At 27.1% G+C, this 60,948-nt stretch overlaps 6 protein-coding genes and 1 long non-coding RNA gene across 11 annotated transcripts in view; 4 read left to right on the top strand and 3 right to left on the bottom strand.

Annotated features, from left to right (window-relative positions):
* Nucleotides 1–300: 300 nt before the first annotated feature.
* Nucleotides 301–11,923, bottom strand: LOC113554273 (X-linked retinitis pigmentosa GTPase regulator-like). Its single transcript, XM_026958036.1, has 13 exons — nt 11,883–11,923; nt 10,355–10,480; nt 7,213–7,305; nt 7,090–7,152; nt 5,204–5,365; nt 4,582–4,743; nt 3,878–4,015; nt 3,525–3,677; nt 2,103–2,224; nt 1,799–2,023; nt 1,644–1,713; nt 531–667; nt 301–442 (listed from the first exon to the last, which is right to left on the bottom strand). Exons 1-13 carry the CDS (start codon nt 11,905–11,907, stop codon nt 419–421), a joined length of 1,500 nt encoding a protein of 499 aa, XP_026813837.1. The 5' UTR covers nt 11,908–11,923; the 3' UTR covers nt 301–418.
* Nucleotides 11,924–13,810: 1,887 nt separating this feature from the next.
* On the top strand, nt 13,811–16,731 carry LOC113554912 (tctex1 domain-containing protein 2-like). Its single transcript, XM_026959010.1, has 3 exons — nt 13,811–13,936; nt 15,351–15,553; nt 16,566–16,731. The coding sequence occupies exons 1-3, from the start codon at nt 13,811–13,813 to the stop codon at nt 16,729–16,731; spliced, it is 495 nt and encodes a 164-aa protein (XP_026814811.1).
* A 2,073-nt stretch (nt 16,732–18,804) lies between these two features.
* Nucleotides 18,805–36,461, bottom strand: LOC113551105 (PDZ and LIM domain protein 1). 4 transcript variants are annotated; one of them, XM_026953141.1, is made up of 13 exons: nt 36,202–36,454; nt 32,253–32,441; nt 28,538–28,686; nt 27,313–27,553; nt 21,700–21,852; nt 21,552–21,614; nt 21,110–21,198; nt 20,663–20,695; nt 19,950–20,094; nt 19,829–19,870; nt 19,684–19,716; nt 18,974–19,015; nt 18,805–18,908 (listed from the first exon to the last, which is right to left on the bottom strand). In XM_026953141.1, the coding sequence occupies exons 2-13, from the start codon at nt 32,370–32,372 to the stop codon at nt 18,828–18,830; spliced, it is 1,191 nt and encodes a 396-aa protein (XP_026808942.1). In that variant the 5' UTR covers nt 32,373–32,441; nt 36,202–36,454; the 3' UTR covers nt 18,805–18,827. The 4 variants fall into 4 exon arrangements, with proteins under 4 accessions (XP_026808942.1, XP_026808944.1, XP_026808945.1 ...); XM_026953143.1 differs by lacking the exon at nt 21,552–21,614 and having other exon boundaries at nt 36,202–36,461; XM_026953144.1 differs by lacking the exons at nt 20,663–20,695; nt 21,552–21,614 and having other exon boundaries at nt 36,202–36,458.
* LOC113551106 lies at nt 23,458–27,939 on the top strand. Its single transcript, XR_003405101.1, has 3 exons — nt 23,458–23,833; nt 25,495–25,749; nt 27,290–27,939. It is a non-coding gene; the product is annotated as an uncharacterized LOC113551106 (long non-coding RNA).
* A 4,876-nt stretch (nt 36,462–41,337) lies between the features above and the next one.
* LOC113553852 (activating signal cointegrator 1 complex subunit 1) lies at nt 41,338–43,791 on the bottom strand. Of its 2 annotated transcripts, none has more exons than XM_026957404.1 (9): nt 43,545–43,791; nt 43,210–43,385; nt 43,069–43,147; nt 42,886–42,995; nt 42,439–42,590; nt 42,192–42,355; nt 41,958–42,109; nt 41,731–41,873; nt 41,338–41,560 (listed from the first exon to the last, which is right to left on the bottom strand). In XM_026957404.1, exons 1-9 carry the CDS (start codon nt 43,565–43,567, stop codon nt 41,447–41,449), a joined length of 1,113 nt encoding a protein of 370 aa, XP_026813205.1. In that variant the 5' UTR covers nt 43,568–43,791; the 3' UTR covers nt 41,338–41,446. The 2 variants fall into 2 exon arrangements, with proteins under 2 accessions (XP_026813205.1, XP_026813206.1); XM_026957405.1 differs by having other exon boundaries at nt 43,470–43,790.
* A 3,286-nt stretch (nt 43,792–47,077) lies between these two features.
* LOC113553482 (sorting nexin-4-like) lies at nt 47,078–51,993 on the top strand. The gene is made up of 10 exons (XM_026956838.1): nt 47,078–47,302; nt 47,400–47,503; nt 47,598–47,932; nt 48,071–48,180; nt 48,247–48,384; nt 49,201–49,286; nt 49,491–49,588; nt 50,110–50,224; nt 50,864–50,978; nt 51,462–51,993. Exons 1-10 carry the CDS (start codon nt 47,279–47,281, stop codon nt 51,510–51,512), a joined length of 1,176 nt encoding a protein of 391 aa, XP_026812639.1. The 5' UTR covers nt 47,078–47,278; the 3' UTR covers nt 51,513–51,993.
* A 4,020-nt stretch (nt 51,994–56,013) lies between these two features.
* The window catches only part of LOC113554225, a 6,761-nt gene continuing 1,826 nt past the window's right edge, over nt 56,014–60,948 (top strand). Inside the window, exons 1-4 of the mRNA XM_026957976.1 lie at nt 56,014–56,345; nt 59,249–59,500; nt 59,865–60,072; nt 60,484–60,651. Of these exons, the coding sequence (XP_026813777.1) occupies nt 56,141–56,345; nt 59,249–59,500; nt 59,865–60,072; nt 60,484–60,651 (833 nt within the window). The 5' untranslated portion in view covers nt 56,014–56,140. The remainder of the gene's footprint in view (nt 56,346–59,248; nt 59,501–59,864; nt 60,073–60,483; nt 60,652–60,948) is intronic.

Raw genomic sequence — 60,948 nt, 5'->3', positions numbered from 1 at the left:
GATTTCTGTATTACGACTCATACACCCGTATATATATTACGAATTATCATTTGAGAAGAATGTTATTGAAACAGATATTATAAATCTTTGATATCTATTTTTTACAGTTCGAAATAAGCTAAAACTATTTAGAGCAATGTTGAAGAAAAAAATTAAATCAATTAATGACCTTCACTCAATTTAATAATGTTTAAAGTGTATCTAAATGAATATAATAATACTATATAAATCTTATTTTAACAATGAGATTAAACATAATATTAATAAATAATAACATTATATTATATAGTCGATAATTATAGTAGGTCTATATTATAATTGTACATACGTAAAACTAAAAGTTGTCTAAGTAATATAATTTATATAATATATATGATAATAATAAATAATATATTGTAATAAGTATGTATCTTGTTTTTTAAATGACTATGCACAAGCGAGACTGAAATGAAAAACAATGAATATTTTTGTCAATAGTTAAAAAATATGTTATATTAATTTCACATGATTTAATAGGTCATTAAACTTACCCGTACTCTCTCATTTCTAGGATATTTTGATTTATTTACTACTTTTTTTTCGTTTTTCTCATTAGTAACCAACATGTTTGTGTTTTTTCCTTCTTTCTCTATTGATTTATCATCTATATTTGTGATTTTTATTTCTGCTACAAAAACACGATGTTTGATTAATACACGAGATAGGTATAATACTTATATTATTTAATACATTAATACCATATTTTGAAAGGGTAATATTTATTTATTGTTATTATTATTATAACAAGTCAAATCCAGCAAATATGAAAAATTGATAAGATACATTTTAAATTTCAAATGCTATATCATAATACTTTTACAGTAGGCGGAGGGAAAAAAATTAGTTTTGCACAACCCCTCCCCAGATTTTCCAACAGTAGAAATCTTTAAATCTCCTAAAATAATTAATAAACATATTTAACAAATAGCAGAAAGGTATAAGATAAAATCATCATTTTCTACTAATTATGGTAATTAGTACCTACCTACATTTATTTCATATTACTCCTATTATATAATATTGACGTATTGCCAATGTCATTGCATTGTCTGGGTTAACAAAAATTATACAATAATATTATTTTATGATTTATCATTACATCATTTTTTTTTAAACAAGTTATAGAATTTTTTAATGAACTCTTAATATACTTAATATTAATATAAATATTTACTTAATAGTATTTAATTATATATGGGTAAATACCTACAATTTTTTTTTAAACCAAAAAAATTAATTTTAAGACTTGTGTAAAAATAAAAAAATATGTTATGATGCAATGTTATCAATTTTGGTGAATAAATTATCTCACCCTATTAATTTTTTATTCAGTTATACCACTGCTAATAACCTAATCTAACTCAAACTTACTTATATTTATTGATTTATATTTTATTTTTATTACTTTAAGTTTTCAAAATACTCGTAATATTTATAAACATTTCTCTTACTATGAATTATTATTAAAAATAACTTAAGTAACCCAATTTAATATTACAAAATATCAATTTAGAAATAAAATAAACAATAATAATATGATGTAGGTATAGTCTTCTATTCTATAATATGTAAATATAATATATGAATGTAGATAGTTTAAGTACTTGGTATATTATCATTGAACGACTTTTTATCCACTTTAATTTGTTGATCGATCATATTTGTGTTGATTTCCTGATATTTTTAATAAAAAAAAAACAATATTGTACATAATCACCAGTATTAAATGATAATCGTATATTATACTATATCACATTACTTTTACGCTTTCTTTGACGACGTTTAATACTTCTGAATTGTTATCATTAGCTGGAGTAATCGACGTAAATGGTTCAATATTCTCTTTTCGCTCTTCGATTATCTTTTTCGAAACCCTTAATGGAGGTAACGAGTCAGATGATTTTATTTGTTGTAAACTATTATTGGAGAGATCGTTTTCGAGAGGCTCGGCGTGAATTAAAGTATGATTTCCTCCACAACTGACCTATAAAACAATTTGAAACACTATAAAATAATCTAGGATATTTAAAATATCTGTTGATAGATAATAATGAATAATATACCATCTGTACTTTTAAACTTTTTTCTACGAACGCCAATACGAGCATTGGAGTTGTTATTTGATTGTCATCTATGCAGAGTTTTCCGTATTTTCCATCGCCACACATAAATAGTTTACCGCTTGCTGAGACGATAATTTAATAAATATTTGATTAAATTAGTTATAGTTACTAGATGTCTAGATATAATATACATAAGGTAATAAAGTGAAAAACACAGTTTAATCACAAAATATTTTAAAAGCTATTGAAATTATATAGTATTAACTTTCGCATGCAGTGACTTAATAGTAGAGAAAGGATTATATTGGGACGACTAATCAACAGAAAATGTTCATAGTTATTTTTAATTATTATTCGTACACCATAGTAAACATATACTTAAACAGTATAGAGCTGGAACCGTTGGTATAGATTTATGCGATACAACATTCGTTAAATCTTAAATATTTAAAACCGTATAGTTCAAAATTATAATGCTTAGTAGTTAGTACTTAATAAAAAATACTACAGATGTTTTTACTTCAAATAACTCGAGTACTCGACACTTTAAAATAAAAAAAACGGGGAACTGACTTTTCTATGTACAAAACATTAATATTGTTGAACATCAATCTTCTGCGATCCTTCTTTTACCTTTACCATATCAATTTAACGTATCTTGTCAATTTCATTTGTAATCTATAGCACCTGTTATAACTTTTTCTTGTGTATTTATGTTACTAATAAGTAATATCCTTGTTCATACTTATTGTCACGTCTATTTTGTAATTTATTCCAATCGTTGTGCACATTGTACTTTCTTTATTAAGGGCATTGTTCGTTAATATTTATTACATAAAATAAAAACAATAGATTTCGAATACACTTATCATTGTATAGGTCACTGTAATAAGTAATTACTATTAAATATGTTAAATTTAATTTCAATGAACAATTTTAATTGAAGGTAGGATTAGTATTTATAACAATAGTCTTTTTTATATTATTATTTTAATTTGGTAATTTGAACAGATTTTTTCTAAAAATATCATATATAATTCAAGTTGTCATACTGGAATAGTATAAATAAATTCCTAGAACTAATTGCTAAATATTAATCCAAATATTTTGAATTTTATTACGTATAGAAAATAATAATACGTTATATTTAGGTATTTAATTCGAAAAGTTTAAAGGCTGGATGATTAATATTTTTCAATTAAAATAAATAAATTAAAATCTTTTTTTCGTTTGAATATTTATTTTTATTAAACTAAAAATATATATAAATATGTATTCGAGAGACTCCACGATAGCGTCACTGCATTACGGTTTATTTAAAATACGAAATAAAGGATAAAAAATCGTTTTTAAATCGGAGCACACCGTATCTGTACTCTGTAGGTACCTACATATTATAATGTGTAAATATAAATTATTCACCGGTAATAAAAGCACTGTGGCTCTGGCCGCATACAATCTGAACGATCGGTTCATTTGTAATGGGACAAGGGTAGAGATGACCTTGTGATGTAACACTTCGCAGACCTATTTGCCCACAATCATTGTTGCCGCAAACAAACACTTTTCCCGCATCTATAAGATCAGTTTGACATTGAAATGTATACATTTTTTTTTATATTATTAGTTATTATACCTACTAAAATAGGCATGTGTGTGTATAATTTGTGTATTATTACGTATGTTATAATTTATAAGTTATAATTCATATAGATCGATAGCATCTTTTAGAAATGAACAATTTGTGTACGGTTTATAGTGTTGATTTTATTTACCGTTCAATGCAATCGTGTGGTTAGCCCCGCAAGCGACTTTAACGATCTTCTCCGTCGTATCGACCCGGCTAAGTGACCACAGGCCATGGCCAAGTTTTCCATACTCTCGATCGCCGCACGTATACAAGTCTCCGATTTCTGACGTTATATAAAATGGTAATAATAGTAATAAATTAATAACAAACATAATATTTAACTAATATCTATTTCTAAACGCGACTTGCCAACCTACGGTGGTGCCACTAGGGGATTCTCGAAATTGTTATGAAAATAGCAATTTGAGTTTATAGTTAACGTACCCAACTGGCGAAGTCTCTTTGCCCCCCGTAATCATAGTCATAATAATATTTTATAGCGTCCAAAGCGCCCACTGCGAGATTTTGTCACCTACGAGTCTAAAGCTGTATCCACAACATTCTTGGTACATCACTGACTCATCTAAACTTTAGATGCGTAATAAAAATAAAAAAAATTATTCGTTCAAAATTCGATATTTATACACAAAAAACTTAAAAAAAGTTTTTCGGTACGATTTGTATTAACAAGTTAAATAAAATACAGGCTTTCGCCAACAAATATAATACAACGAAAACACATAAAATATTATGATTCCAATGGTTAGTCTTATTAAATAACATACATTAGTAGAATGTATCAAAAACCTTGACAGTCTTGGCTACTTGCTAGTATGAATTATAACTTACTCGTGACGAACGCCGTGTGAGTGTGCCCGCACGATACGTACACAACGGGTACAGCGATAGGCACGATAGTCGGCACACTAACGTTGACCGAATCATCGTTCAATGAGTTTAATCCTAGTTGTCTGTCGCTGTTCGAGCCCCAGACATAAACATCGCCGTTTTCTAATAGAAACAAAAATACGATTTTCCATTAATCAAAATTCCATATTGATACACTAAAAATGCACTATCGTGCCCTTGTAAGGGGTCTAACTATACTCTATATGGGTCCAACACAAAGTTTGGATTATCGATCTGGATTCAAAATTCGACTGAAAAACTGGTTGACAATCATAGGAGTAACTATTAGATTAGACTTTTTACAACTTAATGCGTTTTTATAATATATATATATATATATATTATTATTATGATATTATTATATTATATATTATATACAATCTAAAAAAAAAAACACAAAATGCACACATCACACCTGACGGGAATTATTTCATTATTTCTAGGTATATACTCGTATGTTCAACATTATTATGTTGTAGCGGCTATTTATTCTAAACAATATAATATATGTATTTATATTTTTGTTGTCCTTGGTTATTATTTTATGCAAAATAACTAAAACCTATGAGGACAGCCGTGTGATACGATCCGGCGGATAGTTGAATGATATTTTTATCGTTGAAACGGGTAACTTCGATGGGCACGTCGCTGTGAGTCACATTTGCCACTGATTGTCCGAGTTGGCCGTCGCTGTTATCGCCAAATCCATAAAGAATGTTATTCTCTAAAACACATTAATAATTCTCACAAGACCAATTAAAGACTATGATTATCACAGAATATTATTCTGTGTAATTATTATCAACAGCACTTTTTTAATACTTAAATTATAACAACGATATACTGTGTAAAATTATTTCTCGTAACTATAGGATCATTTCTCATTCACGTTATTGCTTATATTACATTTTACCGAATGTCTTATGTAGAGCATAATATACAATATGCTGTAGCATAATGTAGATAATTTATGTATTAGTTAACGTATATATATATTAAAAAATGGTATAAATAGATAATATATAGTGTTAAAACATTTTAACTGATATAAGCTTAATTCAAAATATTAATTAATTTATATTATTTTAAGACTATATTTAACTTAAAAAATGTGTCTAAAAAATTGAAGTCAATATTTTTTATAAAAATGTCGGCTTAGAAGCTCAATACATTTTTCTAATTTTATAACGTTATTTATTTTTAGATTTCTTATAATAGAATCTGTAGCTTCCTAGATACCACGACTGTACATTCTAATATAAAGTTACATGATTTACAATAACTTTGTATATAATAAACACAGTACCTATGCAAAAATACAAACAAAAGTGAAATACTTTGAATGCAATTTAAACAGTTACCTAAATACTCGTTTAAACAATTATATTACAAAATGTAATAGGCACTCGTCAAAAAATCATAATCATAGTACCTAATTCACTATAGAGTATATTGTATTTTAATAATAAACATATTAGTATTAATCTATCACAAAGTTAGATGAAATATGTTTAGATATGATAACGATGACTACGGCCAAATTGGTTCATGGTTGTAGGTCATTTGTACGTACAAATAACAAAAAGCTTTAACCGGTGGGGATTATTTATATGAAATGACTAATATTTCTAAACATATATCTACAGCAGTCACCCATCCGAGGTCTTGACATCGTGTATATTTTGGCATAACTAACTTAGCTTTAAAATAAGTTTTTTGTGTTCAGTTGTCTTATAATATGAATAATAACAAGGATTTGAGAATCTCTTGTAAATCGAAGAATTCGTTTTGTACGCTAAACATAATTATTAAATATGAAACACTGTTAGTACCGAACACGATAAATATTATATGATCACCTCAGAACAGGAAATATCGTCGTAAATAATACATGCAATCAACAAAAAATGTATGTGTTTATAAAACGATTTAGAACGAAACACAGTTACGAATTAATTTCAGAAAGTATATAGACTTTCTGAAATTAATTCGTATCATTCGCATATTGTCTGTGTAAGGAATATTTTAGAACTTTTTACTTTTCGAAAATGTACATGAAAAAAAAAATTGTGTTGCTATCAAGCTAACAAGTTTCTCACAAAAAAATAACCTCTTAGCAATAAATGTAAATCATTTCATGTATTTTTATTTATTCTTAATAATAAATTAAAATTTTATAATTGTACACAAAAAATAATTAGTAAAATTAAATAATATAATTAAAATAGTTTCAATTGAAGGTAATATACGTATTGATATGTATAAAGTTTCAGCACGAGTTCATACATTTTTATATTTAATTTATAAGTTTGAATCTTAACTTTACATTTTACCATCGATAAATACTTTAATATTTTTTAAATGTTTTTAATTAATTATTTTTTATGTTTAGTGCGTGCTTAGTAAAGACTACACAACTACTGAACAGTTAAAATGTAATCAAATTACCTGTTGAAACAATTGTGTGTGACCGTCCACAGGCTATATGCTTTACCTTATCTGGTTTTAAACCTATAAAAATATTCTCGATTAGGTACATAAATTTTTCTGCCGGAGAGTCCAAATCCATACTTTTAACACAATTAGGCTTGTAAACATTTTCCGTATGTCCTAGGCCAAGTTGTCCGAAACTATTTTTTCCAAAACAAAATACTCTTCCGTTTTCTAAAAACAAGTTTTCAATCATAATATATGATATTGTAACAGCAAAATTAATATTTGAATTTATTTTATCAATTATAATTTATAATATAATATGTGCGTGTATATTTTTTTGCGTTGTCATATATTTTTTATAGTTATTAATTTATCCCTATCACGCGATAATATTTATCTTGTAGAGTATAAAAATAAATAATCAAACGTATCGATTAAAAATTTGCGTTTTTAAAACGTAACAACTAATAAAATAAAATTCCTTTTATTAAAACTTTAAAACCTTAGACATTTTAAAGTTTATATGATTTTTAGTTTCGTAATATCTTTCAATACTCTTTTGATTTAAAAAAAAAAAAAATTACAATTTAGCTACTACAATAACAAAGTATAGACAGACTCATAACAAATGTATAAGATTATATTGTATTATTTACTTATATTAATTAGATTAATTTAGTAATCATTGATAAATTTAGTATTATAATTTATAAATATTGTATTATTTAACTAGATGATTTTTTACACAATACTACATTATAATATTATATTATATAAGCAAAGAAAAAATATATACTTATTTATATTTATATTTTAATTATGTAAGAAACGTTTATTGAAAATTGTAATCTGTTAATTTTATATTAAGTAGGTAATTAATGAATTTATATTTAAAATTGTGAATTAATGGGCCCACACACGAACATGTTCAGTGGGGCCTATTATCTTCTTGAAGAATAAATAAAAATAAAAAAATAAATAAGACTATATTTTGTTAAACTTTAAAAATAATATTATTTATGTATGTCATATAACTCATATGTAGTGTGTAGGTATAACTATTACCATAAGACTCTGTTTACTACAATATATGTATAATATACATATTATATTGATTATTTGCCTTAGACCTTGAAATCAATATCAACAACAAAAATGATATGCAAAACAAAATAAAATTAAGAATAAGTGCGGAAAACAGAGACTATTTGTGATGCGAACTTTAGGTGGATTAGAACTAGATTATTGACAAAATAATTACAAAAAATAAACCGTAAATTATTTAAAACTACAGATAGAATTGGTAGCAATGTATATATATGTTAGCCATAGTTTATTATATACAGAACAGAAAAAAATTGTGGAAAGCAAACAGAGAAAGGTGCAAATTTAATATAGTTTTTAATTTTGTACACAAATACTACAAATATATATATATATAATATATATTGGCTCATTATAAAATTTTAAAATTGGAAAAAAGTAGCAGACCCATTTACTTTTAAAATGACAGAGAGGATTTTCGAGCATAGAGTTTAAGCAGCTATGCAATACCGATCTACCGTATACAGGGGGATTTTTGGGGTTCAACCCCTCTCCCCAGAAATGTTTAAAGTAGAATCATTTTTTATCATTAAAATAATAATAAAATAATAATGTATTTTTAATTCATGTATTATAAATATTTTAACCCCCCTGAAAACGTGCTTGCAATCTACAAACGGATATTAGTAATGTAAAAATATTTACAAATAATATTATTGTTTTATAATGTTAGTAAGACAAGAAATCAAAATATGAATTTGCTCAGTATAATATATTGGTATAGTCGTTTTGTCCGTACTATTTAAATTTCCATATTAATCGTATTATACATTACAATTATTAATTACAGTTGACAGTTTATATAATTTTGATAATTATAACGGTTGTTTGTGTTTGGAACCTGAACTAAGAGATGTGAGAATGACAGAGTGGAAGGCACTCGTGTTACCATAATATTATATATTAAACACAATATAATATTATTATATTTTGACAGTGAGTGAATTTCAAATGTATGACAAACATGTCTATTGTCTAGCTAAAATAATACTTTTTAATGTTATATTTCGAGTAATTTTACACAATTATTCTCTATGTTTGTGTATTCAGCCAAGTATATATAGTATTTTCACCAAAAGAAATTTAATTCAAAACAGTATACACTTGCAGCGAGACTTTGTATAGCAGTTGAGGTCAACACACCTTGGTTATAATTCATGAAGATTTAATGGTGCTATGTGAATGCGATAATCATAACATTCGCAAAACAGCATGTAATAAATATTAATAATTCAGACACAGGTCAAGAGAGCCATACGTACAGTAGGTACCCCACGTAAACTGTTTATGAATAAACAAATAAAAGCGCACGAGTCGAATCCTGCTAAAAACCGAAAACTATACATAATATTTTAGTAATGTATAATAATTTCTAACTTAGAATGTCACTTTATAATTTCTTATAAACGGTTCAGTATGTGTTGGAATTCTGAGTAGATTGAGTCTGTACTCTATAGTATATATTGTTGCCTGTTAGTAACAATAAATATTATTTACCTCTTAAAATTATAGGGTTGAAAGTGACCTACTCAATGGTCATTATTATAAATATATAATAATATTATAATTATAGTATTAGTTCCAGTATTAGTATTTATACATAGTATTACATTCTACAATATAATACGTTTAAATTGATACAAAATATCATTAATATACATGATGATCCATTTAAGTGTGTGCAGTGATTATTTTAAAAACATATAGTTTTGTATCATTTTTTAATTTTTACTAATTTTGATGACAACAAACATTTTTAATTTCATATTTCAAAGAAAAATATTTTTTGTAGTAGATATAAACAGAGATGGGCATTTTTTTTTTAACATTTTTAACATTCTAATAATTATATCTACTATTTAGTATTAATATATGGATACTCTTTATTTGGTGTTTTAAATTTTAGATGACCATTTTCCTTAGGAATATTAAATTAATTATATAATTTCTCATTTAAATAAGTAAAAACTCGAAGAATGAAAGCGATAAAAAACGTAGTTTTGAAATTACATCAAATTATGTCATAAAAAGTTTTTTTAGTAATGAGTTTAGACATTTAAATGGATCATCTTCTGTACACTGCAAATTAAGCGTCGGTGGAATTAATAGTGTGTTGGAAATTTTTACAGTGTCGTGGATATAATGTTTGTGACCCGAAATGACAAAATCTTACTGCAGACGATTCCGGAATGTTCTTCCCCGCAACTTATTTCGATCACTGGATCATTTCTGATGAAAAAGTGACTTGGAATATTGTCTGCAAAACTACTTTTTCCATACGTGAATACTGCTCCGGTTTCTGAAATCCGATTTAAATTTCATATTATAATTACATGTCATAAAATAAATTATTCAGTTTCTCTACCGTGGTTTAGGATTAGGTACGTAAATAACACATGACACTTGCACGTAAACGTACCTCTAAATCCGTGTGTAAAATATAGTTTAAACGTTTTCGGACTTATATATTATTATTATAATGTTTGCCGGTATTAGAAACTGACAACATGAAAAACAACAATTACGAGGTAAATGATCTTAGAGTATTTTTATAATTATTGAGCAATAATGATTATGTAGTTATAGGTCAAAAAAACAAAACGGCACACGGTAAAAGAAATACGTTTTGAGATTGTCAATTGGAGTACCGACTTGTTTTTTAATTATATTATAATCATCATCGTGTTTGCTCGTCGTTTTTCACTTGTGTATTTTATTTTATTTAAACATCAGACACTAAACATAATAATAATACGTATTTCACTTCTTTCTGTTTAACGTTTTATGAATGTTTATTATGTTATGTAAGTACTAAGCAAACAAATATTGTATTTAATGAAAATATTGATTTTTTAATAAATAAAGGTACGTTCAAAGTTTAATTTATTTAATACAATTATTATTATACTCGGCATTATATTGGTAGGCATATAATATTGATTAAATCACCAGTAATTTAAGGGAAAACGAAAACAATTCTCGTTAACTATGATAATGTATCATATTATTATTATCGAGCTTAAATCATGTTTAACTAAAAACCAAATAACAAATATGCAGACAAAATTTTAATTTTTTGCTTAAACACATAAAAAATAGGTATATTTTTAAATTTTTTACAGGAATGTAAAAATGAAAATTGTTCTCACAAAACATCAAAATGAATTCGCATAGTTTTTATAATTAATATAAAAATATAATGAACCAACAATGAACGAATAATTCTTACATAGCATTATTGTTTTTATTTATCTATAAAAGTATAGATTAATGGTATACGAATTCATAATAATAACAGTATAATATAATATAATAATAATATCGAGTCACTTGGACAACAACAGAAAACGTTTCTTTAAAATATAATATAAAAATCTAAAACTGTTCAGTAGATATAAAATATGTTTATACCATTCAATTATAGGACGATGAAATGTATGATAAATTCAAAAATTGGGGAGATGATATTCTCCTTCGACACTCGATTTAATAAATGATTGCCATAGATTTAAATTCAATATTTATTATTATTCATAATAATATATTCCGTCGTTATACCGTAGCTCACGGATTTTAACCACTTCATATAAAACATGTTCATAAAAGTTTTATTGCGACCAACGAGCCATATAAAAAGTTGATTGGTCGAATTTATGCAATTATGATACTATAAATACATGCAGAACAGCTGCCTTCCTTACCCGGTATCACGTCTTCTTCGGACATGTCGACGACCCGCGATTTTCCACACTAATATTTTCCGGAATAAAATCCTTGCGCGAACACGAACAAAGCGTGGTGATTTATAGGCAACCAGAAAACATACCGCACATTGTGTTTACGGTAGTTACACACGTGGTTGCCAAGCGAATATGACTACCTACGCTTGAACATCATAACAACTATAACACTTATACCATAGCTCATACCACCCTTCGGGCAACAGTTATTCGACAGAAATACGCACTGATTATGTACATTGGTAATTTGTATATAACAATATATTGGCATTGAAGTATACATCATACAAAACATAATATGAATTTACATAAAAAAAATAACACTATAGTCCTGTATAATAGTACACGTATATGTATATACGACAAGGTAATCCTTACATAAAATTCACCGACTTCTTAAACTCAACATTTGGCTAACATTACAGCAGTATATAAATGTATCAAAGAATTAAAGTAAATATGTTAATACGATATACAAATAATCATAGAGTTCCTGTACTACCAGCTAATATATACCATAGAACACCATCTATTTGACTAAATGAGTAGCTGATAGCACTGATACATATTATTGTTTCAGTGATCCCCAATCTTTTTTTAATATCATCAAATAATATTCCATCCCGTTTGATTTATTCTATGTGTATAACTGTTAATAATGTTAAGCTACGTATTATGTAAAACAAAAAACGAGGGCGACATAATGAAAGTAATAGCTTTAGTTAGTCATTAGTTAAGTTAAATCAACGTTAAGAACGCTAAGTTATAATTTAAAATCTAACAAACAATATATTCAACTTTCAACTCTACAAATTTAAAGTTAATACGAGAAAAATAAAATAATTAACCTTTTTTTAATTATCACCAATTTACAAAGTAAATTTAACGACTTTTAATTTGTTTTTCAATAATAACAACATTATGTTAAAACATCATCATAATATTATTCATTCTAATGCACGCAAGCTAAAGTAATGTTTGGTAAAATGGGTAATTATATATTTATATGTTTGTATTAAATTAAATTATTAAACCAAAGATTAATTATTCGTCTATTTTTATTTAAAATATTGTATAAAGCGTGATTTGATAATAATAAATATAATAGTTTCAACTACAGTTAGAACATTACAGGTAGATAAATTTACTGTTAACTGCAATTTAAATTATGAAATTTGTTTGATTTAAAATTAATCGGGAAAAGCTAAGTTATTACAATTAATATAATCGTAAAAATTGATAGTTATTATTTATAAAGTTGATTAGAAAATGAAAATGAAATAATAAGTTGAAAAAGTTTAAAAATAACTCACTTTTTAAATAGTTAATACCCACCTTTGCATATAAGTAAATAAATAAATAATAAAAAAATGAATTTATTTTTATTAAATACATTAAAAATGTTATTTTAACTCAAAGAGGCAAGATAGTGAATTCCTATAAACTCAGATGAAACATTGTAAAAAATAAATTATAGATATAAATAAAATCATAAACACCCACTCTGTCAATTGAAGAGTGACAAATATTCCATTATCCAAAATAATCATTGTACTATAAAATATCTCAGAATCCCAAATTTCCAAAATCCTATGAAATTCGACAAGTTAAATTGTTATCAGTTTTCAGTACTAAAAATGATAATAATTAATCCAAGTTCACTATCCATTTTCAACAAATTGTTTGAATTTACTGGCCTAAATGAAACCACCTGGTTAATAGGTACTCTGGAAATCTTGTAAACAGTAAAGTAAACATAAATAATTCGTCCTAAAAATAAATAAGCTTCTACTTAACTACACTACGTTATAGTTGTTAATATATATAAAAAAACGTTTACATAAAAAAAATAAGCATTTGAATATTAGAGTTTATTTAAGTTACGAACAATGTCGTATGTAGATGAAGCATCAATAGATGAACAAATATATGAAACGCAGGATGGGTATAGCATTTTGTCTTTCTATCCAGCAGAGATTAATGAAGAAGATATCGATGATCCTAATATTTCAGAAGTAAATAATTTAATTATATAATATCGTAACTCTATATAGTTTTTGTGGAAGTCTTTTTAATTTGTAAGTCTTCATTTTGTTTCTTCTATCATATTATGATGTTTTTCATCCTAAATAATGTTCAAAGGTACATTGCATTGAACCAATCTAGCAGTTTAGTTGATATTGATATTGCATAGATAATATATTATTATGTATTTATCTACAAATACTAACATTTTTTTTATATCTTATCCTTTTCTACTTTTTATCTCTAAAAAAATTAATTTAAATAAAAGTTTGTTTAATTTAATATTTTAATCAATTTTTAATTGAAAAATGTTAATACAGTGAAACTTTGAAATAGCGGACACTCGAAAAATTTTTGATTCTTGAGGGGAAAAATTTTTAATTCATAAAGTGTAAAATTATAAAAATAAAAGACACGTGCTAGGTTAAAATAGATTATAATATTATTATTTAATGATTTGACAGGATATTATACAATATACACAAATAAATATTGAAATATAAAATTTGAATAATTTGAATATTTTTATTTTAACAATATATGTTTGAATAAATATGAAAAAGGATCACATATATTAATAAATACAATTCAATTTGGTGTAAAAAATATTAGTTTTTAAAAAATTTTGTTACCGATATATACTAGCGTAAGAACGTTTTTATATCATCGTTTTGTTATTATTTTTAAATTAAAATAGATGTCCACTATTTGTTGATTTTGCTATTGGACAATAGGGTGGATTCAATAAAGTTGTTTTAGTAACATTTTTTTAATAATTAAAATCATTGACAAATTATTTAGAAAATAAGCATTAACACTCATAGAAACCAAACTTAAAAAAAAACTTTTCGCACTTGTTGGGAAACCAATATTTTTCGTCTTGTTTTCCTTAATGTTTTGGATCTTGAAAAATAATCTGTTCTATTATCAAGCATATAAATATAATTTTAAATTAAACCACAAGTATTAAATTACAACCTAGAACTAAATTCTACTTCTAGTATTCTTTGTACATAGACTTATTCTAAGGAATCCCTTGAATGAATTTCAAATTTCTTTTTATAATATTCAGGATCTGTTCGTAATAGGTATATCACCTTAGTGCATCGCATAATAAACAACTGAAAAACGAGGTGAACTAAATTATAACATCAAAATTTGACTTTTAATAATTTAAAATTTCAATATTTTCCCATCTTATTTATCTTTATTCAATCTTTATATTAATTATTAAACTTTTTATGATATTAATAGCTATTGCTATTTTTGTTTTTACCTATTTAATAATTCATTCAAAATTATTAGTTACTTTTATCTTTACCAATATAGTACATATAATATAATGAGCAGATATTTAATGATGTTGATAATTGAAAATTAATTAAATAAATTAAATATATATAGGAAAATATTATTAAGTATGAAAACACGTACAGAATGGAATCGAAAAACCCATTTGATGAACGTCTAGCCAAAGTAGTATTAAAAACTGAAATTGAAAACCATTTCAACCACGAAACCAAATACGACCCAAACGAAGCAATACAAACCTGTTGTAATATTTCATTTAATGTAAGAAATAAAATTCGAGAAATGGAATTCGATAGGTAAAATTATTTAATATTTTAATTATATAGCTTACTTAATCGTAATTACGATGTATAATATTTTAAAATATTAACTGCTAGAATAATTAATTTAGTTAATTTTACATGTAAATAATTATTTTTAAATTTTAATAAGTAATTGTATTATTTATTAGATTAATTCGTTCAATGAAAGATCTGAATGATCTGATTAAAATATATTAAGTTTTATATTTTCTAATATTAAACTAGAAACTTTTTTTACCTATATAAAAACTATTCGAATTATTTTTAAAGGTTAAAATATAAAAATACTATTGAAATTATGCATTAAAATGAATGCTAATTTTCGTCATTAGACAAATGGAAAAGCAGTGTAGGTACCCCAAAAGTGTTTATTTTATTGCTTAGGAAACAACACGATAAGATTTGAATAAAAGTGTTAAATTTTCAGGTTGAATGTTAATTAATATTAATATACATTATGGTGAACTGTAATTAATAATCATAATAATACATGCAAATAAAAAAAATAATAACACAATAATTCAATTAACATATTTCCAGAAAGCACAAGTCTATTCCTATTATAATAATGTACTTCAATTTTTAACTCATATGTCACCTCTTGTATGTAACAACGACATGTATGACTCCATGTACAATAAAATATTTCACAGTACGGCCTACGCATTAAATATTTTTTAAAAACGTCCACACTTACGAAAAAATAATTGTTTTATAATTTATAATTTTTTCAAAAGCAATATTTATTAATATCAGTCTAAATTTTCAACTAATAAATAAAGTTGTACAATGTTTAAATTTAAATTTTTAATGGTTTAGGGATTTTTGTTCTTGAGTTACGTTACTCTTAGTATTCAATAACTCAAAAATATGTGTGTTTATAATTTTGTTTTGTGTTTTAAAATTGTTACAATTTTGAAATCGAGATTTTGAACTTGGGATGCTAGGAAACGAACTTTTGATTAGCTAAATGTTACTTATCATTAAATTTCTTATACTATTTCAGATATAAAATTGTTTGCATTGTTGGAATTGTAGAAAAGAGAAGCCAAGGAGTGTTATCAAAAGTAAAATTTTTACGCGATACCACAAAAGATAAATATGTTAAAACCAAGTTTGAAAATAATAATTTAGTTGCTACAATTGTTGTAGGCGCATTATATCACGAATAAAACCTAAAAAATGTCGTTATTTTTCCAGAAAACTCATAATGAATAATATTTAGATATAAAAAATGGCAAAATAAATGACATTGATAGAAATAGTTCCATTTAAACTTAAATTTCTCACTCCTAAAAAGTGCTGTGAATAAAAATAATATTACATACTACTAATAGATATAGTACAATACGTATGAAGGAATTAAAAATTTAAGTTGTAATGAAAATTAATAAAAAATCACCATGATATATTTTTAAGATTCTACCTGGTAAGGTAGAATACTTGTTAATATTAAAAGTATAACATTACATTTTTTTTTTTAAATTACAAATATTAACCAAAAACATAAGTGCAGCTATTTAAAATAGATAAAGGTATTACCTATAAAGGTATTATATTCAAAGTTGTCGAAGTGCCGTTATTCGTTAAATATATCAAAAAAAGAATACCACTAAATAGTAGATAGGTAAATATCATATAGTAATATATAGTAATATTATCCTATAGTAGTATAGTACATTTAAGTAAAAAGATAATATCAACTGTATACAATTTGTAAACTCAATAAAAATCGAGTTGGTGATGAAATGCAGACAGTTCACTCAGTTTTTTTTTCACTCATTTGGTTCCTCATATTATACCTATAATTACATCATATAGTCATACATAAATATAGTCCTGTATAAGTCGACAAACGTCTCATTGAAGTATATTCCAATGATTTGAGCGTGACTTCTTCCGTACGATGAAACGTAATGATGCCTGTTGGGATTTTAATGTGGCTCGCCCTATAATAAAATGTGAAAAATAAAATATTGTCTTGATCCCAGAAACCACGAGTCGTTAAATACGCTCCATTTTAATAGAGCGTCACGACGTTACTGTCGCCACCTCTCCAACGGATAATGTAAAAAAACCACTTCCATCTCGATATTTTTTTTAATAATAATAGAAAAGGTGAGATTTTTTATCAAAAATCCGATTGGATAGGACGCAATAATACGTTAGTATTTTCGTTATACATTTTAAATTTTAAATATTGCTTGTTTTAATTTTTTATGATTATTATTTTATTATTGTTTTCGTAATCTAATATCTAGGCCATTGTCTATACAATATTGAATTTCAATGTATTATAATAAACACTATAAGTAGTTATATAGTTATTGTTTTATTTGTATAGTTTCATTTTAGCTTTAAATATATTATATATTATCATTGATTGGAAAAAACTCACGTAAATAAATATTAAACACATATAAGTATATAATTTTCATAAATATTCCGATTTCTAAACTAATAATAATTAAAATCATAAATAACCTAATACAAAAATCAAATAAAAAAAAAATTCACTAAATTACCTATATTATAAAATAATTACCTATTTAATTTTGATTTTAAGTCTTAAAATTTTCAAAACTAAATCGTCTTTTCGTATGTGCATACAACGGCTCAAATTATCGTGATGTATAGATACTATTTAATCTTCAACTGAATATTCTTTGTTTATTTGTACTGAAGACTAGTATACTCGCTTAAATACTCCTATTTTATTTCATATTTCACACGTTTATATATACGTTTGGTGGATTTTTAAATCCCATACTTACTAAAAATAAACAATAAAATCTTATTAATATGATATGATAAATAAAATTATTTATTTATTTAATTTTTAAACATAACAGATTATGTAATATCTGAAAATAACATAAATTATATAACATAGTTTTATAATATTCAGATTGTTAGTCTAATTTTTTTTTATAAGTGTGACTAGATTCTACACTCAACAATTTTTAAGTAAATTGCGTATAATAATAACAATAATAAGTAATAACAATAATAATATGTAATAATAATAATAATAATAATAATAATAATTTACGTTTGTTATTACGTATATTAAACTATTATATATTAGTCACAGTAATAAATTAATATTGTCGATAACAATTTATATAAATATATACAGACGAAAGTATAAAAATGTTAAATGATTTAAATAATACACATCTCTTTTCTAACATTTTTGTCTTACACTATTAAAATTTAAATGTAATAATTGAATAGCTTATTTATTTATTTATTTTGAGTTTCACACCTAGTTTTCGGTCATAACCATGTGCATCAAGCGCTTGAAACTGCCGCTTTGATGAATTTCTTCAGTGGAAACGTAATTGGCCTGTAAAAACACCACGGGATTATACCAATTTATTCTATTGTAAAAACTAAATTATTAACACTTACATTTGGGTGTGGCGCAGTCGGATGAGGTTGTGGAGATACACGCTATAGAGGACAAATAAATAAAATAATTATACCCACTATCGTAACTTAATAATTTTAAATAATCAAAAAGTTAAAAAACTAAATTAGCCATCCGTTCTAGTGACAAATAATAAATCGTCAACTGAATATTTTTATTTGAACATAATATTATTATATAAATAATCGAATTTTGATTGAAAATACATTTTATGATTGGTATTATTCCAAAATATATTTCACACTGTATTTAAAATGGTGTTTTAATTAATATAATTTCAAATAATTTAACTACCAAATAAAATGTGTTAAACAAATTAATACAAAAATTGTAATACCATTTGTTTTAAATAGAAATTTGATAAATTTGATTCAAAATTATATTAATCTTTTCATTAGATAACTAAAATAAAATCAATTATAAATAATAATAATATAATTATCAATTATAATAATTATAAACGTTAAGACTTTTAAAGTTAAAATTAACAGTAACTATTAATTTAATCATGATTTATTTTTAAAAAATAAAATTAAAAAATATTATATAAGTAGTTTTATTCATTATTTGTGGTGTACAGTGTACCGGTGTTGAAGTAGACAAATTATCAAATTATTCAGTAGGTAAAAATTGAATTTAAGAAGTGAGAAGTTTAAAATAATAAAGTAATAATAACATTATATGTACTTACTCCTGGATTTGGATGATAGGGAGCTGACAACTTCTGAAAAATTAAATAATCATACATTTATTTATTTGTAACAATGAATAAAAAAAAAAAAATTCTCTTTAATATTTAGATAATTGATATGTTTATTATACTTGAAAATACTTACATTATGATTTTGATGGCCATGGCCGTTGCTAATCGGAGCTTTCTGTAAATACAATGGAAAAATATAAACGGTTGTGAAATACAAGAAAATAATAGACGATATATAAAACAATCGAACTTACTTTTACAGTTCCTTGGACAGGCGTAAATACTTTCGGTTGCACTGGCTTCGATATCTCTTGAGCGTGGAAGTCTCCGTGTTCTGATTCTTGGATCGCCTTATACGTTTCAGATTTAGCTGGATCGTACTGCACTGTTTTCTTGTGCCTATATGTCGTGGTCAGAAAATGGGGGAAAGTTTCGAGGGGGAAGGTGTTAGTAAAGAAATGTGTGAAGAAGAAATATATAGTTTAAGTCAAAAGAAAAAGAAAAACAGAAGAAATGTTAGAATCTTTTTTTTTTATTACAATTGTGTTAGTCAGTATTCATATAGATAGATATATGCAGGATTAATAGCGGAATTTACTAGGATGGATGGTTGTGTTTGAGATTGGTTTTGGTTTCCAGGAAGGATAGGTCAATGAAAATACTGAGATTAGATATGCAGTACGAGTTCTTTGATCATAAAATAAGCAAAATCATTAGTCCAACTACCATATTATGCCGTGTTTAGAAATAGACCACTAAGGCACTAAATATAATCCATAAAAAAGCGTTTTAGATTATTTCCTTTGATTTCTTACTCTAGTTCTTATAGCAATATGCAAGGACTAGTGTTTCTATGAGTCCACGTAAACCTAAGTTTAACTTAATATTTAACTAAGTTACATGCTGCTAATAACATTCCCTTGCCAAAATGCGTTTTACCTCACACATGCTTCATGCATCTATTTACCTCAAACGACCATATTTCTCTTCTTCCTCTTCCCTAAACATTAGTTTACACAATTAAATGGTTGAACTTTGGTCGTTAACTTTAACTATATATAACTACTGACCAACTAAGACCGCTGAAACGTTTGTTAGTCAATTTAGGTCAGACGGAACAAAAATAGAGGCACCGGGCAGATAAAATTCACTGGGCCAGTTCTCTAGTGTAGTATATAAATAGCCATAGACTATATGCGTATAATGTGTAAACAAAACCCCTCGCGAATATATTTTTTTTTTTGAAATTTATGATCGATTGCTATGGCAACGTGTTCAAGGTCAAAAATATTAATCGCTAATTCACTATATAGTTCGTTGCCAACATGAATAATTATAATATTATGGCGAAAATCTATTTAAATAATTCTATCTCAAACCTAATGAAATAAGAAATTATTTTTAAAAAACTTACGGAGTGTATCCTGTTTGCGATTTGATTGAATTAGCGATGTTTTCTTCAGAGTAAAGGCCGATTGGCGAGTTGAACTGTTTGTGTACCACCTATAAAAAAAAATTATATATTAAACCTAAAATCTATAAGGGGAAATATTATCGATAAAGCACATAAGTCAACAAGCGAAATTCCCAAGGTCCGTATTTTTTTAGGCAAAAGGCCGCGTGGCCAATAAAAAAAATTATAATATTTAACCGTGTTTGTTATAGTAATAAAATATCATACATAGGTACTTATATCGTATAGGTACCCATAATAATAAAACAAAACAGATATTATTATTTACTTTGGCCGAACACATCATCAAATGTACACTTTAAGCAGGACGACACAGATAAGTAATTACATATAATATATAACATATACATATTATATGTATATATTGTATAGGATCCCTAACCTGTCTACCGGGTCTTGTCCTGGCTTCCTCACTGCTTATCCGTTGCAACACCGTGTCCGTGACCTATCAATTGTATGCATATATAGGACCGTCATATTATCCCGTGACCGTATATTTTTTATACCCGATAGTTGTAGATAGCGCTTACCTTTTGTTTCATCAGCGTGTCCATGGGTTGATCGTGGTGTGACGGATGCGCTCTCATCATCGGGTTGGGATGGTGGCGTAAGTACGACTCGGTCTTTGGTGGATCCCTCTTGACCTTGGCTCCGGGCAAAACCAACGGGTTCGTTCTGTACGGCTGAAAACCCAATTGAACGTGATATTATTACGAAAAAAACGTTTCGGGCGTTATAACAATCTGTCCGCCGTATATTTCCATGCGAATCTGTTCGTAAATACGCGTCGCGACATAATATCAGGTTATGCAAACCACGCGATCGTAGGCCATAAATTTTGAAATGTACGCGGTATATTATCGATACCGATGCTAAACAAAATAAGCAGTATCCGAAACTTACCCATAGCAAAGCGTTTTCGGGCTCGTAAACGTTTTGTTCCGGATCAATGTGAGACATCATCATTTTGAAAGTTTATTTATTTATTTGTTTTTAAAGTAGAAATGAATTATATTATATTATGCGGGTATAGATATATTCACAGTAACACTAGGATGAAAACTTGGACTGTATTATGATATTGTTGGTTGCTTTCGGTTTCAACGGTTTCCCTTCGACTGCGAGCTTCGTCTTGGTCGGTGTGTACCAGTTAACATATAGTGTGGGAATCGCCCACGCGGCTTGGCAGACTCCGCGGGGTACTTACGAGGGTCTTCTAAAATTAACAACCGGACGTTTTTCCATGGGCTAGGAGGAGACTGTATTATTATTATGCACGAGCGATTTTAATTTGATACTATACAAATTTCGCGACATTCCTCGAAATTTGTATTTATTATCAATTTCGAGGACGGGCGTTGATATAATTATTCTCATGTCGAGCGGCGATAGTGTTATGTAGTTATTTTTAACGGTATTATTCGATCTGCAAACCCTGACACGCATTTAATGATATTTTTAATAAACAGTTATATTATTAAATATTAATAAATTATTAATAAACGCATAAATTCCCGAATTTTGTTAATAATGTATAACGTTTGTCATTTTATCTTATTCCATAACTACAATAGGTATAAGGATGTATTTAAGTAAGGATATATTTTGTTTTGCTCAGAACATATGGGTAATATTTTATGTAAGCATAGTATATAAAATAATAATGATTAGTTATATGAATTAATTAAATTTATCTAAATTTTATCATATTTTATTATGTACTTTTAACACGTTATAATATAAAATATAAATAAGTAAATATTAGATTTCTTGAATTCTGTAATAATGATTTTACAAATTTGAGTAGGTAGGTACCATTTATAAAACTTAAATAAGGTTTTAAACTTTATTTGATAGATTAATGGGTGTAAAATATGACACCATGAATAATTACACTTAATTTAGTAAATAATTCAAATAGTTTTAGTAATTTAAAATAAATAACCATGCACAGATATATTTTACATTTGTAGCTTGTAGGTATAATTTTATAAATAATTATTATAATTTATAATCATTTCCTTGATTTAATGTAAACATGCTATACGTTAATTTTTTTTTTAATTTTATTTGAATCATTTAGGTGTTAAATGCAGTGAGTGAATAATAATCAAATATATATAAAACACTATCTTTTATACTGTCTTTTAAGATTTTTTAATTAACTAATTTTCCTATACATCAAATAATTTTCATTTTTTCTATATATACATACTACATAGAAAGTATTCTAGTCTAGGTACTTACACATTTTAGATTAGTCAGAGGTCTTACCGCGGAAAGGGGTTTAAAAATAACCCTGTGTGTTTTTGGTTCATATCCAAAATAATTCAACAAAATAAATTTCATCATAATTATTCGTGTTATATTTTGTTTTGCGACACGAAACATGTTGTTCCATTGGACTATTTAGCCCAAGGCTCGCAAGAGCATATTATAATATGTTTGTACGTAACTCATCACATCCCTTCCAAATTTAAAAATATTGGTCTTAGAAAGTTGAACTATATTACTACGGTCGTCCCGAGATATTGCCGGACAACCGGCGCGTGGTGTCACGATTAGACATTCGTTGCACAATACGTTCAAAACACGATTTTTATTTCCGTTTGATCTTCGAAACGAGGAGAAACCGCGTTACTCGATCTCGAAGAAACGTCAAAAGTGAGTATTCATTAAGATAAAAAAAAATCATAGAAATTATCGTTTTCGATGATAATCTAAATAATATAATACATATTTTTGGGGAATTTCAATAACCAACCGTAAACTAATACGCAGATATTAGGTATACAATATTATTATTAATTCGAATTGAAAACACTATTCGTAAATAAAACCGTTTACAGTAAATCATAAATTATAATTTATAATATAACACAGTTGTATTACCTATCACAATATCAAATCGCATCGTAAATGAGGTTTAGCCAAGAATCACTTGATTGTGTTTTTTGTAGCGATTTTGTTAATTTTTTTTTTTTTTTTTTTGAAGTTTAGATACCCCGACACGATCTATCTCAAATATCATGACGTATATGTTGAGATTAATCTTAAGATAGTTTTATTGAACGATAACAAATTACTAGAGTCTAGTAACTAGACTGAATAATTGATGACGTAACGTATCACAGGACTTTTGTTCGTTGCCAATTATTTCAATTGTGTCTAAATCGTTTTACAACTCGCCAATAATTGCCAGTAGGTCACATTATATTATATGTTGTCAACAAAAGTTCCATACGAAAACTGTGTAGTGATACACCGCATGTACATCAAAATTCTACTAAATTACAATAGTAAGAACGGTTATTTGGTATATAATAAAAAAATATTCAAAGTAAGTAATTCAAATTGTATGAAAAAATAGGTACTAACGAGTTTTGATTAAAATGTCATAGCGATTAATGTACAAACGGTTTATTATTAAGTTAACAAAAAATAAAACTAAAAAGATATTTTTAGATGTGTGCTAACTGCTTAAACGACCTTTAACTATGTACGTGCCAAAATAAAATTACAAATTCTAATATAATGTATTTTTTTTAAACTCCACTATACCTTATTCATATTTTGTTTAACGACAAAAAATTATTTATTACCATTGTTATTTCAAAATATCAATATTGAATACCAACCATGAAATTAAAATAATACAAAATTTTAACATCACAAAATGGCTTAAACCAATATCAGAATGTACAATAAATTATAAAATATATAAAACACAATACTGCCAATACCGGTCATATCAATATCAATATTTTTGCTTATCAGCTAATATTATTTATATAGACTTGATACATTTCAGTAATTTATCGTATAACTAAATAAATAAATACAAAATACAATTATGTCATGAATTTAATTTAATATTTATACTTAAGTATTTCGACCATCCAGATAATTGTAAATGGTACTCACTTTAAGGACATGTAACGACAAAAAATTTCATATTGAATTATTTTGAATTATTTTTAAGTACCTACCTATATATTAAAACTATCTTATGAATACTAAAATATTGATTTTATTGAAATTTGGCTAGGATTTTTTTTTTTGACGTTTAAAGCAATACATTTCCAACTTAGAAAATTATACCAACTCATAAATTGTAATTATTATTCGATATTAAAAAAATCGAATATTATAACGAACGTATTATAGTAGGTATAATAGTATAAAAATGGTAAATGGTTGTTTTTCAAACACAATTTTAGTATCACAAAATGGCTTAAACCAATATCAGAATGTACAATAAATTAGGAAATAATTTTACCGTTTACCTCTACTTACTCATTGATAGGTACGTGTTTATTTTACAGGGTAATTGAACTCCAAAACCATTGTTTAGCTAAGTAACTTGTAACAATTATTCGTTGACAAAAATGATCAAATAAAAATTCAAAAATTAAAAGAAAAAATACCTATTATATTCTGGGATGATATTGTGAAGAAGTCGTCTGTATGAATCGAAGCAACTTTTATCTGCTGATACAGTACTATTGCTACACCCGAGAAAAATCATTAAAAATCAATTATTATTCATGCCAACTGCAACGAAGAATTTTAACAGCAATGTAAGCGTGAGTTTTATATACAGTGTGATCACATGATTACTCATTAAATCGAAAAATATATAAATGTTTTTGGAAATATTTTTTGCATATTATTTTAACTTATTAAAGACAAAATTTTTTGAATATTATTTTATTTTTCATTTTTTAAGTTGTTTTTTACTTTTTTGAATAATGCTTATAACTATAACTACTCGTTCAAAATTCGATTTCAAATATAAAACTAGTCTGCTTTAATTAGAAAAAATATAAATATATATTACTATAGTGTCATTAAAAAAAAAATTAAAACTTATAGTTTAAAGAATTATATACCAATAAAAAATACCAAAACTTTTATTGAAAATTTTTTCAAAAAAATTGATTTTTTAAAGACTAGTTAATTATTTAAAAATGTTTCCAAAAACATTATCTAATACTTAACGAGAAAATGAATGTTCACCTTTAGAGAATCACCTTGAATATATATATATCATAAAATGTTATGATGATGGGGAACACGTAATTTTATGAAACGTGAAATTATCCCTGCAAATTAAAAGCCAGGCTATTTTTGTACTGTCAACCCCTCCCTCCAATATTCGCAGACAACACCCGGAACGTATATTATGTCATTAAACGGTTTTCGTGAATTTAATTTTTACAATTTTTAATTTTTACCTTGGAACATGTTTTCGTCACTCTAAAATAACTTTCGTCACTCGTGGTACGTCAAATGTGTGTTTTTTTTCGGCGGTGTTTACACAGTCTCCACGCTACTACCTCTTTCTATTATTCGCACTCCATCTATCTGACTCTCTTTCACTCTTTCGCAATAATTTAGAGTTTTAAATTTATATTCGAGCTGAACTGCTCTAGTAGGTTATACTTTATTATATTATATCATATTTTTATAACAGTAGGTATGCTTTTAGGCTATAGTAAATAATACGTCATATTGACAATATTGTCATAGGCATTCTAGGTCAGTTATTAGGTTAGTACTTAGTAATTTGGTCTATAAAAGTTATAGACTGAGATCTGGTTCATATCCTGTAGAATTTTATTAAATAAAATTCAAATTTATCGAATATATTATGTGATGCGAAATAAATAATAATAAAATTGTGGAAATTATTCTACTTGGGGAAGTCCTCGTGATTGTTGGTGAATGCTTCCGGACGAGGAGACTTTTTAAATATATAAAAATACATCAATAGGATAAATACATGCAATGACAATGATTAATTAACTTGAACCAAGATTAAACATTAGCCGCCGTCTATTACCCTATTCTTAATAGGTAGGTATATAAGTGTATAACACATATTTACGTGAAAAAATAAACTATAAAATTATACTGGTATAGATTTTTTTAAGACGATAAATTTTCTCTTACACAATTCCTAATCCTGCACAATGATCCAACTACCCGCCCTTCCGCTTAAGTCTAAGAAATTTTAGTTCCGTGAATCGTGTATGGTGTACACATCACGTCCGAGAAGATGCAAGCACCGACTTAGGTTATTAATAAAATCATAACAATATATATTCTACTCTACAGTACACAGAGAACATCGCTCTCACCTGTTGGTCGAGCGCCACGGTGTCGTGCGACTCGTCCCAGTCGTGCGGGGACGCGCTGTCGACCAGCGACGGCGGGAAGCGGCAGAAATTGTTGACGGGCGACTGGGCGGACCGCTCGTAACCGTACAGACCGTTGCCGATTGGTCGCGCAGTGACGTGCTGCTGATGGTTGAGTTGATGGTTATTGGTCACCGGGATCGGACTGCTGTTGCTGCTACTGCCGTTGAACTGAGGAGCGTCCCTGCGATATGATATAATATTGTAATGATTAATGACATTACGATTTAAACGTCTGTGTAAAAAATACAAAAAAAATAACGGGTCGGGGAGACACGGTCGTGACAAATAACTAATATGTATTATCTGATTCATATTAATATTGTGTAAGTATATGAACTACACAGATGATATATAAACACGATTATAACTGATAACAGGTGAAGTCAACATCCACCGTTTTTGTGGGAATTATAAATCTTATATCACAGAACATCTTGGCCAATCTGAACTATTGCCTATCATCAACAAAAAATATTTAAATACATAACTTATGTATAATATATTAATACTAGATATGTATATGAGCAATCAACCTATGGTCCATTAAATACATCACTTGGTATATTTTTTAACGTATTTAAAAATACTCTCTAAACTTTCCTGATATTTCTAAAAACAATCTTTGAAAGTTTTGTCCAAATTGTTTGACAATCATTTAATTTTATAAGCTACTCGTTTTAACATACATACACAAGGAATAAGGACATTACATTTTGTTAATAATATTTGTTGTTAATAACCAACAATAAATTTAATATTATGTTTTTTTATTTAAAAAAAATTCTCAACAACATTTATCGGATATTCTATACCAATTTTATTTCTGTAACCATTTACAACTAAATAATACGAGTATACACAAAAAAATTATTCGATTTTCGTGATCTAAAACGAAATTCTTGTCAAGTTTATAAAACATCATCCTAGTCCGGTAGTTTCTGAGATTAGCGTATTCAAACATACAAACAATTGAACTTTATAATATTAATATTTATTTACATACAAATTTGTAATTGACAATACTCTAATACCCAAAAACATGTTGACAGATGACGGTTTCAATCATTTCAATAATATAAGCAGTAAACCTAACACCGTAGCGGTTAACAATTTAGTTTATTAATCTCCGATCGTTTATATTATAATATATTAATTATTATAGTACCTTTGTATAACTAATGTTATCGACTGGTCGGCGTTGCCAAACAAATTTTGCGCGTCCAAATGTCTCAAGTCTCGAGCGTCGTATACCTCGATCTTCCGTATGATGTCACCTACTCTCAGGCTACTTTCACTGGGTGATCTGGCGTAGACCTAAACATAAAACAAGCGCATGAAAATAAATTATGAACATTTTCGATCGAATTTGTTTCTTAATACTGTTGTCATATAATAATAACGATTATATATCGTACATGTAATACGCCAAAACCAAAAGACACGATTAAAAAATTTGTTTGCTCTTTTATATATATTGATTATATGACTAATGTTCGACACGTGTGACCGTATATACCAGAAATGTGTATGTGTGTGTGTGTGTGTGTGTGTGTGTATGTGTTAAGTAAACTAAAGTTCAACGTTTCATAGGTACATAATATAATGTGACCAAATATTTTGTACCTATATAATATATTAAAACTGTATTGCAACCCATATGTTCAAATGCCTTTGTGCTGACTGCTCCCTGAAGTCGCTGTCGTTCAACAGACACGCAAACATTATACTTTCCGAGACATTTACTTAGCCTATATTGATTGTACCCACATGCATTTAGAAGGAGACAGGTATATAATACACATGTAGTAATTAACGGTAAAACGAGGTAAACTGGACGCGCTGTCGGATCTATGTATATATAGGTAGTATAGTATAGTTAAATATTTATATACTTCTACCTACAATCTACATTATATTGTACATATTTTTACTAAATTATTATATGTGTGAGGTTTACGGAAGTAACATATTAGTATAATAATATGTACCCAATGACTGAATGACCTACAATATATTGTATAAGCTCGTTTTTAACCAACTCCCACCATGGTTGAAATAAAACCATCTATTTTTGTCCATTATTACAAAAATATCGTGTCATAAACGTTGTACAAATCATTAATATATTATACCCGTTAATATTATGTTTATTGTTATTATAATAAATGTATAATGGAAAACTTCACGCCATAAGTATACCCATAGTACTATTAATAACGAATATCAAAAGTGTAAGCAAACACTCTCTCAAAACTTTTTACTTTTAACTTAAGAATTTATCGCTTGAAAATAAAACTGATTGTGGAGAAAATCTGAAGTCAACATGATTACTGATTAAATAAAATCTAGTATTAAGGACAATGAGATCTGTGTGTTGCGAGAGGCTCGCTTTGTCCTCTCATCGGACCCGCCATTGGATGTGTTGCAGTATTATAATTATATAGTCGATCAACGGGTAAAATATTAAAATATGTGTAATTATCTTTTCAACAGTTATTTGTAACTTGATACAACACTATACGATACAAATTACAATGACATTTTTATGTCATAGCCAAGATTTTTACTATGTCTGTAATTTTAAGCAAATAGACATAATTAAATGGTACCTGCGATAAAATAGTTCGTTTAAAAAAATACATGACTATTACAAAACCTTTCTCACAAAAATATGACAATGTTCTAAGAGTTATTATTAAATTTAATTGTACACAATCAAAATCAGAATATTATTTGTCTTTTTTTATTTTTATATTAAACTATTAACCATAAATTTAAATATTATTATAAGTACCAAAAATTAATTTTGCATCATATAAAAATGCATTGATAACGTCGTAAAGATCACATCTTTGTACACGTTTCTATTTCAACGATTAAATTAATGACTTCAGCCTAATATCATTAAAACTCACATATGTATTTTTAAATGGTTAAATTTTGGCAAGTATAGACATCTTCTGTTACGGAGTATTAAAAATAAGACGACTGAAAATTCTGAAGTTATAAGTTTTGGCTCAAATACATTAAACGTTTTAATTTGTTTTTTTCCGTGTAGCTTTGAGTGTCTAGGTTTAAAAATGCATAGTGAATAATGATAACAGAATATATTAAAATATATATTTTTTACTTTATTACATCTTATAATAGGTGGTATACCCATATGTGTACGAGTATATATGGAATAAAAAAAAGTAAATGTAAACATTTAACTATAACTGTTTAACTTTTAACATAATATAATATTATACAAGGTGATTCGTTTAAAGATAAACACTAATTTTTTTTTAAAAAGACAACGTTTTTGAAATATTTGTTTTAGATAATTTTAAGTCATAACAAAACAACAATTTATACATATTTTTATCGTCATCATTTTTAAAGTTTCTACTTTTTTCAATAATATATATCATACATACATTTTCAATTTTATATTCCGAAAGTCGAAACAGAATATTTTTCTGAGAATTTCAACATAAAAATATCGAATTTCAAACAGATATTTAATTAATTATAATTTATAAGACGTATATTTTAGAATATTTAGATTAGCGGAGTGTTGGCCCAACATTTTAAATTTTCTTATGGGTTATGGGGCTTAGCAGCTGTGCTAATATAATATTCCATTCCGCGCATAAAACTTTTAATACTTATAAATAATACAATAATTAGTTAAAAAAAACGATAATATCCTTCATATTATGTGTAAAAGAATATTTAAAAAAAACATTCATACTTTTATAGAAAATAAACTTTTAAAAAATCACTTTTTATCTATAATAAGGTAGCTATATAATATTATAGTTTATACAATTAAAATGATTTGAACTGTAAGTAACACGCATTATCAGAAAAGAATTAAAATTTCGTGGTCTATTAAAGGTAACTAGTAAATAATAATCGAACTTTAGAAAATCTAAATACCTAAATACAACGAGTTGTAGTATTAATAATTACTGCAAACACTAACGATGCTAAATTATTATATATACCGATAAAATTCAAGTATAAACCATATTTCCTAAAGCTGACCACGGGAATATAGCCTCTGTGCTTACCCCTAAGTTAGTCTATGTGTATAATACAACAGTAGTAATCTATGATATGTACAAAGATTTCAATAAAAATACCTAAAACCTATCGGAGTACTGTACCTACTAAAAAAATAAATTATGTTTTCAACAATTATATTATATGATAACAACAATCGAAGGATTCGTCGGCGCGTTATTTGTGTTATGAGGTGTTTTTTGATATTGATGTATTTTGTCATGAAAATATTGGTGGAAAACAATCATAGGTACACACAAGCATAACTTAAGGTATATTTTTTTTTTGAAAGGAGACTGTAAATATACATAGTAAATATTCTGTACCTATTGTGAAGAAAAACATAGTGAAAATTATAAGGAGATGTGATAAATGTCTATTTTTAAAAAAATTAACTAATAACAATTCTATTTTTATATAGTTGTAATATATACTATAATATAACAGTCCTAAGTTTTGAAGAATTGTAAAATTATTGAAAATATAATCGCTCCCTGACCATCAGGACTCAGATAACTCATCTTTATTCTGACGAGCAGCAGAACCAAAATTAAATAGTATAGAAAAAAGTTAACTAGACAAATACGGGAAGTTAGAATCTTCGATAAACAGCAGTGCAGCACCACGATATTAATACATATTTTTTGGTTTTAAAAATCACACCATCATCCTCGCCTGTCAGAATATCAGGCATCAATAACAATCGACGTTTAAAAGAGAACTGATCGCTATGATTTGTAAGCATAATACTCTTAATCCGGAAATGGTTTCATGTTATAGGTTATGTATATTTATATATATATATATATATTATATACTTTATGACATACCTTTGTTATGATCAGTGGCGTGTTGAGATCCGCTCCGCCGGCCAACCGAATGCCCCACGGTTGGGACTTGCCGTCTCTCTTGAGCGTCACGGACCACGTGCTCGGCTTTTTGGAACCCATGACTACGATTGCACCGGTCACCGCGTCCTGTGGCCAGTCGTAGCTAGTCAGTAGTCACTAATGCAACAGCTGTAGGTGCAACATGAATATAAACGTAAATCGAATGTTACTATATCATAAACGATTTATAGGACACGCGTAATGTTTGTACGATGTATTATAGGTACTACAGGCACGTTAATTAAATGTTATATAATAATAATTCATATTATTGTAACAACAATAATGTAATATTAAAGAGTGCTACTGCAGCGGGAGATACAGCTTATGTTATGATGGCGACGCTTAATGAATATATACAGCATACACGTGTGTGTTAGTGTGTGTATGCCTGTTTGCTCGCACCTGTGCAGTGTGTACACCTCCGCCGCCCAGAACGTATAATAATATAATATATTTGACGTGTAGGCACATAGGTATAGGTACGCTACAGGTACCACCGACGAACGTGCGGTTAGGTAAAATGTAATGATATGTACGTCATTGTTTTGCGCGAGCCACCGAATCGCAATTTATGTGCGGTGATGGTGATAATATTATATATATTTATTATTACACAGACGCCAAAAAATATCAAAGGCGAAACGCTAACGTGTATAACGTGTACACGGTAAACATTGTTAGGTATACATATGATGCCGCGGCGTAGGCGTATATATACAGAGCGATTCTATATAATACCGAAGGTAATGCCGGAAAACTTTTCCATCGACAGATTTTGAAATTCAGATACGATCGCAACTCGCAAGTCGTACTATTCTAATACATAGTGTAAATAATGTTCGTTTTTATCTACTCTCTTGCAAGGGATAATATGGTGATTAGCGTTCCAAATTCACGACTACGGACTACATTTTCTAAAGTGCAATTATACTACACCATAACGGCAATAACAGACGATCGATACTATAATACTGCTTAGTTAAAATTCGAAAACAGTTGTTCCGATATCCTAAGTGTATGTGATTATAATTCGATTGGAACGCGTACCTACGTGACGTTTTCAAAACATTACGTCCGAATAGCGATTCAGACTTAACCACATCATCGCCCAAAACACGACGTAATGTGTCATAATAAGCTATGGTACGATCGTGGACTAACTTTCAATAGGTACCACGATTGGAGATTAAAATATTACATAGGTATTTCGTGTACCATAATTTACAGGCACGTAGGTATTAGATGACAAAAAATGTCTTAAAAGTTTGTACTCGTAAATTGTTTTATCACAACCAAAATAAATTACGAATGTTAAAAAAAATAAATAAGTAAAAAATGTTTCGTATAGCATTTCGGCATTGGTTGGTTGGTACACCATCAAATCCGCCTTCCCGACACGCGACCGTTACGATGTTATTTAGATGTGCAATGTCTGTACTGTGAAAATTCGTCGACGTTTATTTTTTAAATCATAAATCATAATAATAACAACTCTCCATGCTCACGGAAATACCTACAACTTGAAGTTAAATAAATAATATTAAAATCTTTTGAATTTGAATCGTAAATAAATTATGGTATGTTCATACCTATGAGTTATGACAATCTAAATCTCCTGATATAGCACATATATACGGTTCTAAATAGACTGTCTAATGTATTATATAATACCAATTGTAAATAATATGAACTAAGGGTGTGGTGGTATTGGGTGGCGAATGGGTTTTCCTAACAGCTAATACGAGTATTAAGTGTGCGTTACTAAAATGTACATTATTCTAAAGCCTCTATAGCAGCAAGACAATATTATATTGATTGCGATATTTAAAAACCAGATTTATTTGATGTTGTATTTTATTTATTCATCTGTTAATTCGATTCTGATCAATTATGGATGTACAAGAATTTGACTTAAGTATAGTAGTTTTTCTATTTTTGCAATTTTATATGGTGATAAGTGCGTATACAATTTCATGACGAAGTAATTCCACTGGGAGGGAGACCCCGAGCCTCTCTCAATGATTTTCATGGTTATTATTTATCATTATTTTTTTTAACTAAGCTTATAAATTGTTCAGCTTGTAACAGATGGTTCAATAAATAATTATTTTTAAAAAAATGTATAAATTATTATATCATTTCTAATAATTCATTGTAAAAAAAACTAGATATCAATTAAATTGTGAGCCTTCGTGTGTTGTATTTAATACAAGAAGAACCAAACAGCCAATAAGGTACTTATAATAGTCTAATGCCGGGTTGCAATGTATAATTGAATGGACCAATGTATGACAACTAAATCACGTTTAAGAGATCATTATAGATTATTGTATTGATTCATTAAATATTTACAATGACTGTACTTATATGCAGCCCGGCATAAATATAATCAATATTATCAGATTCTAGTGGAAAAATAATAATAAATAGATTAATGTATGCCTATGTACATCTCAAAAAAAAAATAAAGTATTATAAAAGACTATTCAATCTTATAGTGAAATTATACCTAAATGTTAATTTACCTAAATAGAGAACCAAATTTCGAATTTGTATAAATTAAAAGTTTAAACATCAAACGCACTTTTGCTTTATATACAATATACATACACATATTTTAAGTGACTGAAAATACTATTTTAATTTAGAAATGTATACAACTAATTTTGATTTAAAATCCGAACTTTCATTTAGTAATTTATCGTATGTCTTTTTAATGCAATTATTATTAATATTTTATGATTTTATCATGTGACTTTTAGATATTTTTCATAGAAAAGTTGACGTATATTTAGTACAATTAAATCCGGTCATTAGTGATATTATACACAGAGTGATTCACCAAGCATGCTCACCTCAATTTTTCTTTTAATAACGAATTTATTCAATTCTGATTATTTTAATTTTTAAATATTCCCAAAATTTTATTTTCAAATTCTTGATATTTTTTTCTACTACTAAAGAAGTGTCATCATATATGGAGATATAAATTGTATTTATTTACTTTATTTTCAAATAAGAACTCTCCTTTTTACAGTGAATTATTTATTAATTTTTTTAAATTTTGATGTGCTTGACATAAAATTCAAACCAGTTGGTAGTTCATCAATTAATTAAATGTTTATACTAAGAATAATAGTCCTCAATATTAATTTTACAAAAATATAAAATAAATGTGATATTGGATCTAGTATTTATTATTCTTAGATCATTTTTAAAAGTATGTCGATAGATTAATATCAATTACTAAAATTTTTAAAACACTATAACCCCCATATCTTCCTAAATACCATGAACCTATACCATTATTCTTAATATCTACGCAATGTTAAATAATTCAAAAACTATTCGTTTGAATTTTGATTTTGATATGAAAACAGTTACAGAAAAATTATCCATTAGATAATTTACAGCAGAAAAGTGGGTTCTCAGTTGGTTATTGTGTTCTAAAAAACAGAAATCTGTACCAACTGTATCTTCACAAAACACGCCTTTAGTAACACGAAAAATCTCAAGAATTTGAAAATATCATTGATCTCTATGAGTATATTTAATCATTCCAAAAATCAGATTTCGAATAACTATATTTTTGGGGTTAAAGGGGCCAGCGTGCTTGGTGAATCATCCTGTACATGACATATTATTATATCACATTTTCCGAGGTTTCCGTTAAGTATGTTTCATATTTTTCAAACATAATAATTGATCATAATGTACATAGCGCACGCGTATTCGGCCAATTTTTAGAGCGTGGACTCGCGTGCCACCGCAATGAGTCAATAATAATAAATAATATGTCATGATGTGCGGCGCCGACCGTACCTATATATCGCTGTCACTATGCGTGCGTATAATATATTATTTATATATATATATATGTATGTACAGTGTTTACGGCTATATGGCACGCGTGGGCGGCTGATCTGCAACCCGCTGCGGCAGCCGTGAGGAAGCGGCGATGGTCCGGATATGGAGGACAGGCAACCGGAAATAACGACTGCGATCGATCACTAATTCGATTGGACCGTTGTAGGAACGACGTGCACAGTTCGCGATTACAATTTACGTGTCGGCCGACGATTTACAGCCGCCGCGTCGCCTTCGTCGTCGTACAATGGTCCGGCACAATTCACTGCGCGAATGATGGACGGACTCGCGAACTACGCGGCTATCGCGGGTCGCGAGCAACTTACGGGTCGGGCTCGGGACACGTGCCAAAATACATAATAATATAATATATACGAGAGTCGCGTGCGGAAAAAATAACAAACCAAACGTTGTTTAAAGAAATTTAAAATGCGCGCGTTTGCAGTATACCAATACGCAATACCATCGGTTTATTATCGCGAACGGTTTTCATTATTGTTATTATTATTATTATTATTATTGCGGTCTCGTCCTGGTCTGCGTTTCGTAATCGATTTTATGGCTATTGCTATTTTTTTCATCTTCTGTTGGGATCCCAATTCCCAATCACAAGACGAGAATAGCTGGAAATGGCATGTATCGCGTAATAATTATATTAATAATGATATTATGCGGAACGATCAGCCTCTAATAAAATGTGCGATAACCAACAGTATCAATAATATTTATACCTAATCAAATTTTGTATTTATTGTGACATTACATTCTAAACACATTTGAACAATAAACTCATGTTTCAAAGTTCCATGTACAATTTAAAAAGAATTTGGTGGCCTTGTACCTATGTAATACGCTTGTGTGTAGAAAACTAGATAAATTCATAAAATATTAATTTATAAATAAACGACAAGACGTAAAAATAATAAGGTATTTAAAAACCTTAAATCAGGTTTTTTCAGAATTTTTACAAATTGTGTTAAATAATAGACATAATATCCCGTAAAATATTTATATTTATATAATACCTATATAATTGTTTATTAACATATAATAGCTATTTTTTGCTTCATATTATACAATTTAAAAAAATACACTTTAATAATACCTCGAAATAATAATTTATACATTTAAGTCTTTATTTGTCTGTCTATTCTAGAGTTAAATAATAAAAGCTTAGTCAAAAAAATGATAATAAATAGTAACATGAAAATAATCCTAGTGAAAAAGACTCCAAATGGAAATACCTACTTCGTTCCGAAATTGTATGCATATATACTTAATTAAATTTTAATTAACTGATGAAGTGAAGTCATACAAAAATTACAATATCAAGTAAATCTGATTTTTAAATATTATGTAGGTACTCACGTTTAATTGTCTCGCCACTGCAAAGCGCAGAGGCAAAATATAATAATTGTAAAGCTAATTACCTGCTTACTTTAAACGTTTTTAGAATTTATGTAGACACCTAATCAGTGCTTGAATTGGGAAAAAATAGAAGGGGGATGCTAAAGTAAGAAAATAGAACATACGTACCTAAACATTTAAAGGTCTTATTGATTGAGATAAAACTAGAATGGAAACCTGTAAATGATTTTTTTTTTGTTGTTGGTAATGGAGTCCTTGTCCTCTCCCCCGCGTTCCTCCACAATTTAAATACTGTACTTAATTGAACTTTATAGTGCATTTTCCCGGAAACAACAACAAAAATATCCAATTTAAAATTTATAAAATATTATTAATTTTGTTATATCTAAATTCGAAGTATACAAATTTACCTATATTCACAAACACCAACCTCATATCTCGATACATCATTAGGTATATGTACTATCATTACTTACCATGTACCTACCTCCCATAATTTCTATCCACAAACTTAAATTCTATTAGGATCAGGTACTCTTACTAGTCTTACTCACTCTTACTATATAAAGATCTATTTTAACCTCAATTCTAATATTCCTAACAGATATAGTTCTATTTGAATTCGTACTTGTATTTTGTTTACGTCTGCCACCTTGACATTTATCCAAAATTCCAAAACATCGTAGAATAAGTATCATAATGTTAATGCCTATATTATACATAGTTAATTATTAGGTATTACTTATTCCAAACCTAATATTTAATATTTACCAAGGTTAGGTTAAAGATAGATAGCCGGATAGGATAGAACATTAAAAAATATTAAAACAACATTGGGTTTCCAATTTTTACAATTAATTTGAATCCCTAAGTGCCAACTCTTCTAAAATATATTCTAGTATTGTGTAACGTATAATCTATATACCTACCTAGTACTTCCATCCAACTATAAGTAATTAGTCCTTAACCATAATATAATTTTTTACTAATTGAGGATGCCAGCACACTATTTGTTTAATTGTTTTAGGTACTGTTTTAGCGTTGTATATGTACCTACTTACATGCAGGTATAGCAAATTTGCGTTCAGCAAAGCAACATTATTATTAGCTTTAATATTAAAGTGAATTGACCTATTATTAAACTTAAAGTCAAGAATATTATTTGTGTTTTAACGTTGGCTTATTTACGATATACCAAAATGAGTTACGAGTACCTACCTAGTACCTAGTACCGTACAAAATTGATTTTGCTAAATGCAAATTTGCTATGTCGCGTATGAGTCAAAGAGAGTAAACAAATAGTTGATAGATATTATCATCGTAATAGTAAATTTAAAATTTATATTTATTACCAAATAAGTGAATGCCTAAAGTGAATAGGTACCTAGATACTAAACAACAAAAGACTAGTATTAGGTAACTACCAACAAATTATAATGTTGCTAATGCAATATACAAATATTTCCTACTTCCTAGTAAGTAGCCTAAAATTATCAAATAATTTGGACCTATAATAAACAGTATGGACCAATCACCAGTCACTACAACATCAAATGTAGTGAATATATAAATATATATACATACCTACAACTTTTTAAATACCTAAATAATCTTATCGTAATCACTTGTCATTGAAACAACAAAGTGCATAATTTAGTATAACCCTTTGGTCAAATGCCAATATTTTACAGATAAACTCGTGTTTTTGGCACAGTTAACCCATTTTTATGAACATCTGTTATGTTCATGAAAGTTTAGGTTTCATTGCAATTCGTAAATTAAAAAAATATATATTAAAACTTAATTTTTTACATATTTTTGGCAAAAAAAACCAGAGTGTAGCTCCTCGAGCCAACGATTGATCATCCCTTGATCACCTAATAAATTCATTAACTTCAATCTAATACACCTTGTTCTTTAAAATATATTTTCTCGGGTATTATGCCAAAATACTAACAGTAATAAGTACGTATTTCAGTTATTCTATTAATACTAAATAAAAATTTTCAAAATGTAATTCATTGTATTATTTGACTGTATGTATCAACCAAAACTATAAAATTACTACTTAATTGATATAGGTATTATCATTTATTAGATTAGACTAATTAATTATTAAGTCATTATGGCTTTAATTTGTAAATATTACATAAGTATAATATTCTAAGGACTAAAATCTTTCTTCAATAGAAAGCATATTTTTGTGTCAAAAATATGTTGTTTTCATTTTTGGTCAAACAATTATAAAAAGTAATATCTATATAAAATAATAAACATTTAGTACCTTTTTCTGAGCAAGTGGTAAAGTGGCATTAATTTTACATTTAGTATAGGTAGTTATTAAGTAAATTTTAAAATTGTATTTTGTATTTTTCATTTAAGATAGGTATGTTTCTATTTTTCTTTTAAAAATTAACATGAGATAATGTATAAAATATTATATTATAATATTGTGATTTTTAATAATATAGCTATATAAGTAACTACAATGCTACATATATATTACTTTCTATTCGGCAAACTGTATTCATTCAATAGTATTTTGTATAAGTTCCTCCAAGAATACTTATGAATCATTATAAATATTTTATAGTAATATTATAGGTATCTATGCTAAATTAAATTATTGATACAATTGAATAATGGTTCACCTTTATGATTTATTGATTTTAGTTACTACTTGTAAACTAACATTTGATTTACTATTTTAATATTTGATAAGTACTTTGTTAAAAATGTATTTACTACTAATACATCAATTTCATATAAACTATAATATATTGACAATATTTTCTCTTGCACCTTAAAAATTTAAAAACAAAAATTTTGCATTTTATATTGTATAGAATATTTCTTAATTTATATTAGTATAATGTATCATTTACCTACCCATTTATTTACATTACTAAAAGCTATAAATTATTGTCAATAGTTAACACTGTATATTTGTTGTATTTCAAATGTATTTTCAAAAAAATATAGATTTACCCTACATAGTTCCTACCTACTTTAAATCTATTTTAAATAGATTATGTAACCACTTTTCATAACCTTATCTGTAAGAACAGATTATACCTACTTAAAATTATTAAGGGAAAAATATAATATTCATTAACATTAAAACTCAAATTGTTCATATGTTTTATCGCTATATTACATACAATACTATACATAAATATGTATATCCAATGATACAATAATAAAACAATGCACTTAAAACTCAATTTGGGATAGTTATAAATATTAATTTGTAGTATTACTTTTAGACACTAGACCTGCGTTGCTCATCACTTAAAAATTTGATAGAATTCATAAAATTCTACAATATTAGATTTTATAATTGATAGAACTTCCCCAAGTTCCAACACGTTTAGTATGATAGATAAAAATAAGATATGCCTACCATGAATAACACAAAATTGCCCAATGTGAAATTTAAGTTTTCTAAACAAAAAAACATGATAAAAATTCTAATATGACTAAGCATTAGAATAATTTGGGAATTATTAATTAATAGATAAAACTACAATGTTATAACACAACCATAATTACAAGTTATTTATTCAGGGCATTAGTTCAGGGCATCCACAACTTGAAAAAATTTAGCTAACCTCAAAATATACATTATTTTTTTTTCTACTGCGTCTGCTCCTCTCTTTAATTCAATCATGGTATATAAGTTTAAAACTATAATTTGTTTGTTTATTGTATACTATTCCTGATAATTTTTTATAAAATATACGTTTTAAGGTTACAATTTTACAAATCACAAAATATTTGTTAAGTCTTTAAATTTTAAGTTCAAAAACATTTTTTGAACATTTATTTTGTATCAAAATAAATAATTTGAGTATTTTTCTAAAATCTCAGTAGATATAACATAAATTCTTATATGGTTAAAGTTTAAGTACAAATGATGATTTGTAATACCCATTTGAATCAGTCGTATGACGTTGGGTCAGATGAATATCTGACAACTGCACAGTTCCAAATGTATAATCATTAAATTTCTGCAAAAAAATATGATACAACCAATATTAAAATTTAAAACTGACATATACTCTAACTGTTTATTGAGTTTATTAATAGATATTATTACTAAATTATTAAAGAAAATAACTAATCTAATTCAAGTAGATTATTTATAGAAATTTTTATATATTTATTTTGTCAATCTTACTTCAATTATTTTTCTAGCATCAAATGTAAGATGAGTGTTTTTGCCAGAATTCCCATTAACACTAACTTGATAATCATAGAATCCGGAATTCATCAAAGTTATATGAAGTTTTACATGATTATTTCTGGGTTGTAATGCCAAGTCTATAAATTTAACGAAAAAATTATAAACAAAAAAAAAAATGTGTTTCTGACATGAATTAAGAAAAGATTATTTATTCTATTTACCACAATCTTGGAAGAATGTTTGTATTTTATCTGCCAACATTTGAATTTCAGGGCTTTCCACTTTGGCATATAAAACATTCACTTCTGATGGATCATCATTCATATAATCTAATCCAGAAACTAATACATCTAAGGATTTCAAATTCATAGGCCTAAGGAATAATTTTAAGGTCAATAATTTTATAATCATGTATTATAGATAATAATATACATTATATTATTTTAATTCTGTACCTTATTATAGTATTTTCACATTGTTCCATTAATTTGATAGCTCTTTTTATTTCTGCTCCATTACATAGCACAAAACAGGTAATTGTTAAATGAAGTTTAAATTGATCTTGAAATAAAAGTTCATTAACACCATGGCATTGGCCACATTCGTCAAGAACCATTTTCTATTATATCCAAAATTATTTAAAATACAAACATTTAATATTAAACTCAACAATAAAACTACAAATTTTATTATTTTAGGTACCTTGAAAGCTAAGTAGTTATCAATCACTATTGAGTTGACCATTGGCAAGGACACAAAATGAGTCATACTCTGTTTGAATCGACCTCTCTTAATAATTGCATCAATTTTTGATTTAGCAGCAATAACATGTGCCCTTTGTTCTCCTTTTATAGCTAAAAATTGAAAAATAACAAGTTTTAAAATAATATCTTAATTGACATTGAGCATATTATATTAAATGATACAATCCAAAGATTTATGAAAAGTTAATATTTAAATAAATTATCAATTAAATATCTAGTGTGAAAAAATTGAGAGCATTTTCCAAGAGAAATTCCAATTTAATTTAATCTTAATATTTACTCTATTTTAACAAAAATGTATCATTATACCTGACTTTTTATTTCTAACATGATTCTTAAATCTTACTTTATAGTTTATACTTACTAATTTAAAAAAAAAACTTACTTATTATATTATTTTCTCTTGTATTAGGAATTTTAATTCTAGTTCTTGTTTGATATTCAAGATTTTTGAGGTTTTCTCGATTTCTACCAATGATCAAACCATAAAATATACTAAAATAAAAAAATCATTAATACTTAATAATTCTGCTATAAATTATTATAAGCTTGTTAAATAATAACTTACTTTGGTGCTTCTAATTTCAGTACACATCGATCACCTTCCATGTAAATATTTAAATCATCAGATTTTTCTTCATCGATATCTATAAGAATACAACACATTTTTTATAGACATACATTGTGAGGAATATCCATAAAATCTCACCATCTCTTTCAACATAAGACGGCAGTCTTTCAGATGTTCCAATATTGTACATTTGTGTTTCGGGTTCATCATATTCATTTAGACAACAATCAGCAGTATTTAAACGATACTGTCGACCATCAATGTTCAATATCTTTGGACGTAATACATCCATCACTTCATATACGCTTAATACCCTAAAAAAATAATGAACCATAATTTTGAGACAACAAAGTAGAAAATACAACATTCCCAAATACAAATATTATCAGGTTGTTTACCTATGTCCTATAAGGCTTTACAAAAAATCATGAAAATTAGAGCTACGTGAATTCCTAGAATTCGTAGTCTTTTACCTTTTTGTAATTATTATAGGCATAACAAGAGAATATAAATAAATAAAATGTATCACTGTTAGGGTCAAGATATGTTTAATGTGGTTGTATTAAGTGATGATTCAAATAAATTTACAAGTGATATTTAATAAGTAAACTGTAAAGATTAAAATTAGAAAGTGAAGAACTGAAGAGTATAGGTAAATAGTTAACTAATAACTATAGAGCCCAACGAGCCCATGATACTCTATACGTATTAATCACGAATGAAGATAACCCCTAGGATCTCTAGTGATACGATTACTTCTTGATATGAATTATGAATACTTAATAAATGATAAGTGATAGGTGATTATTGATATCTAAATTTTGATACCATCACGGAATATATCGATATTCCATACTCGATATCAAATAATATCAACAATTTTCAAATTACCTATTATTAGTACTTATTGTACTTTATTAATTACTACTATGTACCCGCTAATTACTATGTAGACATGTAGTTATATATTTTTTAATAGCTATGGCTTAAAAATTTAGTACAAAGTTTTAAACTCCAAAATCCAAACTTGACATTAATATATCTATATAAATAACTGTGTTTATATATTTTTAAGATTTTTTGGTCAAAGAACAGAATTGAAAATAGATTTATCTATTGACTATTCTATGGTTAAACATTAAGGTATTGAATTATTTATGAGAAACCTTACATAAATTACACTTTCAATTCTTATCCATACAAATTTAACGTTTCCAATGATTTTTAACTTTTTAATAATGCAATAAGTCAATGAAATTTTTACTACAAAATTATTTGCAAAATTTTCCTTTATGGCCCAATCACTCACAAAAAATATCGTGACGATGTAGTTTTGATTTTTGTAATTAACAAAAATGAATGAACAACTTATAAGGAACTTTGTTTTACATTTTCAAGCTTTTTGACCAACCGAAGAAATGTTATCGACATAATTTATAGAAAAAGAATTTCTAATTAAAATGTCTATATAAAAATTTTAAATAGTTTAATTATAATAAAAAAAAAGTGGGCCACTTGCTCTGCTGTATAGTAGAAATACTTCCGGTAGGTCGCTTTAATGGATGTGTTAAATTTGAATGTAATGACAGGTATCATTGTATAAGTACGAAAAACGATTCTGAACGGAGATGATTTGTATTATTAGGGTCATTGGTAGGATATATTATATTATTAACTATATTTAAATTGTAATATATCGTTATTTTATTCGATTTCGTAAAAAAAATAAATTTCATATATGTTCATAACATTTTTTCTATATGGACGCTGGAGTTTTTTTTTACTGTTATTTGAAGAAAAAATTATGGAAAACCTTGTGTTGAGTTTTTTTAACCTTAGATATAAATCACAAAAATTTTATAATTTTTCAACTTCAAAAATCCTTGCAATTTTTCGTGATTTTGACATGTTTTGTAAACATTTGAACTTTTAATGCTTATGAACAAAAAATGTGACTAACGATTTTTGATTTTTTTTTTTTTACTACAATAAGTACAACTTATAATAAACCTTGTATTAAAATTTAAATATTATTTGAGTAGTCAATTTTATTTTATAGACATTTCAAAAAAAAACTTAGAAAAATCGACAATTTCGATTGTCTATAAATAACTTGAATAGCTCAAAATATTTTGAAAATTGAATTGTAAATTGAAAACATTAATATAAACAATTGGTGAAAATTTAAAGTATTTATAATGGATCGCTTTTGAGTTACAGCAAAATAAAAAAAATCGATTTTGTCAAAAACTGATTATGCATACAAATTCCCGTTTTTCCTTACTTTTTTAGGGTTTTTCCTGACGCTTTTGAAAACTACTAAAAACTTTTTACTTTTAACCCCTCAAAGAACTAACTAGATGAATTTTCCTTTTCAAGGAAGGACTGAAGTAAAAAATCAAAGCATTATTTCTATTCCAAATCGTGATGACAGACACAAAAATAAAAATAAAATAAAAAATAAAAATCATTGTAAAATCAATACATTCCTCACTTCGTTCAGAATCCAAAAATATTAATATAAACATTTGAGGAGAACATTTTAAGTACGTGCCACGTGGTTATTCATTTTAGAATCACACAAAAAAAAAAAAAACAATCGATTTTGCCAAATATTGTGTTTTTGAGTGAATTTTCCCGTTTTTCTCTTAATTTTTAAAATACTGAGAAATAGTACATGATGAAATTCTATAACGATATCGTCATCGTCGATATCCTAAGCAATTAAGGATTTTCATATAATGTCTGTAATTAACACATTGCAGCCAATAACATATTATACAACATTATGCTCGGTTTTAATACTTATTATATTGTCATTTATTGATCGAATTGTAAAAAAATAAGTAGAGGAGCTCAATCTAACAATTTTAAAACTGCATTTCAAGTGTACAATTACTTAACAGTTTAACACAGTTACACAGACCCGTGGGGGGTTTTCCCCACAACCCCTCATCAACCTTGCTTATATTTTAAAATTTTAAATATCACTTTTTACCTACACAAATATTTAAATTTCAAATACTATATATTTTGATAGTAATGCCCACATGGTCACATCCTAAATAAAATAAAATAATAATAAACATACATAATTTATTTATTCAATATAATACTAAATGATAAAAATAAATTAATAATTATTATTTTTGATATTAAAAATCATAAAATTCGTTTTTTATAATTGACGTAAATTGAAATCCACATTTTAATAACAAATTGTTGGACATAAGTTTGTCCCGTTCCAGTGAAAAAATATAGTTGGGGTACGCAAAAAAAAAAAAAAATACAAGAGGAGCTCCATCCCTCAATGTGCACCCCCTCCAATTTGAGCACTAATTGTAATTTATAATCCATTATAGCGGACGACTATATAGGATATTCATTATACGATTTATACGATTATAGTAATAGAAGTGTAATCACAGTGAACCATGATCCACACGTAAACAAAATTATACATTAATACATAAGTGTAATACTCGGGTATTACCGCATTAGGAATAATAGAAATAATTATTATTGTGTACAAAAAACATTTAATGATTACTAAAAAATGGACCCAATGTCCTCGTGTCCCCGTGTACAAATAATATTGCATGATGGGTGCGGCCACGGCGTCAATACAAATTAATGTGGACTATGTATAGGTATTGCCAGCTAAAGTTCGTATTCTATACTTTGTATAATGTCGTATCTATTGTAATTGACGATTATTAATGGACTCGCGAGAAATAATACTGTCAAATGTCAAAATTAAATGATTTTAAATACGACGTTCGACTATGCTCTTGTCCGCATTACGGTCTGTAATACAAATTACACAAATCATAGTAATCATAAAATATAATGATTAATGAGTTACATTCGAGAATTCGACTAATACAATTCTAGTCGACTTCAACTCGTCTATAGTCGTCTCGAATAGCCAACAGCTTTCTATATATTCAAACGGCCTTGACACACTTTTCGGGCAACGATCATTCTCAGTTATCTACAGTAATTTTCTTATCAGATAAGCAGATCGATTGGATAATTTAACTATCCTTCCATTTATTATTATTGTAAAATATTAGTAGTTATTACCTACTTATTAGAACTTAAATTTTTCATATTCGTATTATTTTTTTTACGTCCAAAATCAGCTTGAAAATAAAACTAACTAATTATCTTATTTGAAAAAACGACTGAACAATTTCCATCACCTATGGATAACTCTACAGAATCTCAAGTATGTATCTGTAGGCACTTAAATATTTTGCTTTTATTTGTATCAGAGAATTTGGTTTAAGTTAATGTATGTACATTTTTTTGGTTTCTGTGCACAGACGTTGATTGATCATGCAAGTATTAGTATCACAGAAGCTGACAAGCGTATGAATTCAGCGTTGAGCCTTAAGGAATACTATACTGTATACATCATTGAAACAAAGTAACGTACATGACAAAAATATTCTAATACCTTTTTATGATTGTTGATTACTACTTATCACAAATAAAATAACTCCTTACCTTTGTGAATGAAGAATTGACAGTGAAACATGGGCTGAAGCAAAAGGAATGCAAAAGTTGTCATTGGCAACTCGGCGGTATACTGACTTTGTGACACTTCACAACCACTTGGGAGATAAATATCCTTGGGTTATCATACCACCACTGCCAGAAAAGAAACAATCTTTCATGTGGAACAGTGAAGCTGTCTCTGATACCATGGATCCAGATTTTGTTGATAGAAGACGTGCAGGACTAGAGAGTTTTCTCAAGAGAATAGCTAGCCATCCTGAAATAGGTTATGATGAGTGTTTTCTTAAATTTCTTGGCGAATGTGATAATTGGATGGATTTATCAAAACAACATAACAGTGAGTCAAAAATATTTATCACAAAAAATATGAAATAGATAATTGAAATTATTTATTATGTAAAATTTAATACAGAATCAAAAAATTAAAAAAAGACTACCTTTTTTAAAATAACTATTTGTATGAATACAATTTCAGACATCTTAAAAGATACAGAGCTTACAATTAAAACAATGAATGCATCATTAAGGGGTAGAAATTCAGATAATCGATTTGAAGCAATTAAAACTTATAGCAATAAATTACAGGTATATGTTATACAAAATTTTAATTTCATTAATTCATTTATGTTTTATAAATAATTTGTTTTTTAGGGTTCTATAAATAAGATATTAACATATCGAGCAAAACAAGCAGAGCGACTCTACAATGTAGATATGATTCATTTACACTATGGTAGAATTTTCAGTGAACTCAGTGCTGTAGACAATGATATTGGTGATGCAGTTCAGGTATTACTGTATAATCATGTGTATTTGTATTTTATATTAAAGCAATTCATTTTAATTGATTAAACTTAGTATAATACTTATGTACCTTTTCTTGGGACTGATAATTATTATCTTTGACAAAAATAAAATCTAATTACCTGCAATAAATTACAATTACAGTACCTATATTTAATAAACAAGGAATAAAATAAATAATTTATAAAACATATAAGGTGTAAATTTAAAAACAAGTAAAACGCAAATATTTTACTAGTATCATTAATAAAAAGGAAAAACAGTTACTGGTTCCATTATTTCCATTCATCTTGTAAGTTGTAATTGGTATTTTTTGTTTTAAGAGTAAGTATTTTTGTGAAATTTTAACTTTTTAAATACTAAATTGTGTTATATACTACATATTTAAATTGAATCTAATTAGTAATGCTAGAAATGCATGTGATAACTGATTAATAATATACATATATAAATAACATAATATCTATTACATATTTGCAATATACTATAAAGTAGATAATTTTATTTTTTTTACACATTACGATTATATCTATTTTGGGTTAAGATAAATTTATAAAAAAAAAATTATTTTACAACATTAATTTGATTACTTAACAATAAAAATGTATAATTTTTCATTTTTATTATAATTCCTTCTAATCAGTATTTTTTTTTCACTATTTTATTTATTGAGATTTAAATAAATGTTTTTGTTTAATGAGGTATACATCATATTTGCTTATCACTCTATAATAAATAATGTGAAAAAAATTATTAAATATTTTTGCTATCAACACTAATATAAATATTTTTTTTATCCAGAGAACCGGTCACTATATGGACTCGATTGCGTCAGCTATTAGTCCAGCATTAGAAGATGAGGAAGTTATTATGGACCAATTAAAAGAGTAAATAATATTTATATTTTTTATTACCTCCAAAAATATATTGTAGTATATAATAAATTGTTATTATTTTATATTTCAAATAACTCAAGTTTGAAGTAAATACTTCTGTTTTTTATAAAATATTGATTTCTTATTCAATGTGTTACAATTTAAGTTACTGTATATTATTATTGCCATATTTTTAATATAATATATATTTTTTAGGTACCTGGCTTTTACAAACTCTCTGCACACTTTTGTCAAAAATCATGATTCACTAAATTACAACTTAAACCAGTTAAATAATATGTCAAATAATAAAGGTAATTTTAAATTATTTATTTTGTTTAATTAATATGTACAATGTAGTAATATTTACTAAATTATTAAAATCTTATAGAATATATTCTCTATGTGTGTGTGTTTATAATCATGTTTTCAAGGTGCAAGCATTAGTGGTTTATCTACTGCTTATAAAGAATGCATGGTTGCTAAAAATATAAGTTTCATATATCGACAAGATCAGTTAATTTTAATATATCTTAAACAGTATTATTACTATGAATAATCATCTTTAAAACACTAGGTTAATAGAACTTTAGAGGATATTTATACATTTTAGTGCTAACCTTTTAATAATTCTTCCAAACTGTTTCAAATGAAAAAAAACTATTATCATGGATTATAAATACTAGTATTTGAAATCAATGCTATTATATGCCTAAATATAACATATAAATATTTTTGGTGTATAGTAATGTTTTATTACATTTTGATATTAAATACTAAACAATAAATAAATGTACATTATGCTATGTATATATAATTTATAATTTTGTTTTAGAAACTAGTGGAATAATGTCCAGACTCTTTGGTTATACTGCAGCCGCAGCTGAACGTGATTCAGCAGCTATTGAAGCTTATGAAAATAAGAAGATAGAAGCCAAAGCAAATTATTCGTAAGTAATACTACTAAAAATACAATTTAAATTGTACATAGATACTTTAATATTATTTAGCAATATTTTTTATCATGTAGAAGCATCATCATCTCTTAAACTTTTTTTTTGTTGAATTAAATATTTTTTCTTAAATTATTTTGTTATCTACTGAACATAATTACACATATAACTCATATAACAATCAATAATTATCATATATTATTTAGATTTATTTATTGTTTTAGTAATGTTTATTTGATCAATTCAATTTGAAACTAAAAAATTAGTGTTCTTGTTTAGTTAGTATCTTTCTTTTCTTAGTTTAATATAAAATGCAAATAATTAATTTTTTTATGTATTATTTTAAGAAGATATAATACATTCACAAATCAAATTCTGGTTTGTTTAGTTATGTTTAGTCATCTATTATTATAATATGTAAAGGGTAGTGTTGATTTAACTATTAAGTCTTATACTACATGTCTTATCATGACAATATCTTCTTAACATGCATTAACAGATTATTCATTCAATATTTAATCTATTATATAATTTTAAAAATTAATAAAAGAATTTAAATTAACATAATTAATATTAAGGTTAATAACTAACTAATAATTTAAAAAAAATTAATAATAATGTTAAATTTTATTTTAGTGAGTTTGTTGATAAATCATTAGAAAACTATAAAGAATTTGAGAGACAAAAAGACTCAGATCTTATGAAAATTCTTAAAGATTATGTAGCATTCCAAACTAAGTATGCTCAAAAGGTTTGTATATTATTTTAGTTAATTTATAATTTAAATATAATATAATATTATCATTAAGTATCTAGTTATAATATTTATCATGGTTACCATTTACCTTTCTATTTATTAAAATTAGATTTTATATAAACTAAAAAATGACAATATTTTTCCATTGTGAACCATGTATTGATTATAGTTTGTTAATATTTAATACAATTGTAGGCATGTTTGAACATAATTAAGCTGTTACTTTTACATTATTCAGTGGTTAGACTAGTTGTGATGTAACATACAGAATATAATTGAACTTGCTGGTTAAAATAACTTTATTTATAAAATCAAACTTTTTTTTGTAAACTTATGTGATGCAGATATGGTCCAAAAAAATTTAAATATTTTATATTAATTAAACTGTATAATATATAATATATTATATGGAATATGTTTAATATACTAAAGTATGTTTATTTAAATATTATTCTAACAATAAATTGTATTTTACAGGGGCTACAAACGTGGAAAAATATTTTACACAGCATACAAAGTATAGAATAAGCCTGTTGCAGCCTTTACATATCATCATTATTTAAGTCAATTATTAATCCATTTTATTCATCATTGTGTACCTAAACAGTCATTTTTATGTTAATTTAATACTAGGTCATTCCAATATTGTTGAGAATAGTCTACTTAAAACTGTGAATGCTGCTAAAGAATCACTGAAACAAATTTTAAGTAGGCATTCTTCTAATTCATTATATTGTTATTTATTTTATAATTAAACCATATAACCATTTATAAATTCATCCAAGCATGATATATGTTAAATTATAATTTTTTTTTTATGCAATTCGTTAGCTAGTTGAAACACTTGTTATTTATCTGTACATAGTAATAAAAAACTTAATGTGCCTAACTGAGATTGGTAAAAGCTCTAAAAAAATGTATATAATGCTGCTATATTTCTTTTATAGATTAAATTAATTAAATTTAAATGTATTAAACATTTACACTTGGCTATTAAAAACAATGTTTTAATTATTTCTGTATAATCAAATCTAAAGTTGTTACCAAATGTATATGTATATTTATTTATTGAATTATATTCTTATTTAGGAATTAAATTATTTTATGTTTTTATATTCCACATTTAACTAGATACCCACTAAAATATGTTTTAAAAACTATTATTTTAATAAAGTCAATTAATTTTACATTCAAACCATATGCAGTGGTACAGTGCCTACTTTTTTGCCAACGAGATAACAATATTTTAGTTGCACTACTCACAATATGTTTTATTGGTTCTGACACATAGAGAGTTCTTAACCCCACATGCTCACAATACAAACCATATTAAAATTGCATGGCAAATGTATTCAACTACAAATTCTTATTATACTCAAATAAAAATAATTTTTTATAAGGTATAGCCGTATAGGTATAACATATAAATACTTATTTGATTTAAGTCTGAAATGTATTTAACAAATAATGAATATTTTAATAGGTTTTAATTAACATATTTTAATATATTATACATAGACTAATGACTATTAAATCAAAATATATTTTAAAATAAACTCGATTTATTACTTAATTACCCATGCACATTTTCAATTATTTTTTTCTTAAAATGTATAATATAATTTATAAGATACTAAATTTTAAAGCGTTTGAAAAAATTTTAATTATTTTTTACTTTGGAGATTATACCTCTATGAAACACGAAAAAAATAATTTATTTTTTTTAAATGCAATACATTATACATTTACATAATAGATATTAAAATAAATATCTTCAACTTTTGAATTTAAAAGGATTATAAAATAAATTTTAAACATTGAATACATATATATTTGTGATATATTTATTATAATGCCTGATGTTTGAAAGATTTATTTATGAAGAACATTGTAGACACTGTAGTACATTTTTAAGTTATTCACCCACAAATATAAAAATGTATCCTATATTATGATAAAAAAAAAGTCTTGAATCTCAAATAATAACTCAAAAATATCATAAATATTTAAAAAGTTGTATGATGTACAAAAAATAATGAATGAAATACTTGGTGAACATTTCAATTCTATAATTATTCTGATTGTTCGTATTTGAATTATAATAAAAAACAAAATATATTATTTAAAAATTGATATTTCGTAACTACCAGGCGACTTGAAACAATTTTGATCATATGACTACTCTTACTAAGGCCATTACTTGGGAGACTTCCCCTCCCCCGAAAATTTTTAAAAGTAGAAATATTTTAGTGGTGAATATAGTTCATTGACTAAAATTCTAATATCTACTGAAAAAAATGTTGGATCCCTCCACGAAATTTTTTTCAGTTATAGCTTTGACTTTTACTGATTTGATAATGATATAATTCTATTCTTTAAGCAAATTTCGTCATTCGTGTTGTCTTACACCTTCAAGGAATAGATTGGGCAAAAAAAAAAAATTAAAATAATTAAAAAATGCATATTCCAAGCCACTAGATTTTGGATGTCTTGGAAAAACCGTTTTCTCAAATTCAAATTGTATTGAATCCTTTGTGAAAGATCGCTTGAAACTCCATAGTAATACATTTTTGAATAAAAGTGTAAAAATCTATATTTTTACTGATTTTTATAAATTTATACTTTAGTTGAAAAACAATCTACACTTTTTTAATAACTGTTTTATTTTTTATAAATTCAGTCTTTCCTTGTTCAATTAAAAATACTTTAAGAACTTAAGAAACTGTTCCGTGTTCACTGCCCTGCTTTTTTTTTAGTACGCATTGATAAAAGATAAATGTTCAAATTTTTTAAAAGAATGAAACTTAACGAAACGTCCTAAACAATATTTTTATGAAGTCAGAATTGTATTTCCTTTATTTAGCATTATAATAAGTTATATGCTTTTATTAAAAATTATATTATTATTTTAAACTTTCAAATCACCTTAATTAATGGTTAATATTTATAACAATAAATATAATCATTACATTTTCATAATTTGTATTTTGTTTTTCCCATTATTATTAAAAAGTAGGTACTTTGGAAAATTTAATTTTGACCTCTCCAAAATACAAAAAATATCCAATTTTCTTGCCAAAACTACCTCAATGTTAAAAATCAGAATCATTTTTCTACTATTCTACTATATAAAGTGTCTTGCAAACACAAATAAAAAAATTAATATGTACGAGTATATACCTATAGAAAAACATATTGTTAAAAAACTAAGAATTCCACTCGGAATTTTCGAGTTAGGACTAAACGTGTTTATTATATTAAATTGATTAAATTAAAATCATTTCAAACGCCACTTAATAAAATATTCAAAACTTTCTCCCTATATGGCCTAAATATTTATTATTATTATGAAAATGTAGCGCTGGTAAAAAAATCACATTGGACTTCTGGCGATATCTAGACAATGATAATAATGCTAATAAGTTGGTTACGATAAAATTTTTTTAATAAAAATCAACGTCGTGCCGATTGGCTTTTCAATAAATAACTATACCATAATTCAGTATAGAAACAGTATAGTACAATAACAGTTATGAGATAACGCTATAACACTTATACCAAACAGAAAACTTACTGTAATGAGCTTTATAATTTAACAAATAAAAAATACATCCTATAGGAATATTAAAGTTATGCAATATCAAAACACAGAATTGCTAAAAAAAAAATTAATTTATCGACATTTTTGTATAAAAAGTCATCTTATAGAACGTTTAGAATATTATTAATTATAAATAAACGATATAACAATGTGTTAATAACATTACATTTTATTAACTCAAAAATGTACAATATATTATTTTATAACTTATAAGCTAGGTATATACATTGTAATTTAGTTTTTGTGGGTAGTTCCTATGATGATAATAATATGAAACAATCATTTCGAATTAATTGTCTAGAATTTCGCATTGCACTTTTAATGTACACCGTTTGAAACTTTTGGAAGAAATATTATTTTTAAAAGTTTATTATGTCATTATCACGTTTATTTTTTATGATATACAGAAATTCCATCTTTTAATCAGTAAATTTGGATAATAATTAAATTACCGTTTAAGCGCCAAATGTTTTTAAGATCAAACGGCGCAAAAAACGATAAGTATCATTATTGTTATATGGGCGTTGTTGTATTAAGGCTATTATTAACTACTATAACATTATATATATGTAGATATAGACATTTTAGTTTTTAATCTTATAAATACATCGGTAATGACTAAAGAATATATTAAAGACAAGTTTATTGAAAATCATTGTTCTATACATATAATATATTATTATTTTTACTATTTATACACGGTTAACCTGACTTAGCCTATACACATACAACATACTAAGTATACACCTACTCACAGACAAATATTGACACTCTGTATACAGGGTGATTTCTCATTATAACCCAATAGTATTTTTTTTTCGGTAAAAATCTGTGTTTCTTAAAATATTTTTTTTTACACAAATTGAAGGCAATCTGAAGCTAACACGAGATTCTTGAACTCGTTAAAACTGTGAATACTTGTATAATAGGTATCATTTGTTGACGATTGATAGTTCGAAATTCGATTTCTATACCGAATTGAAATCCTTAAAAAAATACTCTGTTTAAGGATAATAATAATGTGGTTTCATACCATTGGTATATGTTAAAAATAATATAAAAAAAAATTACAACCATCAATAACAGTATAGGAAATATCTCCACATTTTTGTACCCGATGACTTTGAATTATGTAAAAAAAAAAAAAAAAACGCTCAACCAATACGTTTTCGAATAAGTACACATGAATATTACCGAGAAAACGACTGTGGTAAAAGAATCACCTTGTGTGCATATTTCGTGTACTGGTCACTAGGGCGATGTGTGTGTGTGTGTATTCGTTCGTTAATCACGTATACACGGCGGAATATACCTGTAATATCGACCCACACGACGTTTAAAATACAATCTACCGCCATCGACTGCCCACACGCGCGTATTTTTTTACATCGCAACATTGTTTTTTTTTTTTATCGTTTTTTTAATTTACTATTATTATTATTACTACTACTACTACTGCCGCCGCCGCTGCTGCTGCTGCTGCATGACGCACTCGATCTAGTTTGTATTGGCTGCGTGCAGCGATCATTCACCGCCGTCAACCGCTGCCGGTCGGATGACGTCCGGCGACGACCAGCTACGACCGATCGGCGCGACGACTTGTCCGCCGGCCACCAGACGCACGCTGCACTCGTCGTCGTCGGCCGTGAAGAAAGTCGACGACGGCGTCACCGTGTGGGGCGTAACGGTCCGGTCCAACTGTCAGATCGCATTGCCCGTCTTCGGCACGCTGTTCCTGGTCGTCGGCATAGTGCTCACAGGTATGACGCGCGACCGCCGCCGCTGCGGTTACGTGTAGGCGGTGTAGCAGCGGTATAGCTGGTCGAAATCAGCGGGATCGTTGTCGGCTCGAAAAAAAAAATATATGCGGTAACGCTGCTTGTGCTCACCTCGTTTTTGTACGCGTCCTTTATTCCTCTATATGTATATAGCTGAAGCCGATAAACGCTCGTCGAATTTTTACGATCGCGTACAGTGACGATACGATATTATCATAAACATCGGCTATTCGTCGGTCATTTCCCGGTCGGCAACGGTCGACGATTATTGTCCGTCGTTAACGACGAGACGCTGTGTCTCATCGACGAATTTACTTTACGACATTTAAGTGAGTCGAACGGGAGTTAGAAGAGCGTGTACGACAAACACGCTGAAAATTATCGGCGATGTAGTTCAGTCGTTCTCAACTTTTTTGCTGTCACGGGTCACCAGACGACTTATTAAGTGGGACTACGCAGCATAAAAAAATAGATTTTTTCCTAATACAATGCGGTTACGGTATCCTTATTTTATCGCGGAGCGGTGGTTGAAAACCACTAAGTAGTTCATCAACAACATACACTTGTCGCTATTAAAGAGTCAATCTACTCAATCTGCAAGATCGTTTTCCATTCCTTCGAATGTTTTTTCAGTTTATATCTATTCATAATTATAATTAAATCTATAAAAAAAATCCATTTATTTTGATTTATTAGAATTATGATTGAACTATACTCAGACTATCAAGTCTTTGAAATATTATGATTCATTAAAATATAAATAAAATTAATAAAACGCAAATACAAAGATTTTGTTTAACTGGTCAAGTGACAACTAAACAAAAATATTAGTGTTATAATAATAAATTGCAATAATTCTGATAATTGTTAATAACTTATATAGATAGGATTTATATTTATAAAAACACGGGAATAATACGTAACATAAATCGTATCGTAATAATGTCATTATACACGTTTATAATATTATATTTAGCTTGAAATATTCTTTTTGTAAATAATTCTGACATATTATAAAATATATTTGTATACAATCTAATATTTTAAATATTAAATGGTGCGAGGAATGTATTGATTTCACAATGATGTATGTTTTTATGTGTCAGGGGACACGTTTTAAGGCAATAAAAATGCTTCGATTTCCAACTTCAGCACCTTTTTTGGTAGGAAAGTAAATTCGGTTGGTACTTTGGGGGTAAAAAGTTCAATATTATTATTAAAATAATTATTTTGTAACCATGGTTACCTTAAGACTTACGTATATTAATTATATAGAATGAAAATTAAAAATATGCAAATTAATTATTAGATCGTACCTTCTTATACATATTCAATGAATTTATTCACACTGTTTGACGATAAGGTGGTATTGACTCAAAAGTTAATAACAATAATATAAAATAATATGGTAAAATTTATAAAATATAACATAAAATATACTTTTTTTATTATTATTATTATTATTATTATTTATAAAAGATATTTACAAATGGTATACACAGGATAATACAATAAGTGAATAAGATAAAATACAATACACCAGACATGGAAACTGATGGAAGGAGTGTCCATCGACACTACTTTTAATTATAATTGAAATGGATAGTTTTTAAAATAATAGTAAAATTTTAAATCCTGTAAGTGTTGTTTAATAAATATAAATCACGTGGTAATTTACGTTTGAGACGATCCGTGACGGATAGGTTTGTCAGCAGGTAATGTGCGAGAAGCTAGTTTTGATATGAGGGGTTTTGAGTGCTTAAAGCAATTATTATGAAATGTGTTGTAGTGATAGAAAGCGGATAATTTTGGACATTGGTATGTTGATATCACGATGTAAGGTGCGGTTACTGACGTACCAGGGAGTATTAGAAAGGACACAAAAATATATAGTTTTGAAAAGCTTGAAGTTTTGTTAGGTTCGACATTTTTAAGGTACCCCAAAGTTTGATTCCATAGGTCATTGCCGGACGTAGTAATTGTTTATAAATCAGTGTTTTGTTGTTTAAAGAAATTTTGGATTGGACTAGTGGTCTTAATTTGTGGAGCCTGGTGTTGAGTGATGATTTTTTGATTTGATATGGTGAGATGGTGTGAATCGTTTTTCGTATACAATGACATACCTGTCATTGAATTCAAATTTAACACGCTCATAATAATGATCCACTCGATGCCTATCGTTCATCAGAATGGTACACACTTGCCTACATTGGTTTTAATAAATTATTATAAACTATCTAAAAATTAAGTTTCTAAAACTTTTTAAGGAATTGGTCGTCAATGCAAACCTGAAATAATAGGTTATAGGTATATCGCCGTTTGTATGTCAATAACAAATCAGAACCATAGCATTATAGCAATGAAAATAAAAGGTCCATAATAAAAATCAACAATCGTATTTAAAATGTCAATAAAAACAAAACAATTTAACTATGCATCAAAATAATACAAGTATACAATACTTAATATCGCATAAACTTACGCAACTATAAAAGATACACATTTTGAATGGACACTCGCAGCTAAATCTTTTCATTTTATAATTAAAATTATTGTTTTTAAATAAGAATTTATTTTTCATTGATGCTCGTATATACTTATAAAAAACAAGAGTAGTATTGTTAGTTTATAATATATTATAATGATTTGTATCGTAAAATATAATATATTCTTTATTGTCATATCGTATATGTTCAAGACGGCGCTTTGTATAGGCAATTTAGGGCCATCGATTTATTTTCTGTCAACATAATTTATTGTTAATTATTATTATCATTATTAAATTTAGAGTTAATGGTTTGTTGATAATAAATTGTAACACCAGATGTATGTATATTGCATTGTACTTATGTCTTGTACTGATAAAATATGATTTGTCAACACAGTTATATCTTACGGCTGGGTAACTGGAAATGGCGAAGACGACTCGAAACGCAAGTTCTATACGTCGTCGAACAACGGACGATTATTGGGACCTATATGTTTGGTCGTATCGATCGTAATGTTCGTCGCAACAGCTGTACTCCGGACAATCAGTACGAAAGCCCGCTTCCGGCAAACTCGGGTTGGATTTCACTGTCCCGTCCACGGTGACTTCTTTCCAATCAGTCCTGGTCCTGATCCGAGGAAATTCTCCTGTGAGTGTGTAACAAAAAATCTCAGTATTTTAAACCGCAATATTCATAAGATATTTTAAAAATTCAGAATTTTAATAAACGCACAATTAAATCTAAAAAAATACTATGCGACCGTGGTTAAAAAATCAAACCTTTGGTAGTTTGGTGTATAGTTTTGTCTATTAGGTACGTACGATGAATATAATTTAATACAAAATAAACGCGTTTGTATATCTATGTTTTAGCTATTATATCTTTTTTTTTGTTAAATCTCCTTGTATAGAAGAAACTGTTAGGTTAGTTCTGTCTATTGCATTATTGCCTACTCCCCGGATTCACATTACTTACTCTCGCCTACTATATCTAAACGGTGTTGGTTTTACAGTTTCTACGGAAAACATTTCCGAAGACCCGTGGACGTGTAATTGTTTAAATCGATCAAAAGGAGACTCACAGGAAACGTTGGCCATCGAAGACTTGCCGCCGCAATGTCCGCACAACGGCGCGCACGGGAGCAACACCAGAAGCCCGAGTCCAGTGTCCACTTGTCCGACGCCAAAACCATTTTTGATATTCACAGATTCCGTGCACGGGTGGGTCTTTTACTGAAATATTTATAAATTTATAACACAACTATATCCATAACAAAATAATGACCGCTAAAATTACATCACATTTATGTATTATAAATTTATAACTCAATACTAGTTCAAATAGTCAAGTAGTGAAATTAATGTGGTCAAACCATACGCGTTAATACTCAAATTTTCCCTCCACGTTACCAAAAAAACAAAAAAACTTAAACGTTTGTTAAAGTTTTGATTGAATTCGAGGTTAGGTTATTTTTATAGTATATGATGGGATATATTTTAATAAGCATCGTAAAAAAATGTTTAACATTATTCAAATCATATAAAGAATACCAATCTGATCTGGCTGAAATTCTTATTTTGTGTTTTGTGTGTGATATTTTATTATTTTTTTCTCCTTTGATGCCTTTCTAGTGCTTGTAAAGAGCTGTGCAGCGGAAACACTCTATTTCCGGACGAACCGTTCGGATCTATTCGATCTCTGTCGGTTCCAAACGATAACCTGGCCGTGGCGTGTTTTCCCATCGAACACAAGCCCGAACAGTACTTGAACGTACCCGAAGATTATTGGTCTCACAAGAGGTAAGCATCATGCACAAGAATACGAGATCATAATGTATTTATATTTATTGATATTTTGATATAATATTACACAATCTTGATTTGATCAGCAAGCGATCTAAAGCACGTAAATAAGCGAACGTCATAAGCGTTATAATGACGTGTCAGCGTTAGATACAAAACAGCCCTGTCAATCACATATAAACATTATAAATAATTATAAAAATTGTATTGTAAAACTATTCAACTATGTGAATCTAAATAAGCAGTAATTACAGGGCCAATTACCGAGGAAATGTTAGGTCCATTGTATTTGAA

The sequence above is a fragment of the Rhopalosiphum maidis genome, chromosome 2 (genome assembly GCF_003676215.2).
Source record: "Rhopalosiphum maidis isolate BTI-1 chromosome 2, ASM367621v3, whole genome shotgun sequence".
NCBI lineage: Eukaryota > Metazoa > Arthropoda > Insecta > Hemiptera > Aphididae > Rhopalosiphum > Rhopalosiphum maidis.
Note: the sequence above shows the minus strand (reverse complement) of the source record. Positions and strands in the feature narration are given on the sequence as shown.

Excerpts from the sequence above, each read along its gene's own strand:
- LOC113554912 (XM_026959010.1), top strand. The coding sequence starts at position 13,811 with ATGTCGTATGTAGATGAAGCATCAATAGATGAACAAATATATGAAACG. Across the intron at positions 13,937-15,350 it reads ATGATCCTAATATTTCAGAA|GAAAATATTATTAAGTATGA; the intron begins GTAAATAATTTA and ends AAATATATATAG. Across the intron at positions 15,554-16,565 it reads CGAGAAATGGAATTCGATAG|ATATAAAATTGTTTGCATTG; the intron begins GTAAAATTATTT and ends ATACTATTTCAG.
- LOC113554273 (XM_026958036.1), bottom strand. The coding sequence starts at position 11,907 with ATGTCCGAAGAAGACGTGATACCGG. Across the intron at positions 2,024-2,102 it reads AAAGTTTAAAAGTACAGATG|GTCAGTTGTGGAGGAAATCA; the intron begins GTATATTATTCA and ends ATTGTTTTATAG. Across the intron at positions 443-530 it reads CTAGAAATGAGAGAGTACGG|TCTCGCTTGTGCATAGTCAT; the intron begins GTAAGTTTAATG and ends TTTTCATTTCAG.
- LOC113553852 (XM_026957404.1), bottom strand. The coding sequence starts at position 43,567 with ATGCCTATAATAATTACAAAAAG. Across the intron at positions 43,386-43,544 it reads CCTATAATAATTACAAAAAG|GGTATTAAGCGTATATGAAG; the intron begins GTAAAAGACTAC and ends TTATTTTTTTAG. Across the intron at positions 41,561-41,730 it reads ATGCTAGAAAAATAATTGAA|AAATTTAATGATTATACATT; the intron begins GTAAGATTGACA and ends ATTTTTTTGCAG.
- LOC113551105 (XM_026953141.1), bottom strand. The coding sequence starts at position 32,372 with ATGGGTTCCAAAAAGCCGAGCACGTGGTCCGTGACGCTCAAGAGAGAC. Across the intron at positions 20,696-21,109 it reads TCGCAAACAGGATACACTCC|GGAAGAGGAAGAAGAGAAAT; the intron begins GTAAGTTTTTTA and ends ACTAATGTTTAG. Across the intron at positions 19,871-19,949 it reads CTGTCCAAGGAACTGTAAAA|AAAGCTCCGATTAGCAACGG; the intron begins GTAAGTTCGATT and ends TTGTATTTACAG.
- LOC113553482 (XM_026956838.1), top strand. The coding sequence starts at position 47,279 with ATGGATAACTCTACAGAATCTCAA. Across the intron at positions 47,303-47,399 it reads ATAACTCTACAGAATCTCAA|ACGTTGATTGATCATGCAAG; the intron begins GTATGTATCTGT and ends TTCTGTGCACAG. Across the intron at positions 49,287-49,490 it reads ATTATGGACCAATTAAAAGA|GTACCTGGCTTTTACAAACT; the intron begins GTAAATAATATT and ends TATATTTTTTAG.